Here is a 72,089-nt window from a genome sequence, read left to right as displayed (position 1 = left end):
CTGCCGGTCGGAAGAAGACCAAGTGACCATATTTCTATTCCCCAGTCACCCTTGGGGCCTATGCGGTAAGGGGTTTGCTCATTGTTGAACGGCGTACGGTGACCTATAGTTGTTAATTTCTGTTTCATTTGGTCGCTTGTCGAGTTGTCTCATTGGCAATCATACCACATTTTTTTTATATTGTCTGTTGGTTGTTTTTTAATTCTTTTAATATTAATAACATACTAAGAATTGACTCCTCACAGTCTGTAGTGGCAGTGGTGGGTTGGTGGTCCGTGTGGTGTTTTCTGTGACATTTTAGAGGTTCTTTCACCACAGAACCACTTCACCTCATGTTTCTTCTCTTGTGCCTTATCATCATCATCATCATCATCATCATCATCATCATCACTGTTTCAAAAAAATGTAAGAATTAAATACATATTTTCATGTACTAATGATACACAAGAACAACCGGATGTTTATAATATAATCGCGGTACCGTTTCAAAACAATTTGTGTAATCAAGTTCATTGATACATACAACTTCTTTAATTATTTAGTTAGCTTAACGGTTTTCCGTTGAAAATTGTATAACTTGAGTCTAAGGAAACAATCTTGAATAAAATAAATCGAATGATCCTTTATCGCACCTCCGAGCTTTTCCGAAGTTTTTATCAAAACGAAATGGGGAGCATCTCAGGGTTTCATGAGGTGTAAGATGTCATCAAACTGTCGGATCTGTTTTAATATCTTGGAATTTTTACACACGTCAGACAATTTTCTATCATCGTTTGTATATTTGAGACGATATGTTTATGAATTTGCAATTGAGGGATACACTCCGATGCAAAACTGTAATTTATTGCAAATTTTGAATTTGAAAATAAAAACACAAAACATATTTATATGCCTCATCCTAAGCAATACATTAGAAGTAAAGAGCTGAAATTAAAGAGTGATTTCGAATTAATCTTGAAAAATAAAAATTCTTTTCAACAGGTAGTGGTAAAGTATGACTATATGGAATAAACAGCCAGAAGGGAAAACAAAAAAAGGGGGGGGATAAAAATTTAAAGATACAATACATATTTGAACAAAGATTGATTATAAGTCTTACCTCTGATTTGACACCCTGAGGTGGTTATTCCATGGCCCTGGTCTACTCCGAGCCTGGTAAATAATGAAGTGCGTGTCACATGAGTGATGGGGGGGATGAATCTCCATACATGTCACTCCTCTCCCACATCTCAAAACTGAACGGGAGACCCTCATGCATGATAACGACCCTCTAGGACAATTGGCTTGCCTGGTAAGACCAATGCAAAGTATCAAAATAATTGAGCGAATAAAAAGGTTGACTGCTAAACCGACCATCTTTTGTGTTTCTGCAAACTATTAAGCGGGGTCAGATTCGCGCCGGCCACGGGTAATAACGAAAAGACACGAGATATGTTTTTTTCTTTACAGTATATATTTAATAAGTATATTACATATATGATTTGATTTTTAAGATAAAATAAGAAAACAGGATTTGATTATAGAAAAAACATTCCAGTCTAATACTAAACTTTTTTTCGACTCATTTTTTATACTGAAAAAAATGACTGAATGACCCAGGTTACGTACTATCATTGGATCGCCCAAATTAAACATGTTTTGATGCATCTGCTAAAGATGGATTGACACGAACTTTTTATGAGCGGAAAGACAGATATATTGTTTGTATTTTGTTATCTTTTAGTTTAGATATTTATTTAATTGCTTATACATACATGAAGGGCATTGATTATTATACCCCAGCACACAAAGTATCATTAAACGGCATTATGACATTATTTGATTTAAAACTATCAATTAAATTTGTAGAACCAGTATAATGCACCTCATTTTTTGTTTTACAACTAAAATATTCTGACTCATCATGACTCCCAACACTTTGTAACCGTCTGCATTAGGGAGTCCAAAATTCTAATAATTTTTTTTCCGTTAGCCATCTGTCTTCGTCTTTTCGTCTGTTCCGGCGTTACAACTTTAACGGCAAACGCCCAGTTTTTCATCTCTTTTGATATCTGAAAAATAGAAAGACATATTTAACAGGTTCGGTCCAAATGTTTCCCCACGTGTCATAATTTACCTTAAATGTCACTATCAATTTTATTTCTGTGAAATGCATCTTTATCATATTATATAACACTTCTGAAAATTTGTGTATATAAATGTGTAAATTCCTTTGATATGTATCTACCTTAGATTTTTATTGGACCATTAAAAGATAGTAAAACAAGAAAAGTCCGTAGTACACTGATGCCCCACTCGCACTATCATTTTCTATGTTCAGTGGATCGTGAAAATGGGGTAAAAACTATCATTTGCCTTTATAATTAGGAAGATTATATCATAAAGAACATGTGTACTAAGTTTTAATTTGATTGGACTTCAACTTCAATAGAAACTACCTTGACCACAATCTTGAACCTGACACGGGACAGACGGACGAACGGATCAATTACTATGTTCAGTGGACCGTGAAATTGAGGTCAAAACTCTAACTTGGCATTAAAATTAGAAAGATCATATCATAGGAAACATGTGTACTAAGTCTCAAATTGGTTGGACTTCAACTTCATAAAAAAAACTACTTTGACCAAAAACTTAAACCTGACACGGGACAGACGGACGAATGGACCAGAAAACATTATGCTCCTCTACTATCGTAGGTCCCGTAAACATTAAATATCATTTTGACGGTGATATGGCAATGCAAGTAGTTCTTTGTAATATTTTCCACTTTTCATGTGTTGATTAGGAACAACAAGTAATCTTTAAGTAGTTGAGAGAGACAAGCATTTGTTTGTAAGTCTGGTACTACCTCAAGTCGATGGGCTCTCAATTCAGATATACTAACACCCATGCTAAGTGAAATATCAATTCGACGTCTGATTTCAGCACTGAAGGCATGCATTTTCAGAAAATCAACTGCATTTGGTACAACTGTGTGAAACTGCTCTTGACATGCTCTTTCAAGGTTAAAACCACCTGTCCTCTGTAAAAAGACTATGTCACATTTTCAGGCACAACTACATTCAAAATCACTGATGGGGTCAAATATTCTTTGCTTGAAACATCGTGATCCAGACAAGCTAAAGTTGAATCTGCATGAAGGATCGATTTTCGATTTCTTTACTCTGACACCTGAATAAATGTGAACACCTGGCTCGCCGAAGTCGTATTTCGATATAAAGTCCATACACAAAAAGGTGACCAGATCTCTAAACCTGACTGCATATTCCCTAAAAAAATACTTGCACAATAGTGCCCATCTTGGCCTCGAGGGTAAAAAGATCGGCGGTCATTTTGGTCAATATTTGGGGCTGGCTATCCGGCATAGGGAAGGGCTGCCTTATTACCTTATTATACATGATAACCGAGTAGGAGATACCCTTGGCATTGTTCTTAGCCATAGTATACCCCTATGGCATGTCCGAGCGGTGCTGGGGGAATATTATACCCCTTATAAAAATTTAAGGCTATACGTTTTTTTTTGTTTTTTTTGGGGGGGAGGGGGGGTTGTGGTCCATTTACGATCGTACAGAAATTAATAAGTAGGAAAGCAGACAGCAGCAACCCGTTGTTTGCTATAAAAGAAAATAGCGATTAGTTTCATAATAATAATTAAGGGGTCAGCTGAACTTACTTCCTATGTTAAAGACCCATTATAGTGGCCCTATTTTCTCTTTTACATTCCCTGTTTCCATTGTCCATTTTCGTTTTAAAAATCAAAACTGGAAATAACCGAGATTTTAAAATTTTCATTTATTATACCCCTCACTTAGGGGTATTATGTTTTACGGTCTGTCTGTCCGTTCGTTCGTTCGTCCGTCCGTCCGTCTGTCTGTCCCGCTTCGAGTAAAGTTTTTTATAAAAAGTTTTTGGTCAGGGTAGTTTTTGATGTCAACTTGAAACTTAGTACACATGTTCCCTAAGATATGATCAATCTAATTTTAATGCCAAATTAAGAGTTTTGACCCCAATTTCACGGTCCACTGAACATAGAAAATGATAGTGCGGTTGGGCATCCATGTACTATAGACACCGTCTTATTTTGTAATAAGTTCGTATAACAAAATATTTCACACAACAAATTGATTAGTATTGATATCGATAACAAGACGAATACATATGCATATAAACATAAGTTAAAATAGTCCCTATGTTTAAAGTTTTAACCATGAATAACCCATAGTTTTATTTCCATTTTTCACTATAAATCACATTTTACATAAAAATTACATTTTTTTCAAATACTAATTACTATAGGACTCCTTGAGATAAACATCAGATAGTATTTTCTATTTTCTGTTTGATCCCAATTTGAAAGTTTTAACCACCAATAACTGAGATTTTTTTTTATTTCCAGTTATTGGGTTTTCTGTTTTAAAACATAAATTTACAAAATTACCCAAATACTTATATTGATAACTAAAGGACTTCACAAAATAAACATAAGATAGTGTGTTCTTTTTAATATATAGATCCCCCCGGTGGATCGCTATCCTTGCCGTGGTCGGGGGCTTGCGTCTCTCAGTGACCCCAAGAGCTATGCAAGCTGGAGCTTCGTCTCCTGGTAGGGTTACCCATGCTGGACAGGTCGAAGGGTAGAGACCAGACTAAAGTGATCCGAACATCGTACGAGTTGCCCGATGTTTTGAATAAAATAGGCTCTCCAACCCGTTGGCCGTGGGTTACTACCCGTGTCGGTGGTTGACGAGATTTTTGCGGATGAGGGCTGTAGCCAGATTCCTTACGGTCAGAAAATACCCGGACGGACGAGACTTTAGTTCAATAAGCTGCTTTGGCTCCAATATCATCTAAACGGGATGTCGGATGGACCCGGTTCGATCAATCGGCTGGTCATGTTGAGCCCTTCAGTTTATCCTCAACAATAAGCTTTCTTGCAACAATTTTTCATTATATACACATGTGTTTTAAATTAAGCTATTTATATTTCGGATAACTGAAGAAGGCGATGGCTCATGGGTCAATCAAGTGGTACGCTTTCTATTTCGCTTGATGGATACGCCCTGCTTGAGTATACTATTCTTGGAACATCTGGTGCTTTCCGCAGTGGATCTTGGGTGCTAATTTTGGGGACCAGCTACGTTATACATGTTATACTTGGAGCTCGTTTTCAGCATTAACACTTGAGCCCGGCTCGCCACGGAAACACAGCATCGCCCTTGTAGGCACTCCGAGGTGGGTGGATGACAAGAATGGTGAATCTTTCTCATTTCCTATGGCACAACAAAACAAACCCTCTAAATCAGCTTTAATACATAAAAAAAGAAAATGTGATGATTCAGTACCCTGTCAGGAAGATGACAGTTGGCCCAGATTTATTGTAATAAAAGGAACAGATGAAAAACCAATTTCCAAAATATCTCCCTCTGTTATTCACAAACAAATTCAAAGCGTTGCTGGTACTGTAAAAAAAGTTTCAAAAATGAGATCAGGCAATTTGTTGGTTGAGTGTTCCAACAAAAGTCAATCAACAAATTTGCTTACAATGACAACAATTACAAACTTTCCTGTTTCTGCCTCTCCTCACAACAGTTTGAACAGCTGTAAGGGTATCATTCGAGACAGAAGTCAATACCTTGGTGACCTTACTGTGGAAGAAATCTGTGAGGAACTTTCAAGCCAAAGTGTAACTGATGTTGTTCGATTTCAAATAAAAAAGAATGGAAATATAATCAAATTAAATACATATATTTTGACCTATAGAACTCCAACTCCTCCTCCATATATTACTTTAGGTTGCTTCGGAATCAGAGTTGACAGGTTTATCCCTAACCAACTTCGATGCTTCACTTGTCAAAAGTTTGGTCATAGAGGCAAACAATTGATTGATTGATTGTTGTTTGCTTTACGCCGCATTAGCACAGAAAGGCTATATCGCGGCGAGAGCTAATTCGAATATTATAACAATTTAAGGTATATTTTTAAAATCAGACAAAAGGTCTTTCAATAAACTAAAATTCTAGACTAAAGCAAATTGATTATTTACAAATAAAAATCAACACTAAGATAACGTGATAAAAATTAAAATCGTTTTAAATATAACAACATTTTTATATTTTATAATATATTCCAATTTCTTTTAGGAATGAAACAATATTTGTAAATGGAATATTATTAAATAAATCATACATATTATTGACATTGATTGTTGGTTGCTTAACGTCCAGTGGCAAATATTTCATGCATATTCAGGACGAGAACAAATTAACAATAAATACAATAGGTAGGTTCTGTAGTAGGGGCGTCCGGGATTAAGGTCGGAAAAATTTAGACTGCCACGGGAAATGAGGGTATATTGGATAGGGACAGAAATTAAGCCTTGCAACAGGTCACCTACGGACCCCTCAAAGAGTTGTTGCAAGGGTTCTTAACGTGCAAAGAGCGTGGCACTCTCTTTACACGAGGCATCGGATTTAACGTCCCCATTCTGACCGGACGTGGCTGCAAATTTGTACATCCCGCACAGCCAAGCGGACGCCCCACTTTAGCAAGGGTTTTACAGCCGGTCGGAGGAAGACCAATGGTGACCATACTTCTATTCCCCAGTCACCTTGGGGTGAAGCAAACAATGTCGTGGTACGCAGAGATGCTTCAAGTGTTCTGACGAAGGACATGAGGGAACAACCTGTAGCTCTGAATCTTCTAAATGCGTAAACTGTGGTGAATCCCATTTTTCATCATTTAGGGACTGCCCTGTTTACCTTAAAGAAAAAAAATATTATCAAAATTAAAACAGAAAGCAACATCAGTTACCCAGAAGCTAAACAGATAGCTTCTGTTTCGAATGATCTCCTTGTTTCGAACAGACCATCGTACGCCAGCAAAGTTGTCCGCTCATTCAGTCACGAGCATACACAAACTCGCATGACCTGGCCAATTGATGCTGAGACATTCACAATGCTGCCGGTTGAAACAGAACCTAACGATAAAATATTAATTCCAAGAAAACCAACACCTTCTAAAACCAGTACTCAGTCAACTCAATCTTCCTTACAGAGCTCAATGTCATCATCTAAAAAAATGAAAAAAAAAGAAATCAAATAAAAAAGATACAGTTAAATCAGAAATTTGGGGCGGTAAATCTGTCTGGGATCTTCGCAGTGACATAGAGGATTCTTCCATCTCCAATAGTACTCCTTCATCTGCATCTAATAAAACTAGTTTATCTTCTGCATCCAGTACAAAGTCTTCCTCCTCTTCGTTCTCCAGAACAGAAGGATGTCCCAAAGAAGCCAGCAAATACATTCTCTCAGAAGTCTTCTGATTCGAGGTCGCGGAGTAGGGGTCGAGGCGAAGTAAAACCAGCTGCGCATGGTCCTGGAGATCGACGACTCTCCTCACACAACAGATTTTCAATACTAAACGACGAATCAGAAATGGAAATCGAAAGTGTTCCGCCACCCGAAAGATCACAATATCAGGGTGAGCGAAATAAGAATGCTGGCAAACTCGATAGCATTCGCCCGTCTATTAACAAATCATGACTAATATCATTCAATTGAATTGCCGAGGTCTTAAAATAAATTTTCTCGAGTTAACGCTTCTAGTTCAGTCTTTTTTACTTATTGCATTTTGTCTTCAAGAAACTCATATAAAAGAAAGTGACAATATATCTTTAAAAGGATACAACATGTATAGCACATTTTCTAAGGTAGATGAACATGCTGCAGGCGGATCATCCATTTTTGTGAAGGACAACGTCATTCATAGCACAGTCCAATTCACCACGGATCTGCAAGCAGTTGCAATTCGTTAATCATTAGATAAAACAATTACATTATGTTCTATATATATTCCACCCAATTCAATTATAGATAAAGCAAAACTCAAAAACCTCACTGATCAATTATCCTCACCATTTATACTTATGGGCGACTTCAATGCCCACAATCCCTTGTGGGGAAGCAAGTCTCATAATGCCAAAGGTAAGATCATTGAGGACTTTGTCTCTCAAGAAGGATAATGCATTTTTAATGATGGATCTAACACTTATCTTCATCCTGGAAACGGGTCTTATTCTGCTATTGATATCACTATTTGCGAACCCTCTCTTCTTCTGGATTATTCACGGCGTGTTCATGATGATCTATGTGGAAGTGATCACTTTCCAATAGTACTTGAAAATCGGTTTAATCAACAACCAACGACGGAAAACTTGAGTAATTTCCGTATTTTTCGCGCTAAGGCACGTCGGACTTGTAGGCAAGCACGACGAACGTCTTGGAAGAAATTTGTCTCGGGGATAACATCTCGCACTCAGATGACAAAAGTATGGAACATGATACAAAAGATCAAAGGTAAAAATTCTAAAGCCACAGTAAAACATTTAAAAAATTTCAATGATTTATTAACATCTGAAAAGGATATTGCCAACAAGCTTGGTGAAACTTTTGCGAAATCTTCTTCTTCTAACAACTACAGGGAAGATTTTAAAAAAGTTAAAAAACAAAAAGAAAAAATAAAGTTGAACTTTAAATCAAAAAATGGTGATAATTATAATAAACTCTTTTCTCTTGAAGAACTTAAAACATATCTGTCAAAAGCCAATGATACAGCTTGTGGACCTGATAATATTCACTACCAACTCTTAAAACACTTGCCAGATTCCTCGCTGGAAGCTCTTTTGCAGCTCATGAATAACATCTGGGAATCTGGTGATTTACCATCAATCTGAAAGCTTGCAACCGTCGTGCCTATTCCAAAACCAAGTAAAGATCACACGGATCCTATTAATTATCGGCCAATTGCTCTTACCAGTTGTGTCTGTAAAACACTAGAAAGGATGGTCAACGATCGCCTTGTTTGGTTCCTGGAATCAAATGGGCTTTTAGCCAATATCCAGTGTGGATTCCGACAAGGTCGCAGTACTCTTGATCATCTTGTTCGATTCGAATCATGTGGTGTCGGTCTTTTTCGATCTTGAAAAGGCCTATGATACTGCATGGAAGTATGGTATTTTAAAAGATCTGTTTGATATGGGGTTGAAAGGCAATATGCCAAATTTTATTTCGAATTTTCTATCTAACAGACAATTTAATGTTAGAGTAAATTCAACCATGTCTGATCTGTATGATCAAGAGATGGGTGTCCCTCAGGGGAGTATTTTATCAGTTACATTATTTAGTCTTTAAATCAACAGCCTTGTTGAAGTTTTAAAAAGTAATATTGAAGGTTCATTGTACTTTGATGATTTTCTGTTACAGAGGCAAAAATATGAATAACATAGAAAGACAATTACAATTATGTCTTGGAAGAATTGAAAAATGGGCCTCGGAAAATGGTTTTAAATTTTCTACTTCAAAAACGGTCGGGATGCATTTTTGTAACAAACGGAAATTGCATCTTGATCCAGAACTCACTTTATATGGAAACCCAATTAAAATGGTTGATGAAAATAAATTTCTAGGGTTAGTTTTTGATAAAAAATTAACCTTTCTCCCCCCGTATCAAAATGTTAAAATCAAGATGTTTAAAAACATTAGATATTCTAAAAGTTGTCGGCAGCACCGACTGGGGTGCTGATCGCAACGTTTTACTTAATTTATATAGATCTCTAGTTAGATCCAAACTAGATTATAGCTCTATAGTGTATGGCTCTGCACGGAAGTCCTACATACAGATTCTCGATGCTGTGCATCATCAGGGTTTGCGTCTCTGTCTTGGCGCCTTTAAAACCTCACCAGTTGAAAGTCTGTATGTAGAGGCTGATGAGCATTCACTTTTTGACAGACGTTTGAAGCTTGGACTTCAATATGCTGTCAAACTAAAAGCCTATTCAGATAATCCTGTTTACAGCTGTGTTTTTAATCCAATTTATGAAGATATTTTTGCAAAACATGAAAACAAAATTCCTCCGTTAGGTATACGTTTAAAACCACATTTAGCTACTTTTGATTTAAAATCTGTTGCTCAAGTTGAAACTTGCAAATGTCCTCCATGAGAACTTCCCAAACCAAAAATGATATTTGATCTCCGTAAACACAATAAAAATGCTCTTTTAATTCAGCAACACTATGCTGAAATTAAAGCCAATTATTCAGATTTTTCAACTGTCTATACTGATGGATCAAAAGATGGTGACAGAGTTGCATCTGCTGCTGTCTTCAGGGACAGAGCTGCAACTCTCCGTTTGCCATCTGCTGCATCCATTTTACTGCTGAAGCAGAAGTAATAATTTTGGCTTTGAAATTTATTGCTTCTTCAGATAAATCCAAATTTATTATATGTTCTGATTCACTTTCATGCTTACAAGCTATACAAAATACTAAAATTAAAAACCCAACAATTCTCAAAATTTTATATGTAATGAGGAATTTAAAAATTCTTCTTAAAGAAATAATATTTCTATGGGTGCCGAGTCATGTTGGAATCCATGGAAACACAGCTGTAGACCTAGAGGCAAAGAATGCCCTGGGTGACACTTTATCTAAATGTGATATACCATATACCGATTTTAAACCTAATATTAGAGAATATGTTTTTAATATTTTGAAAAATGAATGGAGTAAGAGAGATGGTAACAAATTACATGAAATTTAACCTAATTTAGGTAAACCTTTCAATAATTTAATGTGCAGAAAAGATCAGTGTGTTATTTCTAGATGCCGAATTGGTCATACTAGAGTGACACACAAGTATCTTTTAAAAAATGAAGATGAACCACAATGTGTATCTTGCAACTGCAAGTATACTATTAAACATGTTTTAATTCATTGTATTGACTTTGCTGATATTCGGAAGAAGCATTTCAATGTCAGTAATATGTATGATTTATTTAATAATGTTCCATTTACAAATATTGTTTCATTCTTAAAAGAAATTGGAATATATTATAAAATATAAAAAATGTTATTATATTTAAAACGATTTTATTTTTTATCACGTTATCTTAGTGTTGATTTTTATTTGTATGGTTGACTGGATCAACGATTATACCAGCCATTTGATTTCACAAGTTGATTGATGTCGATTTTACAGATAGTACTTTTGTGAATACATATGCACTGGCTTTAACTTTGAAGACGCAACCAGACATATCATCAGAAGATGCAGTGCAATATTATACGGAACTAATAATCAACAGTGGAACATTTACAAAATAATAGTTTTTGTCTTTCCTGTTCATTATAAATGTTAATATAATTAAGATAGTAGTATCTGTAATATAATTGATTGATTGTTGGTTGCTTAACGTCCAGTGGCAAATATTTCATGCATATTCAGGACGAGAACAAGTTCACAATAAATACAATAGGTAGGTTCTGTAATAGATTAAGGGATTAAGGTCGGAGAAATTTAGACTGCCACGGGAAATGAGGGTATATTGGATAAGGACAGAAATTTAGCCTTGCAACAGGTCACCTACGGACCCCTCAAAGAGTTGTTGCAAGGGTTCTTAACGTGCATAGAGCGTGGTACTCTCTTTACACGAGGCATCGGATTTAATGTCCCCATTCTGACCGGACGTGGCTGCAAATTTGTACATCCCGCATAGCCAAACGGACGCCCCACTTTAGCAAGGGTTTTACTGCCGGTCGGAGGAAGACCAATGGTGACCATACTTCTACTCCCCAGTCACCCTTGGGGGATCTGTAATATAAGCAGATTATATATACATATATGGTGTGAGCCAAGACTACGTGTTAAAGGCTGTATTTTTACCAGTAACCTATAATTGTTACAAAAAAAAACTTAAAATACATTGTGACATGGATGAAAAGTTGCCGCATTGGCACTCATATCACATCTTTTTTTATTTATAATCATGATAATGAACATCTACATATACAATCAGATAAAGTACACAGAAATGAGAAATGAGAAATAACTACAATAACTGTAAATTCAGAAGTTATTGCGAGGTTTTAATTATTGCTAAAAATGCGACAGAGTTGTAAACGCAATAATTTAAACTCGTATTTTGAAATATTTTATATGAATAAAACAGTATTTTTCTCAAAATCGTAAAACTTAAAATCGCATTTAAGTCTAAATTAATAAAATCGCAATAATATAAGCTCACAATAATTTATAAATTTACAGTATTTAGTTGTACATTTACTTGGTAACTTTCTGTAAGTAAGTAAATACTAACTTTTTATTATCTGTACAAGTAAATAATGATTGATTTGACATTACATAAAATTCTACAAATAGGGCATGACTGTAACTTGCACTTTTTGTTTTGAAAGTGGGAGGGGGCAACTTATCCACTCATAATGAGCCTGTAATTTATTTTTTTTGTAATTTTTCAGCTTGAGTCTAAGGAAGAAGATAAAAACTTGCATTTGAATACAAAACCAACAGACAGACTGGTTGGATCATCAAACTGATTTAACTGTCCCACTTGCTGAACACAACTATAGCTTCACAATGAAAATGTTGGAGAAAAGTTTGACTAGTCTAGATATTCAAGAAACGGTTGAACTATTGAATACAAAAAATTAGTCTCTTACTGAGAATTTGGAAATTGCATCCAAAAATATTGATGATTTGCAACTGGAATACTTTGAGAAAAAAAGATTCAGTTGGACAAAATAAAAGATGACAACGAAATTGCATCCAAAAATATTGATGATTTGCAACTGGAATACTTTGAGAAAAAAAGATTCAGTTGGACAAAATAAAAGATGACAACGATGCAATGGCATTTTATACTGGTTTTCGAAACTATGGAACATTTATGGCTTGTCATGAATATCTGGAATCCAAGGCATCAGGGCTACAGTATTGGAGAGGACATAATGACACAATTGATGATTATAAACATTATCAAACCCAAGGTGGTCGACCTGGTCCAAGAAGAAAACTGACACTACGAGATACATTTTTTAAACAGGAGACGTTGGCGACATTCCTGAGAACATAACAGTGGACGCTATGAAACACATTCCAAGACAGATTACTATTTGCTAAGGCTCTACATGTTAAATGTGTCAAGAATCAAGGGAAGAAAAGTGGTTAAAAAAGGGAGGAAAGACAAGAAAGTGATTTTATTCTTGTCCTCTGCGGACGATCTAACATTAGACAGCCTACAGGTACAGCGTAAACAGAAAGATGGTACTCTGAAAATGGTCGCCAGTCCATCTGTTGTACAGAGTTTAAATGTCAAAATGAATGTTGTGGATAAAGCCGACCAAACTAGGACGGAATATTCAACATATCGAATGTGTAAAAAGTGGTGGACATACATATTCTACTGGACCTTCTAATTGCAAACTCTTTTATATAAATAAAAGTCTCAAACCATAATTTGAAGACAAATACTGGAAGGAGCATAGCAACGCAGAAGAAATCCTATGAGTCAACAGGAAAGAAACAAGCTTACCAAACATTGATCCTCATAAAGTTAAACATTGGCCTTATGAAAATGACAAAAGGAGGCGTTGCAAACAATGTTTTGCTAAAAAAGTGAGGAAATCCATATAGTGGATGTGATGTCTTTCTCTGTCTGAGCTGTTTTAGAGAATTCACAAAAAGTAATGGATTATTAACGGTTTGAATCACTGTTAACTAAGAAATGGTTGTACCAAGTTAGGAATATGACACATTTGAGCTTTTGATTTTGCTCTTTAATAAGAAATTTCAGTTTTTAATTTCCCTTAGAGCTCGTGAAATAGCTTTGAAAGAATATTGTTCTGCAATACAATGTCAAAATGTAAGTTCGAAATTGTCTCTTAAAACACTCAAAGGACCTCCTTTAAGCTCAGAGGAGTTTGTGAAGTGCAGAAAAACACCTGATTCAACCACTTTTTATAGTGCATAAGATGTTACCTTAAATCGACCATGTTTTATAGATAATTTTATCAGATGAAATATTTGGTCCGAGTACACAGTTATTTCGTAGTGCATTTCTTTTAGACAATAAATGAAAATTAAAAAAATCCCACCTGCGCTTTCTCAATAATATTTTTACAGTGTGTTGTACTACTTTTGGGACAAATTATATCAAAATTATAGAAAACTTCATCGGCTCTAACTCAAAATATGGACAATTTTATGTTAAGGGGGTCTTCAAATCTTTTGACAGCTTCCGAAGTGCTAATTTTTAACATTTTTCAGCTGGACCAAATCACTACTTTACTTTAAAATTCATGACTCAAATTTTTTTACAGAGTCATTTCACCCCTCTACTTGCTATTTGAGTCATAAAACATGGAGAAATAAATTTGGAAGGGGTATAAAAAAAATTAGCAAGTAACACACTGTCCACACTAGGGACTATATTCGTGGACAACGAAAATCAAAGGACAATAACTGTGTACTCGGACCTAATATAATCGGCCACTTTCTTTATTGATAATTATATTACACTTAACAAGATTCAACCACTTTTTATCAATAACTGTTTACGATGTAACCTTAAATCGGTAACTTTTTTATTGATTATTTTACTATAATTTACAATGAAGTCAACAAATTTTTAAAGATAGTCGAAGAAGATGTAATCTGAACCAACCACAGCTTTATTGAGAATTTTAAAACATTTATCAGTAAATTTTACGACTTTTTCGAAAATTGTATTAGATGTGAACTTAAATCGGTCTCTTTCTTTATTGATAATGGTATAACAATTTACAAGATTTAACCACTTTTTATAGATAGTGTATTATATGTTACATTAAATCGACCATGTCATATAGATAATTATATCAGATGAAATATTCAATCGGCCACTTTCTTTATTGATAATTACATTACACTTTACAAGATTCAACCACATTATATAAATAATTGTATTAGATGTAACCTTTAATCGGTCACTTTCTCTATTGATTATTTTACAATGAATGCAATCAATTTATATAGATAGTTGTATAAGATGTAATATACAACCAACCACAGCTTTATTGAGAATTTTACGTTTTTCAGTAAATTTGACTTTTTTGATAGTTGTACTATGTAACATAAAATCGACGATATTTCATAGATAATTGTATAAGATGTAACATCAAACCTGCCACTTCTTAATTGACAATTGTCCTACATTTTTCAGTAAATTTGACCTTTTTTGTAATAATTGCATTAGATGTTACCTTAAATCGGTCATTTTTTTTCAGATAACTTTATTAGATGTAACCTTAAATTGGCCTCTTTCTCTATCGATAATTGTATTACATTTTACAAGATTCAACCACTTTTTGTAGATAATGTATAAGTTGTTGCCTTAAATCGATTTTGTCTTATTGATAATTATGTCATATGAAATATTCAATCGGCCATTTTCTTTATTGATAATTTAACTACACTTTACAATATTCAACCACATTACATATATAATTGTATTAGATGTTACCTTTAATCGGTCACTTTCTCTATTGATTATTTTATTATATCTATAAAATTCTATGAACATACTTATGCCATCATACAAGAATGTCTGAAATTTCTATTTACACTTGGAGAAACTTCATTTTACACTTGGCATTGCACAAGGTTATGTTTTTCTCTTGACTGTTTATGACGTCTTTACACGAAATCCATTGGTTGTTGGGTGTGTACGGATTGGTAATTTTGGTCTTAGATGCATGATTTTTTTACTACTTGTTAGAGGCTTTGAACTAGCTGTTATTTAACTGCGAGTACTCTCAGATCTGTACCTAGTGTCTTTTTGTTGTTGGGATGTTCAAGTACCCGTCCAGGTCCACTTATATTTTTGTCCATCTGATGAGTTGAGCCTTTTTCAACTGATTTTTATAGTTCGTTCGTAAGTAAATATTGTTATACCACTGTCCCAGGTTAGGTTGAGGGTTGGGATCCCGCTAACATGTTTAACCCCGCCACATTCTGTATGTATGTGCCTGTCCCAGGTCAGGAGCCTGTAATTCAGTGGTTGTCGTTTGTTAATGTGTTACATATTAGTTTTTCGTTCTTTTTTTGTACATAAATTAGGCCGTTAGTTTTCTCGTTTGAATTGTTTTACATTGTCATTTCGGGGCCTTTTATAGCTGACTATGCGGTATGGGCTTTGCTCATTGTTGAAGGCCGTACGGTGACCTATAGTTGTTAATTTATGTGTTATTTTGGTCTCATGTGGAGAGTTGTCTCACTGGCAATCATACCACATGTTCTTTTTTTTTTTATATAAAAGGATGATTGAAAATCGCATTTTGAAAAAGTATATATATAGGGAGCTGTGCAGACATTTAGAAAAATTCTAAAAAAATGCATATTTATTGAAGTCTATAACAGTAAATCTTACAACATTCCTCCAAATATTCTAGGGCATTACTAGCTCTTCCCGTTTACGTATAAAAATCCCTTTTCATGTTATTAAAGTATTATAATTATTTATAAAAAAAAAAAAAACAATGGTGAATAATTAATAACCGATAAAACATTTGTTAAGCAATTAACAACCCAAGATGATTAATCACATGGATACATCGTACAACATGACAAGCACTAGCAAACGGAGATAACATACAAGTATCAACCCCGAACCCACGATTTGTGATTCAATGACTTTGAGCTAAATTTAGACAGGGCAATTGCTCGAAAACTACAAGCTACAAACCGCTGAGCAAATATTATTTACAAATTCACGGGTGGTGATATTACTGGAGAAGCGGACGCTGTTTCATTTGAGCTACTAAAGAATGCCATGATATTTATTATCAACAACTCAATTAATGCTGTATTTGGATTGTTTAACTGAAATATAAATAGTGTCACACTAGGACCTTTTAACGACAATTCATTGCACATATATGCATACATAAAGTACACTGTATGAAATGTACTAATGAAATCATTTTTAAATTTTTGTAGAATCTCAGAGCTTTGGCGAATTTGTTTTAAAAGCCGTTTCAAAGTAAAGACTTGCCAGATGCAATATTCTCATATAGTAATAAGGAACCAGCATTGATTTCTAAAAGATGCAGGACAGCCACCAAATGTTGACTAAAAAATATGACTCAGAACAAGACCTAGCAGCTACTAAAACATCTTTAAAAATCAGAAGCAGAATGAAAAGTCAACTGCATTTTCGGTGTTAAAAATTAGATTTTATTCTGAATCGACTCATCATTGATACCAGGATGAAGTTTCCAAATTGTACAAATATACTACAACTGAGCTGTCAATGTGTAAATCTCTGATTGAAATGTTTAATTCTGAAACATCGGACAAAAGTAAAAAGCAAATTAAAGAGGCAATATGTCAACTGTCTAATACCATTAGAATAGTTTTTGCAACTGCTGCATTTGGATTAGGTATAGATGTGGTAGAATCTCAAGAGTTTTGACGACTTTGCTATAAAAGCGGTTTCAAAGATTTTGATCCATTTTCTGAGTAAAGACTTGTCAGATCGATATTCACTTTTCTAAAAGATGCAGGACAACCACCAAATAAATCAATGAAAGCAAAGAACAGGGGAAATCGTTTAGCCTAAAAAAAAAAGCATCTTAAAAAAATCAGAAGCAGAATGAAAAAGTCAACTGCTTTTTCGTTGTTAATTGATTGATTGATTGCTTAACGTCCAGTGGCAAATATTTCATGCATATTCAGGACGAGAACAAATTAACAATAAATACAATAAGTAGATTCTGTAATAGGGGCGTCCGGGATTAAGGTCGGAGAAATTTAGACTGCCACGGGAAATGAGGGTATATTGGATAGGGACAGAAATTTAGCCTTGCAACAGGTCACCTACTGACCCCTCAAAGAGTTGTTGCAAGGGTTCTTAACGTGCAAAGAGCGTGGCACTCTCTTTACACGAGGCATCGGATTTAATGTCCCCATTCTGACCGGACGTGGCTGCAAATTTGTACATCCCGCACACCCAAACGGACGCCCCACTTTATCAAGGGTTTTACTGCCGGTCGGAGGAAGACCAATGGTGACCATACTTCTATTCCCCAGTCACCCTTGGGGGGTTTTCGTTGTTAAAAGATAGATTTTATTCTGAATCAACTCATCATTGATTCCAGGATGAAGTTTCCAAATTGTACAAATCTACTACAACTGAGCTGTCAATGTGTAAATCTCTGAATGAAATGTTTAATTCTGAAACATCGGACAAAAGTAAAAATAAATTATAGAGGCAATATATTAAATGTCTAATGACATTAGAATAGTATTTGCAACTACTGCATTAGAAATGGGTATAGATGTGGTAGGATGTCATACCATCGTATTATACGGCTCATCATCTGTTAATATTGATAAAAATGGAAAACATGATGTTGTAAGACCAATTTTGGTCAAGACAAATACATAGACAAAACAAACATAACTCGACAATAATAATATACATGTTGAAACAGTTATTGGTCTCCTTTTCTCGGTTCTAATGAATCTTTAATAAAAGAAACAAATGTTTTTTTTATCATTTGGTGTTGTTGGATTAAGTATTATCACGAGTTTATAAGTTAAGTTAAGTATATTAAAATTGATATATATTTCTTGTATTTTTATTAACTTTGCAATTCAAGAACGAATGGAGTTCATCGTCGAAGATATTGCATAAATTTAAATTTCTTTCGTTCCTTGGTATGTTTTTAAATCGTCCAGTTTCTTTTTAAAGACAACGATCGCTTATTTTAAATTTGGTTAACATTTTTTCTTGTATCTTTATTTGGGTGTGATATGTAGTATTTCATTTTGTCATTTATATAAGATTTAAGAAATTTATATAGATATATTTTATTATTTTCATTCAAGTATTTTATTCCCAATGCGGAAGACCACACAGGAGTTTAGATATACATCTGATTATTCCAAACAGGGGATGAAAATTGTTTATTCCTAAAACTATAAAAAAAAAAAAAAAAGTAAATCCTTCAATTAATTAGATTCATATTAAAATCAATAAAAAAATTGTCTTGTAGGTTAGTGGCATGATTATTAAAATGGTCCAAAACTCCCGAAAATCTAGCAAAACGAGTGGAAAACCAATAACAAGAATCTTGTGATTACTTAAGGATGTTTGCTGCTCTTGTTTTTGACTTTTTTGTCAGATATTCGGAATCCTCTAGTTTTATCCATGTATTGCCAATAAAAAAAATTCCCGCTAACCCCTATTTTTCTGTTCATTATTTTAATACATTTAGTTTGACAAGCCATTTATGAAAATCTTATAAAATCCTTGTTATTTTTTCATAGTTTTTGAAAGAAAAAAGGTGCCAATGTTAAATGTATGAAAAATCTAGAGAGAATCATTTCCCGCCAAATTTTCAATTGATTATACCTCGAAAACAAGGTCACGGACCTATCATTTTTTTCTGCTTTTTAATTTCTGTTATTTATATACTATCAATTTTTAACAATCATTTAAAAATCTTGTTATTTTTAAACAGAGGAGCGAACATCCTTAATGTAAAGGCAAGGAAGTTTTACTTAAGGACTAACGCAAAATCAAGCGATTGGTTTATTTTCAAGATGGACACAGATGCAGTTATTTTTGGATATTTCTTTGATATTTAATTTAATGTTAGAAGGCGTTTTTCCATAAATAGGACACAAACAAGTTATAATCAAAATAGACAATGAGGAAATTGACTGCTCTTCATTTACTATTCCAAGTAAAGTAGAACTAACAATTAGTTGAATATCATCCCTGTCAAGGTGATACAATCAAATCCGAAGATGAAAAACAATTTGGAATTACTTAACAATGTAATATTGAGAAACTTGATCAGTAATAATTTAAGACAAAAAGACTGCTTATACAAAAAGGACAGCAGCTGAACATATTTCTTGATTGGTGTTCTTGTGATCTAATTAATAAGATTTAAAACATATAAGAAGTGATACAGTGTTCACAACTATCAATAAATGAAACAAATGGTTGGGACCACCACAGGATGAGTGTAATTTGAATTGTCATGAACTGAGCCTCTTAATTCATTTGTTTGTGGTGTGTATGTATTTTCAGCTCAAACCCTACTTCTTGGTTTAAGTTATGGTTGCTGCTTTTTTTACAGGATTCAGTTCAAAACAGTCTTGAGCTACTGAGAATTATTGGATCAGGTGATTGGAATGAGTTGTTGGCACTGAGTGCCGAGTTGATACCTTTCATGCCAAGTATTCCTACTTCCCTTGCAAATGAGTGGAATGTGCCAAAACTGATTGAGGTGAACCAAAGGTATTCAATATACGTTAAAAGACATTTCTTTATTATATTATTTATGATATTCATACTCACAAGATTCACAACTATTAGTAACAGTTGATTGTAGTTCAACAATGTTCAGTCACTTTTTACAATTAAAACTATGTATGTAGTGTATGTGTAGATAATAACTTCTAATAATAATACAACCTGAATCCAGTTACCGCATAATAAATGATGTTAATTGGTTCTATCCAGTTTCAAGCAAATACAATCTAAGCATATTAGTATTTGACACCAATCAATATAGGCATATAGTGTATTGAGTTTATAGTACTGAGTTTCTCGTCAACTTACTGTATATCTTATGACTTTGCTCAAAGTTTCATCCATAATAGGTTGAAAATAAATATGATATCCTATATTTAACTAATTAGCATCACTGCATAATTCTTTTTCTTTTTCAGGTATAAAGATTTTATGCCAGCCTCAATTGGAAAGAGGATCTGCTTGGCCACCAAAGCAGATGGGAACTGCATTTTCAGTGCTTTTTCCATTGCTTTGTATGGGGATGAGGGTAATGCCCATGCTTTGCGGCTACACACTATTGTGACAATGGCTGACAAAGTAATATGTAAGTTTAATATAAATATGTGTTCTTTAAGTTTTCCAATCTTCAATCTGAATGAAGATGATCCATAACTGGTGTTTATGCAATATATACTCTCATTTACAAGATCAAGAAGAACTTTATTTTAATTTTGTTGTTAACCAAAAAAATCCATTAACTATGGATGGTCTGAAAAGGCATCTCTTATCTGTTGCAGGTCACAATGTAAATATAAAGAGATGTGGTAAGATTGCCAATGAGACAAGTCTAAATGAAGTGGATGTAGTCAACTATAGGCACAGTACAGCCTTCAACATTGAGAAACAAGCCATACAGTATAGTCTTTAATAAAAGACTGTGATATGAAGATTATGAAACAGTTCAATTAGGAAAATGGCTGCTTATTCAAACAAATATAGATTTTTAGACTTTGTGGTGTATTATTGCTCCTTTTTTAAATAAAAGATTTATTTTAAGTTAATTTATAAGTATAGTAAATGTGTACACACTGTCATTGAAAAGAATATCATACATAGGTTAATTGGCCCTTGCTGGATGGCGTCAAAATTTGTTTGCCTTTAACAATTAAAATAGATGTTTTAATGTTCCTCTCCTAAAAATGGTTTCAAGTTTTTTGTTGCCAGCAGGGCCATTTGGGTTGTTCTCGCACACCTAGTCTTTCATCAATTTGATATCTAATATCTTTATTGTATGTCAATGTATGATGGCATACAATTGTTACTCTGTCATGTTATTTCCTCGTTTATTTTAAACCTGTAACTTATCTGAATAAATGTTGATACTTAAAAAAATGTTCCTCCAGCTTATTGATACACAATTTATTTTTTTACAGATCACAGAAGAATTTGGTGAGGAATGCTGCAACTTCATCGGCTGCGTTTCAGGTCCAGAGTATTCAGTACCAGAAAATGTCAGCCAAGGGGAAATAGTAGAGTTCATTTGTCAACAAGAACTCCTACTTAGTGCAAGAAAACCATACAGAGATTGCTGTAAGAAAACAAAATGTCAAATTGTATTATAACTAATCAGAAACTTAAATTTTAATCCATATCTTTATATATTGATGATATAAAGGTTTTTTGCAGATTCGTGTTTAGAATTCATAGTAATGTCTTAATATAATAACAGGATATAGAAAAATGAATGGTTATGGGAGAGTTCAGAAGATTTAAAAATTAAGCGGAGATAACCCAGATGGATAAATTGTTTCTACTTAAAGATAAACGTTTACATAGTGTACATGATTTTGATTAATAGGTCTGTTAAATGAAATCACAATTTAGTTAGTAAATGATATTTGATATGCACTTGTTAAAGCTTTAGAATATCTCATTTCAAAACTTAGTTTTTTCTTTCATTACCTAGTTTGTACAGTTTGGTTGTCATTATGTTGTAAAAATTGCTCACAGACAAGACATGTTTCTGTGTCAACAATATTTCCAAATAAATTATTATTTTTCTGTTTGTATTTCAGCTTTATTTCATTTGCACATGTTGGTCAACGTGGTAAAGAGGCCTGTTATTAACCACTCCATCAAAGAGAAGCTTGTTTTTTTCATTTATGGAAAACATTTTCCGTTGCTTCTCTGATGTGCTGCTTCCCTAGCCAATCAATGTTGTTTGGGTACCAAGCAAACCAAGCAGGTAAAAAGTGATCAATTGAAATCATTTTAAATATTGACTGACAGGTTATTTGTCCTATATAGCTATTGTGGTACATTATGAATGAAAACATAGTTAATAAATCTACTTTTAGATTTACTAAGTAACATGCAGGCATTATACATATTTCTAATTCGGGTTGATTGATTGATTGATTATTTGGTCTTTCACGCCAGTTTATGCACTACTAACTACTAGCTATTCCACAGTGGCCTCTTTTTGTTTGTTGAGGAAGCTGGGAGTGTCGGGTATTTAAATTTTTACACATTAGACTGATTGAAATTATGAAATATTGAAAAACAGATATGGGCAAATGCACAAATAAGTCGCCTAATTACCCATTATGTTATTCATTAAAAAAAACATCTGTAGCTGACCAATTTTATTAATGTCTAATCTCTTAAAATGTTCTATTGAATAGAAGTATCATGGTTTTCCTTAAAATGTGTATAAGTTTTGTTTTTGATATTGCAGATATGGCACTGTACGCCATGTTGTACAAGCAGTTTGCTCAGCTGGCCCATATGCTGCAAATATTGAAGAATGTGCCTTTGAAGGGTTGTCCTGTTGCTTAAAAACATCCAAAGCAAATCCTCAGCACAACCCTTCATGGGTTGAATGTAACCTATGCGGGCAGTGGGTACATAATATGTTTACAAATCAAAGTAGAAGACATAGGGGAGGACGATCATTTCCTATGTGGATGTAACCGATTACAAAATAGTATTTGCTCACTGGAGAGGTAATTATAATTACAATGCCAAATTAAGAGTTTTGAACCCAATTTTATGGTCCTCTACAAATGGAAAATCATAATGGGAGCATAGTACATATGATTTTGATTGATTGATTGTTGGTTGCTTCACGTCCAGTGGCAAATATTTCATGCATGTTCAGGACGAGAACAAGTTAACATTTCTCTTTACACAAGACATCGGATTTAACGTCCCCATTCTGACCGGACGTGGCTGCAAACTTGATGCATCCCGCACAGCCAAACGGACGCCCCACTTTGGCAAGCGTTTAAATGCCGGTCGGAAGAAGACCAAGTGACCATATTTCTATTCCCCAGTCACCCTTAGGGAATATGGTTTTGATAACAACTGCATAAAGGTTGAATAACTGCATGCAGAAAATAATTGTTTTTCTCTCATAGATATCAACTAGTTAATTTAAATCAAATTGAACAGTTTTTATTACAGAAGCTACAAAATAGAGTTATGGCCGTTCAAGCCAAGAAACTGCCAGTGTCAGAAGAGGAAAGCTAAAGGTTGTTGAATGATCTAAATGCTAGTTCTATATGTTACGTCGACAGTGGAGATTTTGAGCAGTAATGGGCTGATGCTTTGGTGAGTATTCTTTTATGTTGTATCATATTTTATTACTCTTACCATTAATATTTTAGAAGAGTTTTTACGAGAGAAAGACACTGCACTGGGAGTGGACTTTTAGTAAACCAAAGAAATAGACTTTTTCGACATCCCAGAATCACTCGTTATTGCAACTCCAGAATTGGCATCAACTGTACACAACTTTATTATGAGATAACGGGAGAGGCAGGAGGAGAATCTTTTTTTCTTTCCTTTCTTCGACATCCCAGCATCAGCCGTTATTATAGCTCCAGGTTTGCAATATCATGAATTGAAATTCCATCTTTCGGATATATCAACTGATGTTATTAAATTATTTGAATATTTATATTGATTTATTTTTAGCCTTGTATTATGTTAAAAGCATACTATTTGTAATTTGTATATACTTATGGACCATTTGTTTTATCTCATTTAATTCCCGATAATTAATCGTACTGTGACCGTTATTGATCCCGTAGGAGAGGTGTCAACAACAATCAAAAGCTTTATGTCATGTTGAATACAGATCATTGCTTGCATTTCAAACATATTTTTCATAAATACTGTAATGGAAGTTGTAATCATTTAATCACATCAAATGATATCCAAGTCTAATTGTTATTGTAGTCACAATCATAAGGATTATAATATGTTTTTATAGAATCTTGACATTTTCATATTTAATTTCAATTTTTGTCAAATATTTGAATGCATCTGGGCATGTTTAAGAAGATTATACGTATAATTGACCAGTAATGAAAATTCATTACAGGAAATTTATACAAACCGAAATATTCCCAGTTTTAGAATTGGTAGTGGAATGTTGAAACACTGCATCATGTTAAACAAATGGACAGCAATTCTTGTGTTTTTTTTTGTATTTGGTAAGTTGTCAGTTGTAAGTCTGATATGGAATAAAATTAACCTTCGGAACTCTCCCATTTGAACTCTACAACATATAAATAAACGACATTAAACCTTCTCTGCAGAGGTTTTACGTTTATTAATGATAGTATTTTACTTTTTAAAGGACTTCAAACTTAAATACCAGAAAGAGTTGGTGGATGATTTGTGTGTTAAACAGTCCTTATGAATGGTGTGACAGGGACAGTAGTTCACACAAACTCATTGAAAAGATGGGGTCGTAAAGTAAATTTGGTGTAAGTCCGAAAGACAAACAAGAGGACGCACTGAAGTACTTGCTTATTAAGACCAAATGTCATAAATATAAGCAATTATAGGGCACAGTTTGGCCTTCAACAAGGAGCCTTGACTCACACCAAAAAGTTAGCTTTAAAGGGCACCAAAATGACTGGTGAAAACGATTCAGATGGTGACAAACCAATGGCCAGACTTGTAAAAAAACAATTATTGAAAAAACAAATATGAAACACAGCAATAAGTGACAACTTTAAAATTACAGGCTGCTAACTTTGGATAGGTACATATTATATATATGCAGCGAGGTCAAACATTATTGGATTCAAACCAAATTACAGGCTTTGGCCTATTGCAGCCGAGTCATTCATGTTGTTTGGACACATCTACTCTTTCAATCATTTTTGGCAATAAAGGTTAAAATCCCAAGTACTCTTAATGATTGATTGATACTGAGTTTCAATTGATTTCTAAAAAGATTTTTTTTTTACAGAGTTACTTTAAGCAAAATGTAATATTGATATTCATCAGATATTCTCAAAAGAAAAGTTATAAAAAGGACACTGGCTGACTATCTGCAAGACTGTGATGCCATCATGAAATTATTCACAGGTATGAAATGTCCATCTGCATCAAAATCTCAAACTTTTAGTCAAGCTTGAGAATTTTCTTGTGAAAACAAGACATAGCGATCAAACATTCTGTCATATGTGTTGTTCAGCATGGACAAACGCTTCATAATGATCAAAAGATAGTACTCAAAGGAAACTTTTGTTTTGATTTTTGTAACTTTTTTCTTAAATTTACTACTAAATTGGATTTCTGGGGTTTTCTTCCAGTTAATATTACATTCAGTGAAAATAGAATAAAAAATCGATACCGTAGCCGACTTACTGAGGAACATGCATTCATTTTCAAAGAAGAAGATGATGAATAAGACCTATGAACTACAAGTTTTAATTTAAAAAAAAAAATACTGAATTTTGTACATTTTTTGCATGTAGTATGTACTCACAATAATATGGAATTAATGTTAAAATGCACCATGCTATTCATTTCACATTGATGCATTATTACCTTTTTTCATATAAATTACTTGACCTATTTTTACAATTTTACATTATAAACATGGATCTTAAGGATTTATTGTAAAATATTTGCAAGTCAAATCTACAAGTACATTGTACATTAAAGGTCCCAGGTGTGACTGTAACAACTGTACTGTAATACCCACTGTGGATGAATGCATTTGTTGCAAGGAAGTTGGTCCGGTTGCAGAAAAGATTGAAGATGGGGACCTTGATTGCATAACAGACCATGAGTGGTTCACTGGAAACTGTCTAAATAGACATGTCATTGAGGTCTCTTTGTATGGCTTTGTTGAAATGCAGGGACCAATTTAATATCGTCGATTTAACATAAATTTAACTTCACAACTATCATTTTTTAATTACAATTTCAGTCAGAAACATAATAAAAAAAATATCAAGACCAAGCTGATGATGAAATGCAAAACAAGGCAAAATAATTATTAATCTGGATAAACAAATATATCCCTCATGAAAATATGAAATCATCTTAATCAAATTTTCAGCATACTGATAAATCAGTTATAATAATATCCTTGTTCAAAATTTGAGAATCAATTTGTATAAAGAATTTGAATAATCTGTTAAATATGTATTTTTTTTCAGATTATATAAATATGTTGCGTACAGACGATTCACTCGTTGGATTTGGCATATTCTTGGTAAAAAAATAAGAAATGTGATACCAGCATGTGCAGTATTAAAAATTCGGGAGGCATTACCGTCTGAGGACTTTACTTAGTTCAAATATGTAAGACCTCCATGAAATAATTTGAAAATATTATTTCATGGAGGTCTCAATTTCACGCCCATACTTGTGGTTTAAATCTGGTTATATTTCATGTTTCCACAACCGACCATTCTGACCGGACTTGGCTGCAAACTTGATACATCCCGCACAGCCAAACGGACGCCCCACTTTGCAAGCGTTTTACTGCCGGTCGGAAGAAGACCAAGTGACCACACTTCTATTCCCCAGTCACCCTTGGGGGTTATCTCCCTTTGTGATTCACAAACAAATTCAAAGCATTGCAGGCACTGTCAAAAAAGTTTCAAAAATGAGATCAGGCAATTTGTTGGTTGAATGTTCCAACTAAAGTCTATCAACAAATCTGGTGACCATATTTCTATTCCCCAGTCACCCTAGGGGAGGTCGTCGTCGTAATCCGAAGACACATTTGGTTTCTGGACAATAACTTTAGTTTATGTTAATGGATCTCTATGCAATTTATCAAGAAGATTCATTACCACAAAAGCTGTTGGGATTGATTTTTGGGATTATGGTACCAAAAGTTTAGGAATTAGGGGCCGAAACAACCATTATTGTAGTTCTGGACAATAACTTGTGTGTAAGTGTATACATCTTTCTGACATTGTACAACACGGTACCATTACACAAAGGGAAGGCTATGATTGAGTTTGGGGGAAATTATCTCCCAATAAATCTGCCGAAAAAACAGGTAAAGAAGTGTTTAAGTCATGTGCACTTTTTAACTGCCCAGCATATCCTTACACAAGGTCATGTCTTCCCCGCAGCCATAGAAACGTTGGTAACAGCGACTACTAGATTGTCACGAAAGGATGCTGATTACTATAGTAAAGCTGATGTACATTGTAAAATGCTGTAGTTACAGAGCTATAAGCCAAACACTGCATTTTACCCCCATGTTTTATTTTAAGCCATGGCGGCCATCTTGGTCGATGGGCGGGGTCATCGGATACATTTTTTAAACTAGGTACCCTAAAGATGATTTAGGTTAAGTTTGGTTTCATTTGGCCTAGTAGTTTCAAAGGAGAAGATTTTTCTAAAAGTTAACGGACGATGACGGACGTCAAGTGATGAGAAAAGCTCTCTTGGCCCTTTAGGGCTAGGTGAGCTAAAAAGCCACAACCTTAGTAATCAGTTCGGATAATACTGTATTTTTCGAGTGGTGGACAAAAAGTCTCAGGACAAAAAGTCACAATTCAGTTTTGAGATTATTTTTCTTTGAACAAGAAAACACTTATTTTGAAAATATTTTTTCTGTATTTTTCTTGAAGTTGAATATATGAAGCAACTTTGTTATTAAAATTAATTCACTAAATATTAATAATGATCAAATAATTGTTAGGAAAACAAAATGTCAAAGTGGATTGGTTCTTAAATGGCTTCATTTGCCAATAAATATAATCCCTATTTTGACAATTTTACCTACTATGTCTGTTTTGTTCACGCATCGTTATAAATATAATGGAATTTGATGCGACTGTCATACAAGTGAGAGGTTAAGCGCTTTAAAATCAGGTTCAATCCACCATTTTCTACATTTGAGAATGCCTGAACCAAGTCAGGAATATGACAGTTGGTGTCCATTCGTTTGATGTGTGTTATCATTTGATTTTGCCATTTGATTACGGACTTTCCGTTTTGAATTTTCCTCGGAGTTCAGTATTTTTGTTAATTTAATTTTTGCATTATTAAAATTTAGTACATTTTCATTTATCAAGGATTATGAAGAATTTCCTTAACTTATAAATGAATATGTGTAATAAAAAGAAAATATTTCTAAATATATTTAAACAATTGTCGAAAAATTATTTCAGACTTTTTGTTCTATCGAATTTGTGACTTTCTGTCCGTTTACCTATTTTTCATGTAGAAATCGTGTAACTGCACCTCTTCATACTATAAACGACAAATTTATTTTTCATTACCTGTGTGACGTACAAAAAATAATTGGGACTCGCTGTCCTACTTTCTTTCGACAGGTATAATCATACGATTTTGTCCACCAGTAGCGTAGACGTTGACGAACTTGGAGCAATGTTATTCACAATCATAACTTCGTCGACGGGTTTATAGCCCATCGTCAGTAAGCCAAAGTGATATTAATCAAGTTTTATCTAGTTGTTCATCAAAAGCATCTGACGCAAGACACTTAAGGTTCATCAAAACAAATGGATGGATATGTCTGTATTTACACATCTAAAACTGCTCCGAGACTAACTTAAATTGCTAGGCCCATGCATCCACTAGATATATAAAGTTAAATGCACTGGTGGTGCCGTAAGATAATTTTTTTTTTTGATTTTTCATGTAGAAGGTGTTAAAATAAACAAATATTAAAAAGAAGATGTGGTATGATTGCCAATGAGCCAACTCTCCACAAGAGACCAAAATGACACAAGTGAACAATTATAGGTAATCGTATGGCCTTCAACAATGAGCAAAGCCCATACTGCATAGTTAGCTTTAAAAGGCCCCGACATGACAATGTAACACAATTCAAACGAGAAAACTAACGGCCTTATAAGTTGGGATACAACTTTGAGATGCTCGCTCTCGGGTTTAAATTGTATTGTACTGATTGGCATTGACAATAGGTATCTACACAACCATAATGGAGTTTTAAGGGTTTAACTGAGTGGACAGTATTGAAGGAATTCAAGTGTTTGTTTATATAATACACCTTCTTGAAAAAGGGGATAAAATATCCTTCAAAATCTACAAAGAAACACAAAATGCGCTGTCTTTTATATATCTAGTGGCCTTAAAACTTGTCCATCTGAACAGGCAAGTCTATACTCGGAGTAGTTTATGAGGTGTAAATACAGTCATGTTTGTCCGTTTGTTATGATAAACCTTAAGGTGGCAGAAACCAGTTATTTTACAATAAATCTTTAGAATTTCATGGATTTATGATTTTATTTTCTTAAAAATTCATTCAAGCTTATATACAAATAAAATGTATGGATTCAAGTAACTAAGATGTGTGCGTGCTTATGTGAATATATAGAAAACTTTTAAATTTGGGTGTCTGTCCAGCATGGATATTTTAAAATTTATAAATGCATTGCAAATAAGGCAAAAAATGTGATGCTCTGATACCAATCTAATCCTTAACTGCAGAATCCTGCTAAAAGCCGACAAGAATTTTAGGCAAAATTCAAGAGATAAATGATATTCAGTGAATTAGAGCCTTGTCCGAACCTATCCTTACCATCAAAATCTCAAGATATTTTTGTTTACATAAAACTGAAGTTTTTCCCCACTTTGATTGGATGCCGTCAAGTGAGGAGACCACAATTTTGACTTCTGATTGGACCCATTTGTGAAGGAAATCCCCAACCTGTGTATGCAACTACTTACTTGTGTAGTACAATAGCCTAGAATTTACATTCATTTATTTTTTCAGTCCACATGATGCAATTATATACCTCAATACTTAACTATAACCAAATTTCTGCGTGGGACACATGTTCTGGTACACCAAAACTGGTACCTACCACCTTTAACCACTTATTAAAAAGAATATATTTCCATTTTTTTTAGTCTGATTGAGTTCTGTAGTCATTTACCATTAAAAATACATGCAGTGCATATGGTTACGGCACAAAAAAAAACATTAATAGGCTTTGTAAGACCAAATTTATTAAAGCAATATTTGTGTCTTTTGCCGTCAAACTGCTTTGAATGCAAAAAAAATAGAAAAAAAGGATTGTGTTCATATTTAATAAATTTTATTGTGTGAGTTTTCTGGTACAGTGTATGAATTATCCAGCAGTTCTCAAAAATACTTTAGTTTATTGTTTCATGCATGATATAAAACCACTTACAACTGATCTCAGGAAGTATTTTTCCATTGTTTGAGGTATTAAAGAGTCTCAATTCTTGTCACTATCACTGTTCTGTTGACTGCAGTGCTGAAAAAGGCTTAGTTTTGAATAAACTAATATTTTTGGTACATATATTTCACTTTGTAGATCCATGCTGCACTAAACTAAGTGTACATTTATTCGCAATCAGTCTCATATCTCTTCTCCACATGAGCTAGCTGTGTAGGCCGCATGTTGAAATTTTAGAATTGCCACACTATTGCTGATGAGAGAGACCAGTTTTCTTATTTCTGTAGCCTGTCCTACAGTATCAACTATGTAGTAGACCTATAAAAAAAGAAGAATTCATATATTCATAGTTAAAAAGTAAATAAATAAGAAAATGTCCATATCATGTGAAATAAATCATTATAACAGGTAATATACAGTATAATCAGCTTTTTCTAGTGCTATGCTGAGGCTTATTTTACTTTTTTCTCTCTTTGTAATTGCTATTTCTATATATTTTATGATATAAAATCATTGTTTGGTGAATATAATCATTTTAAAACTAATCAATTGAGTGTCATTGTTTGTATTGGTATACAGAGTTATCTGTCTTGATATTTGATAATTCTTAAAATCCATGTAAAAACTATTTTCTTCCAAACAGACCTATACATTGACTGTGAATAAAAGAAATGTAACACCACACACCTGTAGAACCCTTAAAAAGGCACATTTTGTGATATGTTAAAATCATGTTTAGGCTTAAGGTGGCAGAAACCAGTTATTTTACAATAAATCTTTAGAATTTCATGGATTTATGATTTTATTTTCTTAAAAATTCATTCAAGCTTATATACAAATAAAATGTATGGATTCAAGTAACTAAGATGTGTGCGTGCTTATGTGAATATATAGAAAACCTTTAAATTTGGGTGTCTGTCCAGCATGGATATCTTAAAATTTATAAATGCATTGCAAATAAGGCAAAAAATGTGATGCTCTGATACCAATCTAATCCTTAACTGCAGAATCCTGCTAAAAGCCGACAAGAATTTTAGGCAAAATTCAAGAGATAAATGATATTCAGTGAATTAGAGCCTTGTCCGAACCTATCCTTACCATCAAAATCTCAAGATATTTTTGTTTACATAAAACTGAAGTTTTTCCCCACTTTGATTGGATGCCGTCAAGTGAGGAGACCACAATTTTGACTTCTGATTGGACCCATTTGTGAAGGAAATCCCCAACCTGTGTATGCAACTACTTACTTGTGTAGTACAATAGCCTAGAATTTACATTCATTTATTTTTTCAGTCCACATGATGCAATTATATACCTCAATACTTAACTATAACCAAATTTCTGCGTGGGACACATGTTCTGGTACACCAAAACTGGTACCTACCACCTAAGTCACTTTACAATAAGTGTAAATTATTTTTTTGTACGTCACACAGGTTATGGAACATAAAGTTGTCGTTTATAGTATAAAGCGATGCAGTTATACGGTTTCTACATTCAAAGAGATGAACACATAGTCTGGCGTTGTGGCTTTTCCAACGGTTAGGATGAGGTTTACTTATAATTATTAAATGTCATACTGCTCTTTATGTTCTATAATTGCGGATATGATGGGATAATAGAACTACATCAAAGGACCTATTATTTATATTATTAAATAGGGTCCACATTGGTCAATTATTATATATATATATATATATATTATGAATATCAACTTGACTTGTTTAAAACATTTATCATGTATTATGTTTCTTGTCACTTGTGTATACAATGTACTATGTTTACATTTTAACCCGCCAGGGTTTCATGTTTTGCAATAAAGTTTATTATATAATAAATAGATATTAATGTAAGAGATGGCACCAGATTCTACTAAAATTCGTCTTTCTGATATTTTTTTTTTGAAAAACTTTTTCAAATCTTCTATTATATACACTGTATATACTACACCATATATAAATATTCATGCATTTGTAATGTCTAAAATTAGACTTCATTTCACTCGAGGCGAATTGTATCATAGAAATCTACCCAACGTTTAACAGGGCCGTAAAAATTAAAATCACAAAATTCTAAACGGAAAGTCCCTAATCAAATGGCAAAATCAAATGATAAAACACATCAAACGAATGGATAACAACTGTCATATTCCTGACTTGGTACAGGCAGTTTCAAATGTAGAAAATGGTGGATTGAACCACACGAACGACATCGAGGCAAATGCCTCATGTTGGAAGTTTTAAAAACAAAAGCACCCCAAGGGTGACTGGGGAATAGAAATATGGTCACTACAGGTCTTCTTCCGACCGGCAGTAAAACCCTTGCCAAAGTGGGGCGTCCGTTTGGCTGTGCGGGATGTACAAGTACGCAGCCACGTCCGTTCAGAATGGGGACGTTAAATCCGATGCCTCGTGTAGAGATAGTGCCACGCTCTCTGCACGTTAAGAACCCTTGCAACAACTCTTTGAGGGGTCTGTAGGTGACCTGTTGCAAGGCTAAATTTCTGTCCCTACCCAATTTACCCTCATTTTCCAGTGGCAGTCTAAATTTCCCCGACCTTCTTCCCGGACGGCCTACATTACAGAAACAAAAGCTTGTCTTTATATCACTCTGATGAGTAACTTGCTTAAAGCAAGTTCTGTTCACCACCAGACGTTGCCCCCGTTTGTGTGGGATCTATGTTTTTCAAATGTAGTTAGTTTTCAGTGTTATTTGTCGTTATGTGTCTTAACTGTTCCCGGGGTATGTCTTTTGTTAATTAATTGCCTTTTTTTATCAGCTGTAGTCTTCTTAACCAACCCCCAAGGGTGACTGGGGAATAGAAGTTTGGTCACCATTGGTCTTCCTCCGACCGGCAGTAAAACCCTTGCTAAAGTGGGGCGTCCGTTTGGCTGTGCGGGATGTACAAATTTGCAGCCACGTCCGGTCAGAATGGGGACGTTAAATCCGATGTCTCGTGTAAAGAGAGTGCCACGCTTTTTGCACGTGAAGAACCCTTGCAACAACTTTTGGAGGGGTCCGTAGGTGAGCTGTTGCAAGGCTAAATTTCTGTCCCTATCCAATATACCCTCTTTTCCCGTGGCAGTCTAAATTTTTCCGACCTAAATCCCGGAAGCCCCTATTACAGACCTACCTATTGTATTTATTGTTAACTTGTTCTCGTCCTGAATATGCATGAAATATTTGCCACTGGACGTTAAGCAATCAACAATCAATCAATCAATCTTCTTTACCATCTCAATTAAGATGACTGCTGGTGGTGCTTGTGGTCTGGCCAATTCAGCAGCCTGATTCCTGTGAATAGGGTCAATTTCTTCAACTCCACTTGTTACATTTACTTTTGTGGCTGAAGTAATGATTATAGTGTTGTAATTGTAATTGCGGATCATAATGGAGCAGTTTTCTTTAATTGTTGATAATTTACTACTATCATAGAACTGTCTTTTTTTGTGGCACCGGTCTGGTCTGCAAATCCAATTGTAATTGTAGACTCTGGATATATAAAGTCAACAGTAGTCTACTGCTGTTAAAAAGTCATAAACCGATAGAGAGAAAACAAATCCGGGTAACAAACTAAAACCGAGGGAAACGCATCAACTATAAAGAGGAAAACAACGAAACTTCGAAAACTGAAGTGCAACAAAAAACAAACAACAATGCAACATATATATAGAAACGAACTGTTAGATAACAACTGCCATATTCCTGACTTGGTACAGAACATTTTAAGTAAAAAATGGTGGGTTGAACCTGGTTTTGTGGCTAGCCAAACCCAAGCGCTTCATGGCAATGTTATATATACCGCTGGAATGACAACATTTCATGACGGGAATACAATATACATAAATACAAGAACACGAAAGACCGAGAAATATTTAAATGAATAATACAATAGTACATTCCGACATGTTAACCACAAAATCACTTCCTTCTCTGCGAGTCTCTCTGGGTGCCGACTGTCATTCTTACAAAACCCGTACACGCAATGCTTTTTTAGCATCGTTAATTATAAATGCTTTCGTTGACACTGGTTACAATGGTGGATTTGGAAATTGTGATCGCCTTTTGGTAGTTACTATATATTTCGAAATAACGTACTTCCGGTATGACTATAGTCCAAAAAATGTGCAAGAGCTCATTTAAGGGATATAATTAAAATGTAAAATTAAGTTCATGCAGGTTCTAACAGTTAACTTGGCCTATGTTTGAAAGTTTCTCAATTTTACTCTTGATTTATATTGTTTATGGTTGGTACTCTATGGATATATTCAATTATGTTGTTGCAGATTTGAAGGGGCACTAGCTGTCAAATTCATGTTCACCGATTTGACTCAAATTTTCATATTTGATCTATAACAATGTAAAACATTTATCCAAATTATATAAAGAAAATTATGTGTTACATACATCCACAAGTGTTAAACCACTATTTATTGAACATTTTTCAATGGAAACTAACAACTATTGCTATATGGAGAGTAAGTGCAACTTCTGTCTTGTCTAGAGACTTTTTGTTTATTAAACCAGGACTATGCTGTGAAGACAGTTTAATGATGTCCTGATATTATAGACTGTCATTGGATGACAGAATGTCTGACATGATGGCCTTAAAATATATATAAAATTATAATAGTATACATAAATTAGGCCGTTAGTTTTCTTGTTTGAATTGTTTTATATTGTCATTTCGGGGCCTTTTATAGCTGACTACTTCGGTATGGCCTTTGGTCATTGTTGTTTCTGTGTCATTTTGGTCTCTTGTGGAGAGTGGTCTCATTGGCAATCATACCACATCTTCTTTTTTTATATATGGATATGCATTCATCTATAAGTCTAATTGAATTAAAGCGTTTAACACATTTACAAAACAATATAAACAACCATAATTTTCATTGAGCAAAGAATATTTTCGTGCTGCCATAGAAGTTAATTATTCCTTTAAAATTCACATAACATCGTTCTTTATGGAACATAAGTTGATGAAGGCAGAATATCAATTTTACTGTAGGATCAGATTTCTGGTTGTTGACTGGCTAATAATGTTTGTTTCGCTTACCACTGATTTAACTTGTACTGGAAATTCGGTTTAGTTCCTTGAACATGCACATTCAATTTCAAAAACCAATATGGAGATAATGCTAGGTTGTGAAAGGCGTCTTTGTTAACAAGCCGACTGATATCAACCTAAAAAAACTGATTTGAAATGGTATTGATATCCTGTTATTAGTTGATGAGAGGCGTGCTTGAATGGCTTCTTCAGATATCAGAATATGGTAATAAGCACTCTTCTGATACTTGCGGTTGATGAACACCATCTATCACATGTGTTGGTAGATGTCTGTCTGTTTTCCATGTTTAGTCAAACTTGGGAAAGTTTTCCCTATTGACCAGGAACAGCTCACCCTACAAGAAAAAAAACACTAATTACATGTAGGAAATTGAAATGTTTTAAAAGTCCCATTTATAGAAGCTCATTAGCAATTTGAAACAAACATCCAAATATGACCAAATATAGACTTGTCAACTCTTGGTGTTATAATACACTGTAGTCTTGACTTGTAAGAGTAAAGGTTTTTTGTATTTCGTAGTATATATCAAACTGAATACCTGGTGTGTTAGATACATCCATTCTACACATATAAAGCTGTAAAATGATAAATTCTTGCCAGACGGCATACTTTAAGGAATTAAAATATGCATAAAATTACATGATTCAAGTCCCATAATACTCCAGAAATCTATTACTTATAGGGATATTACTTTCATAGATCACAAATATGGTTTTTCTTGGTAAATTGAATGATCGATACATAGGCCTGTGCAACCGGAGATTAATTGTCCTCAGCCGGATGATAAAAATATGTTCAACATTGAATGACAAACAGCATATGCCTTACATCCAGTATTGACATGTAGGAATCAAGATTAAGTAGGACATCTTAAAATGTTAAACTGGTCAGACGTAAATACAGTAAGGGTAGTGCTAGTCCTTCCTGCAAGCGCAGGTTTATCATGGGAAGTAGCTTCTTTACTATCTGTGTCTGACTTGTCGTGGTCTCCTTTTTGATCTGGTAAAAAAATCTTACAACTAGTGGGAAGCCAAAATTAGCTTCCTCAGCCAACTCTTAAAGATTGAGACCGTCCACGGGCTGCTTTTGGGTCTGTGTTGGTTCCAGCTCTGTAAAAGTCATAACATTTGAAATTTGATATGAAAACATTATCATGGCTTTTGAGAGAATATGGGACTAGGATACAGTATTGATCCCTGGGTGATTGACAAAAATGTGTGTTCAATATACATTTTACAAATTTAATTCAAATATGTGATCAAAAATATACCTCAAGGTTTAAATTAGAGATGAAGGACATCAAATTACAGACCTGATTTATAAGCTAATGTGCCATGATGAGTGGCATAATTTGGGAGTACTCATCATTACCATTGGTATCACGAGTAACGCAATGGATAAAAAAGGATAAGGAGGGAGTCCAAAATCTGATACTGTGCAAAATCCAGAACCATCCTCAAATGAAGTTTCTGAAAAAACGAAATAAATGATTATTTTATTTAACGTCAAGATGAATTGATGATTTTTTTAAAAGTATTTTTCTTCCTTTTATCTCCTTACCATATCTGGATACTATATTACCCAAGTTTTTTCAGGTTTATGCGTGTTTCTAGGTCTTCTTTTATTTTAAAAGTTTGTCTTTGGCGTATTAGTTTTATCAAAGGTACTTTGCTTGTATTATTTAATTCATATAAGAAAAATTTAACGATAATGATTTGTTTGACATTTTAGAGTCATATATATGGTGTTGTTAGATTCAAGAAAAATAGTAATGTTCACAAGATATCTTTGCAAGTCTTTTTCTTTACCTGAGTTGCCTCGCTGATTGCAAATTCGTACTCCATTGCACGCCTACTCCTGGTTGTAAATCGTTGAGGCGTAGATTTGTTTTGGATATGCGAATTCAGTGTTGACACATAAACTATGTGCGTCGGATCTTTTGATTTTCGCCCGTTGTGAAATGAGCACCACAGACTTTAATATGTTATGTCTCTGTCAATTCTCCATTTTTCTTTCCTAATTGTCTTCCTGTAGCTATGATCCATGCGTTCGTCTTGAATGTGATACAGTAGGTATCCAATTTCATGACTAAAGAAGTAGAGAAAGATGGCAAACACCAATCTCTGATGACCTGCCATCAACTCTTAGACCAGCTTTTTGCTCTGTGCATTCAGCTGTCTCTTTCCCCCAAGGGTGACTGGGGAATAGAAGTATGGTCACAATTGGTCTTCCTCCGACCGGCAGTAAAACCCTTGCTAAAGTGGGGCGTCCGTTTGGCTGTGCGGGATGTACAAATTTGCAGCCACGTCCGGTCAGAATGGGGACGTTAAATCCGATGCTTCGTGTTGAGAGTGCCACGCTCTTTGCACACTAAGAACCCTTGCAACAACTCCTTGAGGGGTCCGTAGGTGACCTGTTGCAAGGCTAAATTTCTGTCCCTATCCAATATACCCTCATTTCCCGTGGCAGTCCAAATTTCCCCATCCTTCATCCCGTACGGCCTCTATTACAGGACCTACCTATTGTATGTATTGTTACCTTGTTCTCGTCCTGAATATGCATGACATATTTGCCACTGGACGTTAAGCAACCAACAATCAATCAATCTAATACATAACCTACCTATTGTATTTATTGTTAATTTGTTCTCGTCCTGAATATGCATTAAATATTTGCCACTGGACGTTAAGCAACCAACAATCAATCAATCAATCAGCTGTCTCTTGTATTTACTGTCTAGTTTATTCATGTAAGATTGAAATATTTTAACAGCCAAGTCAGAGGTCTTGTTATCAGGCGAGTTTCATTTTCGAAATCGCTGTTCTCACTTGACATCAAATCGATTTTCATGGCCTTCATCAGTTTGTCCTCTTCTGACATTGGCAGTTTCTTGACCTGAACGGCCATAACTCTATTTTGTAGCTTCTGTAAAAAAAACTGTTCAATTTGATTTTAATTGACTAGTGATATTTATGAGACACAAGCAATAATTTTCTGCATGCAGTTATTCTTTATGCAGTTATTATCAAAATCATATGTTCAAAAATATTCTAATGAGTGACCCAAAAATATCTTGTGGAATAATTATTATTAAAAGAATAGCTAAAAGTTGTGACTATGCATGAAATTTAGCTGCATTAGAAAACATGAAATGTGCATATAGTACATTTATACTCTGCTCCTATTATGATTTTCCATTTGCAGAGGACCATAAAATTGCGGTCAAAACTCTTAATTTAGCATTGTAATTGCAATTATCTCTCCTGTTAGCAAATACTATTTTGTAAACGGTCACATCCACATAAGAAAAGATCGTCTTCCCCTATGTCTGCTGCTTTGATTTGTAAGCATATATCATGTACCCACTGCCCGTATAGGTTACATTCAACCAATAAAGGGAAGTGCTCAGGATATGCGTGTGATGTTTTCAAGCAACATGACAACCCTTCAAAGGCACATTCTTATAGATATGCAGCATATGGTCCAGGTGAGCACACTGGTGGTACAAAATGACGTAAAGAGGCATAGCTGTAATATCATATTATATACACATTTTAAGGAAAACCATGATACTCTTATTTAATAGAAAATTGTAAGAAATTAATCATCAATAAAATTTGTAAGCTACAGATGTATAAGAAAATCGGAACTAAGGCGACTTCTTTGTGCATTTGCTCCATATCTATTTTTCTCAAATCAATATTTCATAATGTCACAATCAATCAGTCTTTTGTGCAAACAAATTAAATACTTTGTACTCCAGCTTCCAATAAACAAAAATAGGCAACTATGAAATAGCTAGTAGTGCATACAGTGGCGTGGAAGACCAAATAATCAATCAATTAATTGCTAAAGTGGGGCGTCCGTTTGGCTGTGAGGGATGTACAAATTTGCAGCCACGTCCGGTCAGAATGGGGACGTTAAATCCGATGCCTCGTGTAAAGGGAGTGCCACGCTCTCTGCACGTTAAGAACCCTTGCAACAACTCTTTGGGGGGTCCGTAGGTGACCTGTTACAAGGCTAAATTTCTGTCCCTATCCAATATACCCTCATTTCCCGTGGCAGTCTAAATTTCTCCGACCTTAATCCCGGACGCCCCTCTTACAGAACCTACCTACTAGTATTGTATTTATTGTTAATTTGTTCTCGTCCTGAATATGCATGAAATATTTGCCACTGGACGTTAAGCAACCAACAATCAATCAATCATCTGTGAATCTTGGATTTTCTCCTTCTTTAAACCTGAAAGAGATGATTTTTTTCTATTCATACAGTCAATATATTGTGATTGAGGAAATCATAATCTCATGCAAACAATGCACATTTTCTGTATTGATCTTTAACTTATTTGTTTCAAAGTGAAAACAGTTCTATGTCATATAATGATATATATCTTGTATTATATATAGGGATTAATGTAGGGCGCCAGTTTTTTGTTGTAATATATATTAGCAATTAAAGTATTGATCTTTTAAATCTAGAAATTTTATTATGCCTTGGGAGTCGGCTTGTTATTTTTTATTATTTTTAAAAGCGTGATTCCATACCCCACGACGAGGACGTGGTTCTACTTTGGGGTTCATATTTTTTTTAAATTTTAATCATTATAGTAATATTAACATTCATATCTAACATAATCTTTATACATTTTGTACATGGTGGTCCAATTTTGATAAGCCGTAACCCCCAAGGGTGACTGTGGAATAGAAGTATGATCACCATTGGTCTTCCTCCGACCAGCAGTAAAACCCTTGCTAAAGTGGGGCGTCCGTTTGGCTGTGCGGGATGTACAAATTTGCTGCCACGTCCGGTCAGAATGGGGACGTTAAATCCGATGCCTCGTGTAAAGAGAGTGCCACGCTCTTTGCACGTTAAGAACGCTTGCAACAACTCTTTGAGGGGTCCGTAGGTGACCTGTTACAAGGCTAAATTTCTGTCCCTATCCAATATACCCTCATTTCCTGTGGCAGTCTAAATTTCTCCGACCTTAATCCTGGAAGCCCCATTACAAAACCTACCTATTGTAATTATTGTTAACTTGTTCTCGTCCTGAATATGCATGAAATATTTGCCACTGGACGTTAAGCAACCAACAATCAACCAATCAATTGATACGCCGTAGGTTTTGTACCACTAAGATTCACTGTGTATTAGCCTTTTTTGAAGATTTAGTTTTTGCACTTTTCGTACGTTTCCTTTGACAAGGCTTACGTCCGTCTGCACTTGATTTGGGAATTGATCCTACCATCTGTTGGAGTAGTGTACTCGGGTTTTGTGTTTAACTTTCTCCCTTAAGTCAAGAATGTTTGCAATGCAAATGCCTTTTCTTTCTCCGATTTAATCTGTCAGAGAGATGACATGCATAAACGTCTAATCTTCTAAGAGACAACTCATAGTCAAATTTATGATCTTTTGTCTGACAGTATGGTGTACATATTTATTCACAGCTTTTAGTCTGACTTAAAACCAAACCAGAAACTGATCTTTGGATTATTTCTGCCATTTTTGCTGAAACTATGTTTTACATTTTTCTCAAAACACACACATTCGTGTGCAGTTTTTGAAGCAGTTACCACAGAGGTGTGCCATATTTAGAATGTAATATTGACATTGCAGGGTATTGCGGCGACGTGACAAACTCAGTTCGGTCCTCAGTATTTGCCCTTGACCAAGGGAATATGAAAGAACGTGTCCACTATAGTATAACTATATTACTTCTAATATGAATTTGTCGAAGCTCGGGTCGGGGAAATTTAAATCCTGTACAAAAGGTTTTGTTTAATACCGCACAGTACCAAACACTCTGTTATTATATGTTTAAGCACTACACAAATGTACTGATATTGATGATCTCCGTGTCATGTGATAGCTTACTGACAGCTTTAAACACTCTCCACGGTATACTTCTGTTGCCTTTCTAATACTGAGAATGAAAACAAATTATGACGTCATTTTACAGTAGTTCGAGTTTTACACTAGTCCGAGTATTAAAAGAGATGAGCTCTTGTTTAGGTACTTATGGCATGACATCCACCTACTTGCACAAAAAAAAAAACAAATCTCGCAGATAATTATATTTATTTCATTTTATACCAGAAAAGCTGAACAAGAGATACTAGTAAAGTTAGGCGTGAAAAAGTGTATTCAAACCACAAAAACAATTATACCAATGATATTACAATATATACTGCTTAATTAGTAGTGGTACTTTACTTTACCACCAAATTCTAATAATACCAAGAATGTTTCAATAAATAGATCATCTAACATCATAGTACTACTTACTACACCATAAAACCCAATTACACTACACCTTTATAGACAATTATACGAAACATGTTCAGCATGTATACCATCATACAACATAGAACACCTTATTACACCGTTTAAACCCACTATACCAAGGATATTTCAAAAGATACACAATCTAACATAGTACTACATCCTATAAACCAATTATACAAATAAGGTCTACTTGGTTCTCCTCCCCTCTTGGCATTGAAAAGTGTAGTTCTTTCTACCACACGATCTCCTAGCTGGGGATATTCATTAACTTCTGACATATGATATTGATCACCTATCTGAGCAATTCCAGTAAGAGTGTAATTTCTCAATCTTCTTCCATCATCAATATGAGGTAGATTGTGTCCGCCTCATTTTACTGTCTATTCTTGAAACAATTATGCTCGGCTCCATCAATAATCTTATTTCTGTAATAATCAAATGATGTTTTAAATTCCTTACATTTTTGACAGCTCATCTTCCCTCCCCCCTTTGCAATACATGTTGCCCTTATATTTGTCTTATAAGATTGGTTAAAAGATGAACCCAGATTGCATACCACCATCGTCCTTTGCAGCTAAAACATGGATAGCCATCTGTAATGGTGGTAAAATGTTCTAATTTAAACATGTATAATGTTACATTTATATTTATGCCTTGCCTTTTAGACAAAATAAAGGATTTGCATGCATTGCCATGTGCTTCAATATAATTTTGTTAATTGAGTTTATATCCTGCTACGCATGGCATTTCCAAAGGACCAGGATAACATGTAGCTGCAGGTATTAAACAGGAACAAAAATATAAATTTATACAAATTAGTTAAAAAAGAAAACGTTTATCATGATTATGGTATAACGAATATTCAATCAAATATTGTTAATAGATAATATCCAGTATTATTCATATCACAACTCATCACACTAACAACAGAAAGCAATAATATACATCATTTACTTATGTTCTCTTAACAGGGAGAGAAACCATGAAAATATAAATAGATGACTTAGGTAACACAATATAACATAATAAGTGTCAAGTATTATACATACCTGTGGTAGTACGACAACTGACTGTCCTTTCCAATGTCACCTCCTTAAATCTTTGAATAACAACAGGGTCTTTCATGTGAAGTGGTCCTGTAATATATTTTAAACGTTAAATAAATCGATTAACAGTATATGACTTATAAAAATATTATGTTTGAATAATAGATATTAGTTTTTGGTCATTGGTGTGTCCTTGTCTTATTCAACCTTTTAGTTTTAAGTAAGATATTTGGCCGTTTTGCTGTGCCCTTAGGTTTGATGTTATTGTTTTGGTAAGGGTCATCCGGGGCTGGCTGCCTGTTAGTTCCTGCTCAATTAAAGTTCATGTGGTTAGCTGCCGATTTCTTATTTTATTACATTCAGTGTCTCGGTGATGTCTTTGTGCCATTAATACATTTCCGTTCTTTTTCATATTAATCTTCATTCATACCTTCCGTCAAAATTTCACCCCTCTGCTAATAAAACATGGCAAAGTTGGATGCTGAAGTGCCTTCTTCTTACCAATGTTTGGCACAAAATTAGAGAGATAAAGATATTGTTAAGGAGGGATGAATAAAATATAAGGAATATATAGGCATGTCATACTGTATTTAATATAAAGTTAGTGAGATATAAAATCAACCATTGATAATGTTTTCAAAATGCAAAGATTTAAGCCATGACTTACTAAATGAATATAAGCAAGAAAGAAAATAAGTGAATATTTGTTAAAATTGTTGAATAAAGTAAAGTTATTATTGACTTAATGATTTAAATATTTATACGATCAAAACCGTAAACTATTATCTATATAATGTGGTAGATGAAAGGTCACATCTATCTTTAAAAATTGTTCTGATTCATTGTAAAAAAATAATCAATAAAGAAAGTGAACGATTTAAGGTTACATCTATAACAATTATCTATAAGAAGTGGTTGAATCTGGTAAATGTAATGAAGTAATCAATAAAGAAAATATAACTGATCTTTTAATTTTTTTCTAAATCTATCAATGGTCCTTTTGCATTGTGTAATATTTTTATTGTGTTGTTTATATGCCTTCAACCATATGGGGTATACATGTGCAGTCAGTTCGTTAATAAATATAAATAAAATTTCTTCGATATTGTATCAAAATGGAAAAATTAAGGAGACATTGAGGGTTACACCCCTATTTTTCCTTAAAAATATAATTTTCATGGTTGCAAACATTTTCTTTCGTCTTTCAGGAACGAATTTCTCAGATGTCGGCAGATGATTTGAGAGAAAAATTGTGTTAAGCATGTTTGACAAGGATCCATCAATAATGTTGAACATTGTAGACAGGGATTCACAAACAGAAATTCAAGGATACCATCTTAGACCAGAGAGTAATGCCCCACCTTGGTGTGTTTGTACCAAGTGCAGAGAAATGCCCACTGAGGAGGAGAAAAAAAATGTTGCAAGCAAACACCACAAAATTACACATCCACATTACCGGTTAGTTTTTTAGCTCACCTGGCTCGAAGGGCCAAGTGAGCTATTCTCATCACTTGGCGTCCGTCGTCGTTAACTTTTTACATTTTGAACTTCTTCTAGAGAACCACTGAATGGAATGAAACCAAACATGGCATGAATGTTCCTTATGAGGTGCTGACCAAGTGTTGTTACTTTGTAGCTGATCCATCATCCAAGATGGCCGCCAGTGGGGGACTTAGTTTAACATAGCACCCTATGGGAAATGCATACAAATGACTTCTTTTAGAGAACCAGTGAATAGAATGAAACCAAACATGGCATGAATGTTCCTTATGAGGTGCTGACCATGTGTTGTTACTTTGTAGCCGATCCATCATCCAAGATGACCGCCAGCGGGGAACTTAGTTAAACATAGGACCCTATGGGAAAAACATACAAATGTCTTCTTTTAGAGAACCACTGAATGGAATGAAACCAAACATGGCATGAATGTTCCTTATGAGGTGCTGACCAGGTGTTGTTACTTTGTAGCCGATCCATCATCCAGGATGGCCGCCAGCGGGGGACTTAGTTTAACATAGGACCCTATGGGAAATACATAAAAATGTCTTCTTTTAGAGAAGCAATAAATAGAATGGAACCAAACATGGCATGAATGTTCCTTATGAGATGCTGACCAAGTGTTGTTACTTTGCAGTCGGTCCATCATCCAAGATGGCCACCAGCGGGGGACTTAGTCTAACATAGGACCCTAAGGGAAATACATACAAATGTCTTCTTTTGGAGAACCACTGAATTGAATGAAACCAAACATGGCATGAATGTTCCTTATGAGATGCTGACCAGGTGTTGTTACTTTGTAGCCTATCCATCATCCAAGATGGCCGCCAGCGGGGGACTTAGTTTAACATAGGACCCTATGGGAAATACATAAAAATGTCTTCTGTCAGAGAACCACTGAATGGAATGAAACCAAACATGGCATGAATGTTCCTTATAAGGTGCTGACCAAGTGTTGTAACTTTGCAGTCGGTTCATCATCCAAGATGGCCGACAGCGGGGGACTTAGTTTAACATAGCACCCTATGGGAAATACATACAAATGTCTTCTTTTAGAGAACCAGTGAATGGAATGAAACCCAACATGGCATGAATGTTCCTTATAAGGTGCTGACCAAGTGTTGTTACTTTGCAGCCGATCCATCATCCAAGATGGCCACCAGCAGGTGACTTAGTTTAACATAGGACCCTACGGTAAATACATACAAAATGTCTTCTTTTAGAGAACCACTGAATAGAATGAAACCAAACATGGCATGAATGTTCCTTATGAGGTGCTGACCAAGTGTTGTTTCTTTGCAGTCGGTCCATCACCCAAGATGGCCGACAGCGGGGGACTTAGTTTAACATAGGACCTTAGGGAAATACATACAAATGTCTTCCTTAAGGGAACCACTCAATGGAATGTAACCAAACATGGCATGAATGTTCCTTATGAGGTGCTGGCCAAGTGTTGTTACTTTGTAGCAGATCCATCATCCAAGATGGCCGCCAGCGTGGGACTTAGTTTAACATAGGACCCTATGGGAAATACATAAAAATGTCTTCTTTTAGAGAACCACTGTATGGAATGAAACCAAACATGGCATGAATGTTCCTTATTAGGTGCTGACCAAGTGTTGTAACTTTGCAGTTGGTCCATCATCCAAGATGGCCAAAAGCGGGGGACTTAGTTTAACATAGGACCCTATGGGAAATACATACAAATGTCTTCTCTTAGAGAACCAGTGAATGGAATGAAACCAAACTTGGCATGAATGTTCCTTATAAGGTGCTGACCAAGTGTTGTTACTTTGCAGCCGATCCATCATCCAAGATGGCCGCCAGTGGGTGACTTAGTTTAACACAGGACCCTACGGTAAATACATACAAAATGTCTTCTTTTAGAGAACCACTAATGGAATGGAACCAAACATGGCATGAATGTTTCTTATGAGGTGTTGACCAAGTGTTGTTTCTTTGCAGCCGATCCATCATCCAAGATGGCCGCCAGCGGGGGACTTAGTTTAACATAGGACCCTATGGGAAATACATACAAATGTTGTCTTCAGGGAACCCCTGAATGGAATGAAACCAAACATGGCATGAATGTTCCTTATGAGGTGCTGACCAAGTGTTGTTACTTTGCAGTCGGTCAAGCATCCAAGATGGCCAACAGCGGGGGACTTAGTTTATAAAAGGACCCTATGGGAAATACATACAAATGTCTTCTTTTAGAAAACCACTGAATAGAATGAAACCAAACATGGCATGAATATTCCTTATAAGGTGCTGACCAAGTGTTGTAACTTTGCAGCGGTCCATCATCCAAGATGGCCAAAAGCGGGGGACTTAGTTTAACATAGGATCCTATGGGAAATACATACAAATGTCTTCTCTTAAAGAACCAATGAATGGAATGAAACCAAACATGGCATGAATGTTCCTTATAAGTGCTGACCAAGTGTTGTTACTTTGCAGCCGATCCATCATCCAAGATGGCCGCCAGTGGGTGACTTAGTTTAACATAGGACCCTACGGTAAATACCTACAAAATGTCTTCTTTTAGAGAACCACTGAATGGAATGGAACCAAACATGGCATGAATGTTTCTTATGAGGTGCTGGCCAAGTGATGTTACTTTGTAGCCGATCCATCATCCAAGATGGCCGCCAGCGGGGGACTTAGTTTAACATAGGACCCTACGGGAAATACATAGAAATGTCTTCTTTTAGAAAACCACTGAATAGAATGGAACCAAACATGGCGTGAATGTTCCTTATGAGGTGCTGACCAAGTGTTGTTACTTTGCAGCCGATCCATCATCCAAGATGGCAGCTTGTAGGGGGAGGGGGCTTAGTTTAACATAGGACCCTATGGGAAATACATACAAATGTCTTCTTTTAGAGTACCACTGAATGGAATGAAACCAAATATGGCATGAATGTTCCTTATGAGGTGCTGACCAAGTGTTGCTACTTTGTTGCCGATTTACTGTTCAAGATGGCCACCAGGATATTTTATTAAATAACGGGACCAATATTAATCCAAATTTGGCCTCAATCATTATTTGGGTATCTGTTATGATTTTTATCTATCTTTACATGATTTCTAAAACCAAAGTAGAGTCAGGTGAGCGACACAGGCTCTGGAGAGCCTCTAGTTTTAGTCCCTCTTGTATTTTTTTTAATTAGCAGGTCTTCAGAAAAAATACCCAGACATGTGACTTTATATGGGTCAACTATTTAAATCAATTTAAAAGAGGGACAGTCAAACTCATAGATTGAAAACAGACTGACAACGCCATGGCCAAAAATAAAAAGACAAACGGACAAATAATAGTACAGATGACACAACATAGCAAACTAAAGACTAAGCAACACGAACCCCACCAAAAACTGGGGGTGATCTCAGGTGCTCCGGAAGGGTAAGCAGATCCTGCTCCACATGTGGCACCCGTCGTGTTGCTTATGTTATTACAAATCCGGTAAATAGTCTAATTCGGTAAGTCACATTCGTGAAAAGGGAAGGGTATTGTAGTTACGACATAAGGAACATATCCGATATCATCTGTGAAACGGTTATCCCATAACGGTCAACCAATTCGTGATGGCGTCCGTAAAATTTACGAAGGGATGATTTGAACTTCATCATTTGGAACTCTTGGCTTAATAGCTTCCTTGTGAGCAGCAATCCTCTATCAAGGAAATCATGATAGGAAACACAAGCCCGGGAATATCGTATCAGTTGGGAGATATATACTCCGTATGCAGGCGCTGCTGAAATGTTGCTACATAGAAATGGAAAGTTCACAATTGGGAAGCTGAAATCATCTCTTTTGTCGTAAAGTTTTGTTTTCAACCGACCCTCATTGTCAATTTCTAGATGTAAGTCAAGATATGAGGCAGACTTAACTGTATCTGTAGTATCCTTTATATATAGTTCGATGGGATAGATTCGTTCAACATAGTCACCAAATTTTGTATTATTTTGTGAGAGAACATCATCTATATAGCGGAACGTAGAGTTAAAGGATATTGCTAACTTCTTATCTTTCTTCCTAAGAAGTTCCTGTATGAAGTCAGCCTCATAATTAATAAAGAAACAAGTTAGCAAGAAGAGGGGCACAATTGGTTCCCATTGGAATTCCGACAGTCTTGAAAAACACGTCCTCCAAACGTAACAAATATGTTGTCAACCAAGAAATCAAGCATCTTGATAATGTCAGTTTCAGTGATTTTTTTTATTTGAATCAGAGTGATTCTTTACAAAGTAGGATTTATCCCTCCCCAAGACAAGATACTTGTATCTACGTTCGCCATTCTTTTTAATGAAACAAAGTAATACCAACTCTTTCAGTTTGCTTTTAGTTTGGAATGGGGAATACTTGTGTAAAGTGTAGCAAAGTCAAATGTTTTAATACTATTGCAAGATGAGAGAGTCTTAGATTGTATGTACTCTAAAAGATCTTTGGAATTTTTTAGTATCCACATCTGATTCACGCCACCTCTAGAATAGGCAGTTTCACAATAACTTTGGAGCCCGGCTTTGATTGCTGATAAAATAGATGTTAATAATTTAGAAAGATGTTTCGTGGAGCACTTGGAAAACCCAGCAATATACCGTTGTTTGTAAGGACACTTATGTAGTTTAGGTATCCAATACAGTGATGGAAGATCCAGTTCTTCATCTTTGGTTGAAATTCCAAAGGAACATAGATAGAACAGACCTATGATTATCCAGGATTTCCTCTTTGGTAAGTGTCGTGAGGGTATATGTTGAGTTTCCAAGTGAATTGTCAATACCTAATTCATTTATCAAGCAGTTTATGTAATGATATTTACACACAAAAACGATGTTGTTTGGGGCTTTATCTGCAGGGACAACAACATATTTGTCATGGAGGTAGGACAAGTGTTTTGCAACATTTGGGTCTTTAAAAATTGATGTAGCGTGGGTATTTGTATGCCCATTTAGTTTCTTAATTCGGATTTGTATCAACGACATCACAGCATTAATCCATTTTGAAAGAGTATCTAGATAATCTGCAACTCTACTGAAGCCTAGCCACCTAGGAAAACCATACCTTCACATTGAATCTGTATAGCTTTGACCATTATTCTGCTAGTAGTTTATAGAAAAAATGCATAAATATTTTTTTCCTAGATAAATTACACTCTTGTTCCATTTCAGGATTTTGATTTGGTTGCATTAGATCCTTTGGAAGAAGATATAGACAAGACGTTTTGGCTGCAGGTGAAGATGATGATTATAATGAAAGCAACCGCCATACAGCCTACAGGCAATACATCTTAAGGATCCATGGTCACCTTGGTGCAGGAAACAGAAGGATCGTTCCAAGCTGTTGTGTCTGGAAGATTAGAGACAAATATCCAGATAGTTTTGGAAAAACATGGGGTTTATTGGTGGTCGAGTACAACATTATTAAATATGTATAATAGTTATCAAAGGTACCAGGATTATGATTTAATACGCCAGACGCGCGTTTCGTCTACATAAGACTCATCAGTGACGCTCAGATCAAAATAGTTTAAGCCAAACAAGTACAAAGTTGAAGAGCATTGAGGACCCAAAATTCCAAAAAAATTGTGCCAAATACGGCTAAGGTAATCTATGCCTGGGGTAAGAAAATCCTTAGTTTTTCGAACAATTCAAAGTTTTGGAAAAAGGAAATTTATAAAAATGACCATATAATTGACATTACACTCAAGTGCTGACTATTGGGCTGTGATACCCACGGGGACGAAACGTCCACCAGCAGTGGCATCGACCCAGTGGTGTAAATAGTTATCAAAGGTACCAGGATTACAATTTAATACGCCAGACGCGCGTTTCGTCTACATTAGACGGGGACCAGCTACGTTATACATGTTATACTTGGAGCTCGTTTTCAGCATTAGCACTTGACCCCGGCTCGCCACGGAAACACAGCATCGCCCTTGTAGGCACTCCGAGGTGGGTGGATGACAAGAATGGTGAATCTTTCTCATTTCCTATGGCACAACAAAACCAACCCTCTAAATCAGCTTTAATACATAAAAAAAAAAAATGTGATGATTCAGTGCCCTGTCAGGAAGATGACAGTTGGCCCAGATTTACTGTAATAAAAGGAACAGATGAAAAACCAATTTCCAAAATATCTCCCTTTGTGATTCACAAACAAATTCAAAGCGTTGCTGGTACTGTAAAAAAAGTTTCAAAAATGAGATCAGGCAATTTGTTGGTTGAATGTTCCAACAAAAGTCAATCAACAAATTTGCTTACACTGACAACAATTACAAACTTTCCTGTTTCTGCCTCTCCTCACAACAGTTTGAACAGCTGTAAGGGGATCATTCGAGACAGAAGTCAATACCTTGGTGACCTTACCGTGGAAGAAATCTGTGAGGAACTTTCAAGCCAAGGTGTACTGTGGATTCATTATAATTCGTTGGATACCAATTTTCGTGGGTTTCGTGGGTACAGGTGAACCACGAATTCAAATTTTCAACGAATTACAAATGTTAATTTGGCTTTGTATGCAGAGATTGGCAAAACAACGAAATCAAATATCCACGAAAATGCAAGTATTCCTCAATCCACGAAAATTGATACCCACGAAAATAAATGAATCCACAGTAACTGATGTTGTTAGATTTCAAATAAAAAAGAATGGAAATATAATCAAATTAAATACATATCTTTTGACATTTAGAACTCCAACTCCTCCTCCATCTATTACTTTAGGTTGCTTCGGAATCAGAGTTGACAGGTTTATCCCTAACCCAATTCGATGCTTCACTTGTCAAAAGTTTGGTCATGGAAGCAAACAATGTCGTGGTACGCAGAGATGCTTCAAGTGTTCTAACGAAGGACACGAGGGAACAACCTGTAGCTCTGAATCTTCTAAATGCGTAAACTGTGGTGAATCCCATTTTTCATCATCTAGGGACTGCCCTGTTTACCTTAAAGAAAAAAATATTATCAAAATTAAAACAGAAAGAAACATCAGTTACCCAGAAGCTAAACAGATAGCTTCTGTTTCGAATGATCTCCTTGTTTCGAACAGACCATCGTACGCCAGCAAAGTTGTCCGCTCATTCAGTCACGAGCATACACAAACTCGCATGACCTGGCCAATTGATGCTGAGACATTTACAATGCTGCCTGTTGAAACAGAACCTAACGATAAAATATTAATTCCAAGAAAACCAACACCTTCTAAAACCAGTACTCAGTCAACTCAATCTTCCTTACAGAGCTCAATGTCATCATCTAAAAAAAATGAAAAAAAGAAATCAAATAAAAAAGATACAGTTAAATCAGACAGTTGGGGCGGTGAATCTGTCTGGGATCTTCCCAGTGACATTGATGATTCTTCCATCGCCAATAGTCCTCCTTCATCTGCATCTAATAAAACTAGTTTATCTTCTGCATCTAGTACAAAGTCTTCTAAAGCCCCGTCTCCTCTTCGTTCTCCAAAACAGAAGGATGTCCCAAAGAAGCCAGCAAATACATCCTCTCAGAAGTCTTCTGATTCGAGGTCGCGGGGTAGGGGTCGAGGCGGAGTAAAACCAGCTGCGCATGGTCCTGGAGATCGACGACTCTCCTCACACAACAGATTTTCAACACTTAACGACGAATCAGAAATGGAAATCGAAAGTGTTCCGCCACCCGAAAGATTACAATCTCAGGGTGAGCGAAATAAGAATGCTGGCAAACTCGATAGCATTCGCCCGTCTATTAACAAAACATGACTTATATCATCCAATGGAATTGCCGAGGTCTTAAAATAAATCTTCTCGAGTTAACACTTCTAGTTCAGTCTTTTTTACCTACTGCATTTTGTCTTCAAGAAACTCATTTAAAAGAAAGTGACAATGTATCTTTAAAAGGATACAACATGTATAGCACATTTTCTAAGGTAGATGAACGTGCTGCAGGCGGATCATCCATTTTTGTGAAGGACAACGTCATTCATAGCACAGCCCAACTCACCACGGATCTGCAGGCAGTTGCAATTCGTTTATCATTAGATAAAACAATTACATTATGTTCTATATATATTCCACCCAATTCAATTATCGATAAAGCTAAACTCAAAACCCTCACTGATCAATTACCCTCACCATTTATACTTATGGGCGACTTAAATGCACACAACCCCTTGTGGGGAAGCAAGTCTCATAATATCAAAGGTAAGATCATTGAGGACTTTGTCTCTCAAGAAGGATTATGCATTTTTAATGATGGATCTAATACTTATCTTCATCCTGGAAACGGGTCTTATTCTGCTATTGATATCACTATTTAATTCAGATTATGTAATTTATGTAAACCTTTCAATAATTTTATGTGCAGAAAAGATCAGTGTGTTATTTCTAGATGTCGTATTGGTCATACTAGAATAACACACGAATATCTTTTAAAAAATGAAGTAGAACCACAATGTATACCTTGTAACTGCAAGTATACTATTAAACATGTTTTAATCAATTGTATTGACTTTGCAGATATTCGTAAGAAGCATTTCAATGTCAATAATATGTATGATTTATTTCATAATGTTTCATTTACAAATATTGTTTCATTTTTAAAAGAAGTTGGAATATATTCTAAAATATAAAAATGTTATTATATTTAAAACGATTTTAAATTTTATCACGTTATCTTAATGTTCATTTTTATTTGTAAATAATCAATTTGCTTTAATCTAGAATTTTAGTGTATTGAAGGGCCTTTTGTCTGATTTTAAGAATATGCTTTAAATTGTAAAAAATATTCGAATTAGCTCTCGCCGCGATATAGCCTTGTTGTGCTAATGCGGCGTAAAGCAACCAACAATCAATCAATCTACATTAGACTCATCAGTGACGCTCAGATCAAAATAGTTAAATCCAAATAAGTACAAAGTTGAAGAGCATATAAACTTTTAATTGTATATATTTGCTGACTCAACAACTCCTGGGTAGGTGGTAGCGGAACCGGTGCAAGGTGTGCAGACACTAGCCTGGGGTCATCAACTTCTAGGATCATCCACTGATTCATTCCAATTTCATCAGCAAGTCTTTTCAAAACAATTTTCTCAATAACCTGAGATATGTAGGCATAATCTTTCAAAGTTTTGCATGGTGTTACAGACCAGCGGCTGCTTTTTTTTCTGAAACACTCTCTGATACCTAGAAAATTACAAAAAAGTATTGCAAAAAAAATAAATTATGATTTAGAAAAGAAAGTGATAAAACCATGAAAGCATAATACATTTAGTACACAAATTAATACTGATTTGTAAATTTAGATAAGAGAAAGTTGCTATTAAAACAATGTTGAAAAAAAAAACCAAAATTTGCTTATGCTAAAGGGAAAACAATTTTAAAAAAATTATGTTTTTACCTTACTGATCCATCTTTGTCAAGATTGATCGACCAATGTGATCATTTTGGTCTAAATCTGCCAACAAATTCCGACATCTATATGTTGGTGGTGTATACAAATGCCGTTTTGATGCATACATCAGAATCAGATGCTGGAAACTTTCCAGTTCTGCTGTACTTCTGAAAGAAATATATGTTTTTTTTTTATTTCAATAAATGTACACAAAAATAAATCAATGAATAAAAAATCGTCTTCTTTTAGATAACTTCTAGGAATGTATAAATCTACTGTAACTACATGTTAATGCTGAAAAGGAACGATCAAAATACAAATGTCGTTTTATTCACAGTAAGCAGAAATTTGTCAAAACAGTTTTTTTCCTTAAGTCTTCATACATCAACCTATATTTTCTTTAAATAATCTGATGACTTAATTGTATTGTTAATAGATGTAGTTAGTGAAGTGCGGAATATTGTTGATCAGTCTTTTGTTCATGACTATATCTCCCAATGCCCTGAAATGTGATTTTGTCTTAGATGCAAGTTTCAAATATTGACATCAGTAGCAACATCATGTCGTATAAAATAAGAATAAGATTAATTCTGAAGATTTCCAAAATAAATCATTGATAGTATACTTGCCACTAGTAAATTAACCTGTCATAATTATAGTAATAATATATAATAATCATAGCTTTGCCCAACCTTGGTAATCTCTGTGGATGGTTTTCTGCAACTTTCTGCTTAACAGGATGTTTACATGTGCTTATCATTTGCTAATTACATGATTTAATTCTAATGCAGTGATTAGCTAACGCATTGACTTAAAATTGATTAGCAACAAAATTTTAAAGACGTGTTAGTTAATATTGCATTATTATTTGCACCCTAAACTTATGTCAAATGTTACTGACCAAATATACGAAATTATGTGACTATGGCGTTTAATCGCCTTTTCACTAGCTCCTCTATGATATGTACTTATCCTTTAGTCCTTCCAGATGATAAACACCACAGTTCTTAAGGAAATTCATAATCTAAACAATTATTCCTCGGTGTAAATCCTTTACTCACCGATACTAATATTGGAATTTCAAATTGGAGTTCCTAAGGTTTTTCATTGATATACTTCTTTATTTTAGAAACACTCATCCTATTCCTAATGAATATATCATTAAACGATTATACTCACTTCAAAATTGTTTTAATTGCAAATAACTTTGGACTGGTTCTTCTTCTTTGATTGTGCTTCTTCTCAAATGCCAAAAACTCTGATTTGGTCCTTACTCTTTTTGTTGTAGTCTTGTTCAAAATGTTTGTATGTATGTATAGTTGGTGGGATATTTTAAAAGATTTAGCTAACACAAAAAGAGTCTATATTAAATTGTGATAAATTATACATTTACGTTTTCTCAAAGCATATGCATTCGACATGTTGAATTTAAAGCAAAATAATGCGTTCATAATACACCTACTTTTAAGTGAGCTATTGGCACCACTAGGTATCCGTCGTTAAGATTTTTTTTAACATCATTTCTTGGTAATTTTACTCTGAATGATATCTTACCCTAAGGATTGAGGGGTCTGATCATAGCTATGGTACTCTTTGTTAATTTGTTCTCATTAACATGTATGAAATACTTGCCACTGTATGTAAAGCAAACTATCAAAATGAATGGCACTTATAAAAATATATTAAAATTTAAAAATTGCAAAATATAATTCTACCGTACACATGCATTTTTTTGGCGGTTTAATCCTACATTTTGAATTTTATAGGTAAAATAGTAAAATTTTATGTAGGAGTTCCCAGAATTTTTATGTAAACAATGGGATAATGTAGGATTATGTTGTAACAACACTTAACTAATGAACAAATGTAAATCCAGGTAAATCTTCTGGAGAATAAAGAAAAAGAATAGTTTATATTTAATTACATAATTTTATTTAATAATTTCATAGCACATTTTGTGTAAATAATATTCAAAGCACAATATGAATTTATAGGCATAATGTTATTCACAACCAATTGCAATTATTTAGGTGCAAACATTAATATGTAAAAGTAAATAGTATAAATTGAAATATAAATGTTAAATTTTAATAATTACTCTTTGAATCAAAGCACTAAATTTTTAGTTGCACTAAACAAAGCACCAAAAAGTACACTAAATTGACATCAATCATAGCACTCACACAGTAATACATTGAACATGCAAGATAATACTAAGTCTTAATCATTGTGCAGAAGATGAGAAGCAACATCTCCATACTCGACTGGAGTAAGCTCATCATTCTGCAACCTTGTGTTCAGTGTTTACAGTCTGTCATCTATTTCCTGTATTTTCTCTTTTTAACGCATTTCACACCGGCTGTGTCCTGGGTTAGTCACATTAAGGGGGAGAGCATGGAAAGCTTCTTGTCTCAACAACTTGATCATGCTGAAGATGTTTGGGTGTGGTGCCTTTACTAACTTTTTTAGTTTGCTATACAACTTTCAAGATGGTTTGTTGGTTTAGGACATTCTGGTGCGTAGTGGTTCCATAGGCTTTGGTGGTTCTCCACCCAGAAGTAGGTTTCATTGTCTGTAAAGGTAATGGTTGGTGTATCTGTATCTGCATCATCGATGTCCTTCGGTGCTTTAATCAGACATCTTCAAATTGGGTGGTAAAAGTGGCAGAACTGCAGCTCCTCGAACAAGTTGGTGAATGACGCCCTTTAACTGTATTCAGTATGCAAAACAAGCTTCTGTGTATTTTGCCAGATACACGGAGTGTTGTGGAAAAAGCACCCTTTAATTTGATTCCTGGAAAGATCTTAGTGGCTGCGTTTCTGATGGCTATTTCGTAGTCGAGAAACATCGTGGTTGGTTGTAGCAGAATGTTGAGTCTGTTACTTAGATCTTGAAGTAGAGTGGGCAGCTTTGTGTATACCGGGTAGGAAACTGTAAACCAGTTCAAAGTTACTTGGCTTGGCTTAATCTACTAGGCCAATGTATATACTTATCTATAATGATTAGTACTTTTAGCATTACTTTTGATATTGTATTCATTTAAAAAAATCATAGATTATTATTAGATTGAAATTAATAAATTCTTTGAGGCTGAAGTTGAAAGTGTAGGTTATTATGTATTTTCTTTTAAATACAAAAAAAAACAATGTACGTTTTTTCCAGACTTTTAAATGCTTTTTCTACCTTTTTCTTTTAAATAATAATTTTTTCCAGACTTCTAAATGCTTTTACTACCTTTTTTGGCAAATAATTGTTGAATGATAAGAAAAATGATTTTCATTCAGCACCTCTATCTGAAGATATAATTTCCTAATCTCTTTAGTCTAATTTGCCATTTCTCCTTTCAAATACAGTATCTGAATTTTAGCATATATTTACATGTGTAAACCTTACAACTCTTGTGGAATTTACAGAAGTATTGCATGAAATTGACAGTTGCAGATAAAGTGTATGACTGTTGCGCATGGAGGCTTGAAGACCATACAATTATATTATCTATATTGAAAGATTTTCATAAAGATGCAAATTGCATCATTTAAAAATGAAAAGTTGTCATTTATTTCTTAGTGGTGATTTTTACCTTTTATTTTTTCCGAGTTATGACTGCTTCCCCGTTTTCAAAGGTCGGCAGACCCCTTTTGACAGTCTTGAACCTACCACCGAGTCATTAAATATAGTGCGAAGGTTTGTGAATGGTTTCTATTATTTTGGATTGTTTGTAAAATATATGTAATTGTTAATGTTACCTGTAGCTAAAAGACATCGTCACCAGTTGCTTTTTTCTTCTTTCTTTGTTGTTAGAGTCTCTAACTCCACCACTGCAGCTGCTGGTACCGGAATATTTATAGCTGGTAGAAGTGGTAATGTCTGATGAATAGAACCAGATCCAGGTAGGGAAAGTAGATCCATAAAGATCCAAAATGGCCACCAGCGGGGGACTTAGTTTTACATAGGACCCCATGGGAAATACTAGAAATGTCTTCTTTTAGAGAAACATTGAATGGATTGAAACCTAACATTGCAAGAATGTTGCTTATGAGGTGCTCACCAACAAGGATTTTATGGGAAGTACAAAATACCCTATTTATGGATGACAATCAAGATGGTCACCCCAATGAAATGGATTACAAAATATTTTCAGAAATGATCATTCTGGAGTAGAGAAAGGGAAATGCTTGGATAGGGTAAGGAAAAATCTTGTGAGAACACTAGCATAGGTTGTCTGTGAGACAATATGGGTTTCATGTTACATATCTGTTAAAATATAGTTCATTCAGAATGGCATCAGAAAGTGTTTTGCCTTCCCTCCACCATAATAACATATTCTTTCCGGTGTCCTAACATTCCCTGGAGTTGGGGTGGGTACTATGTGTGAAATATTCATGGTTGGCGTCGCCCCTTCCCCGTGTCTGGATAAGTCCGTTGCTTTTTCTTTGTGCCCCATCTCCTTTTTGCAAATTTTACTAGCCCCCTGTTGTATGGCAAGGAGGTACTAAAATACAGGGACGCCTCAGTTATCCTTATGTATGGGACTTCCCGGGGATACTCGCTCTAGGATACCCCTACCCTCCCTCAATTCCCAAATCCTTGCTGCAAGACAGAGATATAGACTTAAAAGGGCTGACTTATTTACAAGTTTCGTTTTGTTTTTTGTATTTCTTTAGAATGCTTTTTATAACTGGGGATCAGTTTGATGTGTTTTAGCTTTTGATTATAGACTTTCCGTTTAGAATTTTCCTCGGAGTTCAGTATTTTTGTGATTTTAATTTTTTCTTAATATTCCCCTATTTTATCTTAAGTATCTATATCTCAATCAATTTTGAAAATATATTTTACAATTTTTTTTTCACGAAATTGGACATAATATGAACTACAGTATCGAAAGCATATACACATACATAACATAAGTAATCAATGCTACTTTATATAATACCTTTTCCTTTGTAAAGACATAAATGTGCGGCTTGTCTTTGTCTTTGTCGTAATGCTGCATTTGTTCAAAGTGCACCACCTCTCCCTTAAAGTTGCCAAGGTTATTTTCCATCTTAATCGATTGCCCTTTGTATTTTTTCCAATTCGGAAATTATTATTTGTTTCATTTCTGCTATACTTGCGCTGGATTTGTAACATTTATTCATGTTTACAGGCCTGGCACCTGTATTGTCATGATTTGATTTCAACATTCAACATTCGTTTTCTACATTCGAATTTCAACTTTCAACATCCATTTTCGACATCCAACATTCGTTTTCAACATTCAACATTCGTTTTCAACTTTCAACATCCATTTCCGACATCCAACATTCGTTTTCAGTATTCAACATTTGTTTTCAGCATTCAACATTCGTTTTCAACATTCAACATTCGTTTTTGAACTTTCAACATTCGTTTTCAACATTCAACATTCGTTTTTGAACTTTCAACATTCGTTTTCAACATTCAACATTCGTTTTTCAACTTTCAACATTCGTTTTCACCATTCAACATTCGTTTTTCAACTTTCAACATTAGTTTTTAAAATTCACCATTCGTTTTCAACATTTGATATTCGTTTTTAACATTCAACCATCGTTTTCAACATCCGCTATCAACATTTAACACTGTTTTTCAACTTTCAACACAATTTTTCAACTTCCAACACTTGTTTTCGACATTAAAAACATTCGTTTTCAATATTCAACATTTATTTTACAATTAAATTTTTATCTCTTAATATTCAACATTCGTTTATAAGCATTCGTTTTCAACATTCAACACCCCCTCAGGGTGACTGGGGAATAGAAGTAAAACCCGTGCTAAAGTGGGGCGTCCGTTTGGCTGTGCGGGATGTACAAATTTGCAGCCACGTCCGGTCAGATTGGGGACGTTAAATCCGATGCATCGTGTAAAGAGAGTGCCACGCTCTTTGCACGTTAAGAACCCTTGCAACAACTCTTTGAGGGGTCCGTAGGTGACCTGTTGCAAGGCTAAATTTCTGTCCCTATCCAATATACCCTCATTTCCCGTGGCAGTCTAAATTTCTCCGACCTTAATCCCTTAATCCCTTAATCTATTACAGAACCTACCTATTGTATTTATTGTGAACTTGTTCTCGTCCTGAATATGCATGAAATATTTGCCACTGAACGTTAAGCAACCAACAATCAATCAATCAATCCGATATTAGCATTCAATACTATTTAAAACTTTCAACACTATTTTTCAACTTACAACACTTTTTTTCAACTTCCAACACTTGTTTTCAACTTCCAACACTTGTTTTCGACATTAAACATTTGATTTCAACATTCTATTTTCATCTTTAAGCATTCACCATTCTTTTATAACATTCAACTGTCGTTTTTAACAGTTGTTTTCAACATTAGGTTAAAAACTTTCATGATTTCAACATTCAACATTCGTTTTCTACATTCGAATTTCAACTTTACACATCCATTTTCGACATTCAACATTCTTTTTCAACCATCAACATTCGTTTTCTATATTCTAATTTCAACTTTCAACATCCATTTTCGACGTACAACATTCGTTTTCAACATTTAACATTGTTTTCAACTTTCAACATCCATTTTCGACATCCAATATTCGTTTTCAGCATTCAACATTCATTTTCAGATTTCAACATTCGTTTTCAACATTCAACATTCGTTTTCAACATTCCATTTATAACTTTCAACATTCGTTTTCAACATTCATTTTTCAACTTTCTACATTGGTTTTCACCATTCAACATTCGTTTTTGAACTTTCAACATTCGTTTTCAACATTCAACATTCCTTTTTTTACATTTAACATTCGTATTCAACATTCGTTTTCAACATTCAACATTCGTGTTTCAACTTTCAACATTCGTTTTCAACATTGAACATTCGTTTTCATCATTCAACAGTTGTTTTTCAACTTTGAACACTCGTTTTCAACATTCAACGTTCGGTTTCAACAGTCGACTTTCGTTTCTAACATCCGATATTAGCATTAAATACTATTTTTCAACTTTCCGCACTATTTTTCAACTTTCAGCACTTTTTTTCAACTTCCAAAACTTGTTTTCAGCTTCCAACTCTTGTTTTCGACATTAAACTTCGTTTTCTACATTCGATTTTCATCTTTAGGCATTCACCATTCTGTTATACATTCAACTATCGTTTTCAACATTTGTTTTCAACATTAGGATAAAAACTTTCATGATTTCAATATTCAACATACGTTTTCTACATTCGAATTTCAACTTTTAACATCCATTTTCGACATTCAACATTCGTTGTTAACATTCAACATTCGTTTTCAACATTCACATTCGTGTTTCAACTTTCAACATTCGTTTTCACCATTCAACAGTCGGTTTTCAACTTTCAACATTCGTTTTCAACATTCAACATTCGTTTTCAACATTCAACCTTCGTTTTCAGCATTCAACATTTGTTTTCAACATTCAACAGTCGTTTTTCAACATTAAAATTTCGGTTTTCAACATCCGATATTAGCATTCAATACTATTTTTCATCTTTCAACACTATTTTTCAACTTTCAACACTATTTTTCAACTGTCAACACTATTTTCAACTTCCAAAACTTGTTTTCGACATTAAATATTCGTTTTCAACATTCGATTGTCAGCTTACAGCATTCACCATTCGTTTATAACATGTCGTTTTCAACATTTGTTCTCAACATTTGTTTTCAACAGTAGGATAAAACTTTCATGATTTGTTTTCAACATTCAACATTCGTTTTCTACATTTGAATTATAACTTTCAACATCCTTTTTCGACATCCAACATTCTTTTTCAACTTTTGTTTTTATCATTTAACATTCGTCTTCAACGTTCGATTTTCAACTCACAGCATTCGTCCTCAACATTCAACATTCGTTTTCAACACTCAATGTTCGTTTTCAACATTCAGATATCAGTTTTTAGCATTCGATTTTCAACATTCAATATTCGTTTTCAACATTCAGCATTCGTTTTTTTTAATTTTCAACATTCGTTTTCACCATTCAGCATTCGTTTTTCAATTTTCAACATTCGCTTTCAAAATTCAACATTCGTTTTCAACATTCAACATTCGTTTTCAACATCCGCTATAAACATTTAACACTATTTTTCAACTTTCAACGCTTATTTTCGACATTAAACATTTGTTTTCTATATTCAACATTTTTTTTACAATTAAATTTTCATCTTTAAACATTCAACATTCGTTTTTAACATTCAGCATGCGTTTTCAACATTCAACATTCGTTTTCAGCAATCAACGTTCGTCTTCAACATTCAACAATTGTTTGCAACATTCGATTTTTGACTTTCAACATTCGTTTACAACATTCAACATTCGTTTTTTAACTTTCAACATTCGATTTACAACTTTCAACATTCGTTTTCAACATTCAACATTCGTTTTTAAACTTTTAACATTCAATTTTCAACTTTTAACATTCAATTTTTAACTTTCAAGATTCGTTTTTAACAAACAACATTCGTTTTCAACATTCAACATTCGTTTCCAACATTCAACAGTTGTTTTTTAACTTTCAACATTTGTTTTCACCATACAACAGTACAACAGTCGTTTTTAACTGGCACCACTCGTTTTCAACATTCAACGTTCGGTTTCAAAAATCAAATTTCGTTTTCAACATCCGATATTAGCATTTAATTCTATTTTTCAACTTTCAACACTATTGTTTTCTACATTCGAATTACAACTTTCACCATCCATTTTCGACATCCCACATTCGTTTTCAACTTTCGTTTTCAACATTCGTTTCTAACATTCGATTTTCTTCTTTCAACATTCGTTTTTAACATTCGATTTTCTTCTATCAACATTCGTTTTCAACATTCGATTTTCTTCTTTCAACATTCAACATTCGTTTTTCAACTTTCAACATTCGTTTTCGCCATTCAGCATTCGTTTTTTAATTTTCAACATTCGCTTTCAAAATTCAACATTCGTTTTCAACATTCAACATTCGTTTTCAACATTCGCTATAAACATTTAACACTATTTTTCAACTTTCAACACTATTTTTCAATTTTCAACACTTTTTGTCAACTTATAACGCTTGTTTTCGACAATAAACAGTTGTTTTCTATATTCAACATTTTTTTAAAATTAAATTTTCATCTTTAAACATTCAACATTCGTTTTTAAAATTCAGCATTCGTTTTCAGCATTTAACATTCGTTTTCAACATTCAACAATTGTTTTCAACATCAGATTTTCAACTTTTGTTTTTAGCATTTAACATTCATTTTCAACGTTTTTTCAACTTTCAACATTCTTTTTTCCATTTTTAACATTCACTTTCAACATACAACTTTCGTTTTCAACATCCGCTAGAAATATTTAACACTATTTCTCAACTTTCAACACTATTTTTCAACTTTCAACACTATTTATTTTTCAACTTTCAACACTATTTTTCAACTTTCAACACTATTTTTCAACTTCCAACACTTGTTTACAACATTAAACATTTGTTTTCAATAATCAACATTTTTTTTTAAATTAAATGTTCATCTTTAAACATTCAATATTTGTTTTTAACATTGAGCATTCGTTTTCAACATTCAACATTCGTTTTCAGCATTTGACATTCGTTTTCAACATTCAACAATTGTTTTCATCATTATATTTTCAACTTTCAACATTCGTTTTCAACATTCAACATTCGTTTCCAACATTCAACAGTTGTTTTTTAACTTTCAACATTTGTTTTCACCATACAACAGTCGTTTTTAACTGGCACCACTCGTTTTCAACATTCAACGTTCGGTTTCAAAAATCAAATTTCGTTTTCAACATCCGATATTAGCATTTAATTCTATTTTTCAACTTTCAACACTATTGTTTTCTACATTCGAATTACAACTCACCATCCATTTTCGACATCCCACATTCGTTTTCAACATTGAACATTCGTTTTCAACATTCAACATTCGTTTTCAGCATTTGACATTCGTTTTCAACATTCAACAATTGTTTTCATCATTATATTTTCAACTTTCAACATTCGTTTTCAACATTCAACATTCGTTTCCAACATTCAACAGTTGTTTTTTAACTTTCAACATTTGTTTTCACCATACAACAGTCGTTTTTAACTGGCACCACTCGTTTTCAACATTCAACGTTCGGTTTCAAAAATCAAATTTCGTTTTCAACATCCGATATTAGCATTTAATTCTATTTTTCAACTTTCAACACTATTGTTTTCTACATTCGAATTACAACTTTCACCATCCATTTTCGACATCCCACATTCGTTTTCAACATTGAACATTCGTTTTCAACTTTCGTTTTCAACATTCGTTTTTAACATTCGATTTTCTTCTTTCAACATTCGTTTTTAACATTCGATTTTTTTCTATCAACATTCGTTTTCAACATTCGTTTTTCTTCTTTCAACATTCAACATTCGTTTTTCAGCTTTCAACATTCGTTTTCGCCATTCAGCATTCATTTTTTAATTTTCAACATTCGCTTTCAAAATTCAACATTCGTTTTTAAATTTTCAACACTATTTTTCAACTTTCAACACTATTTTTCAACTTCCAACACTTGTTTACGACATTAAACATTTGTTTTCAATATTTTTTTACAATTAAATTTTCATCTTTAAACATTCAACATTCGTTTTTAAAATTCAGCATTCGTTTTCAGCATTTAACATTCGTTTTCAACATTCAACAATTGTTTTCAACATCAGATTTTCAACTTTTGTTTTTAGCATTTAACATTCATTTTCAACGTTTTTTCAACTTTCAACGTTCTTTTTTCCATTTTTAACATTCGCTTTCAACATACAACTTTCGTTTTCAACATCCGCTAGAAATATTTAACACTATTTCTCAACTTTCAACACTATTTTTCAACTTTCAACACTATTTATTTTTCAACTTTCAACACTATTTTTCAACTTTCAACACTATTTTTCAACTTCCAACACTTGTTTACAACATTAAACATTTGTTTTCAATAATCAACATTTTTTTTTAAATTAAATGTTCATCTTTAAACATTCAATATTTGTTTTTAACATTGAGCATTCGTTTTCAACATTCAACATTCGTTGTCAGCATTTGACATTCGTTTTCAACATTCAACAATTGTTTTCATCATTATATTTTCAACTTTCAACATTCGTTTTCAACATTCAACATTCGTTGTTCAACTTTCAATATTCGTTTTCACTAGTCAATAGTCATTTTTCAACTTTTAGCATTCGATTTTCAACATTCAACATTCGTTTTTAACATTCAATATTCGTTTTCAACATTTAATATTCGTTTTCAACATTCAACCATCGTTTTCAACATCCGCTATAAGCATTTAACACTATTTTTCAACTTTCAACACTATTTTTCAACTTTTAACACTTGTTTTCGACATTAAAGATCCGTTTTAAATATTCAATATTTTTTTTACAATTAAATTTTTAACTCTAAATATTCAACATTCGTTTTTACCATTCAGCATGCGTTTTCAACATTCAACATTCGTTTTCAGCATTCAACATTCGTCTTCAACATTCAACAATTGTTTGCAACACTCGATTTTCAAATTTCAACATTCGATTTACAACTTTCAACATTAGTTTTCAACATTCAATATTCGTTTTCCAACTTTCAACATTCGTTTTAACCGTTCAACAGTCGATTTACAACTTTCAACACTCGTTTTCAACATTCAACATTCGTTTTCCAACTTTCAACATTCGTTTTAACTATTCAACAGTCGTTTTTTCAACTTTTAACATTCGATTTTCAACTTTCAACATTCGTATTTGACAAACGACATTCGTTATCAACATTCGTTTTCAACATTCAACATTCGTTTTTTTTAACATTCAACAGTTGTTTTTGAACTTTCAACATTTGTTTTCACCATTCAACAGTCGTTTTTCAACTTTGAACACTCGTTTTCATCATTCAACGTTCGGTTTCAACAATCGAGTTTTGTTTTCAACATCCGATATTAGCATTCAATACTATTTGTCAACTTTCAACACTATTTTTCAACTTACAACACTTTTTTTCAACTTCCAACACTTGTTTTCAACTTTCAATACTTGTTTTCGACATTAAACATTTGATTTCAACATTCGATTTTCATCTTTAAGCATTCATCATTCTTTTATATCATTCAACTGTCGTTTTCGACATTTGTTTTCAACATTAGTATAAAAACTTTCATGATTTCAACATTCAACATTCGTTTTCTACATTCGAATTTCAACTTTACACATCCATTTTCGACATTCAACATTCTTTTTCAACCATCAACATTTGTTTTCTAAATTCGAATTTCTAACTTTCAACATCCATTTTCGACATCCAACATTCGTTTTCAACATTTAACATTCGTTTTCAACATTCAACATCTATTTTCGACATTTGTTTTTAACATTAGGATAAAACATTCATGATTTGTTTTCAACATTCAACATTCGTTTTCTACATTCGAAATACAACTTTCACCATCCATTTTCGACATCCCACATTCGTTTTCAACATTGAACATTCGTTTTTAACTTTCGTTTTCAACATTCGTTTTCAACATTCGTTTTCAACATTCGATTTTCTTCTTTCAATATTCGTTTTCAACATTCGATTTTTTCTTTCAATATTCGTTTTCAACATTCAACATTCGTTTTTCAACTTTCAACATTCGTTTTCACCATTCAGCATTCGTTTTTCAATTTTCAACATTCGCTTTCAAATTCAACATTCGTTTTCAACATTCAACATTCGTTTTCAACATTCAACATTCGTTTTCAACATCCGCTATAAACATTTAACACTATTGTTCAACTTTAAACACTATTTTTCAATTTTCAACACTATTTTTCAACTTTTAACGCTTGTTTTCGACATGAAACATTTGTTTTCTATATTCAACTGTTTTTTTACAATTAAATTTTCATCTTTAAACATTCAACATTCGTTTTTAACATTCAGCATTCGTTTTCAGCATTTAACTTTTGTTTTCAACATTCAATAATTCATTTCAACATTAGATTTTTAACTTTCAACATTCGTTTTCAACGTTCAACATTCGTTTTCAACGTTCAACATTCGTTTTTAAACATTCAACACTATTTTTCAACTTTCAACCTCCCCAAGGGTGACTGGGGAATAGAAGTATGGTCACCATTGGTCTTCCTCCGACCGGCAGTAAAACCCGTGCTAAAGTGGGGCGTCCGTTTGGCTGTGCGGGATGTACAAATTTGCAGCCACGTCCGGTCAGAATGGGGACGTTAAATCCGATGCCTCGTGTAAAGAAAGTGCCACGTTCTTTGCACGTTAAGAACCCTTGCAACAACTCTTTGAGGGGTCCGTAGGTGACCTGTTGCAAGGCTAAATTTCTGTCCCTATCCAATATTCCCTCATTTCCCGTGGCAGTCTAAATTTCTCCGACCTTAATTCCTTAATCTATTACAGAACCTACCTATTGTATTTATTGTGAACTTGTTCTCGTCCTGAATATGCATGAAATATTTGCCACTGGACGTTAAGCAACCAACAATCAATCAATCAATTCAACTTTCAACACTATTTTATAACTTCCAACACTTGTTTACGACATTAAACATTTGTCATCAATATTTTTTTACAGTTAAATTTTCATCTTAAAACATTCAACATTCGTTTTTAAAATTCAGCATTCGTTTTCAGTCATTTAACATTCGTTTTCAACATTCAACAATTGTTTTCAACATCCGATTTTGAACTTTCGTTTTCAACTTTTGTTTTTAGCATTTAACATTCATTTTTAACGTTTTTTCAACTTTCAACATTCGTTTTCACCATTCAACATTAATTTTTCCATTTTCAACATTCGCTTTAAACATACAACTTTCGTTTGCAACATCCGCTATAAACATTTAACACTATTTTTCAACTTTCAACACTATTTTTCAACTTCCAACACTTGTTTACGGCATTAAACATTTGTTTTCAATATTCAACATTTTTTTTTACAATTAAATTTTCATCTTTAAACATTCAATATTCGTTTTTAACATTGAGCATTCGTTTTCAACATTCAACATTCGTTTTCAGCATTTATCATTCGTTTTCAACATTCAACAATTGTTTTCATCATTATATTTTCAACTTTCAACATTCGTTTTCAACATTCAACACTCGTTGTTCAACTTTCAACATTCGTTTTCACTAGTCAGTAGTCATTTTTCAACTTTCAACATTCGATTTTCAACTTTCAACATTCGTTTTTAACATTCAATATTCGTTTTTAACATTCAACATTTATTTCAACATTCAACATTTGTTTTTTAACTTTCAACATTCGTTTTCACCATTCAACAGTCGTTTTTCAAGTTTCAACACTCGTTTTCAACATTCAACATTCGGTTTCATTATTCGAGTTTCGTTTTCAACATCTGATATTAGCATTCAATACTATTTTTCAGCTTTCAACACTATTTTCAACTTCCAACACTTGTTTTCGACATCAAACATTCATTTCAACATTCGATTGTCAGCTTAAAGCATTCACCATTCGTTTATAACATACAACTGTCGTTTTCAACATTTGTTTTCAACATAAGAATAAAACGTCAACATTCAACATTCCTTTTCTACATTCGATTTTCAACTTTCAGCATTCGTTCTCAACATTTAACATTCGTTTTCCACACTCAATGTTCGCTTTCAACATCCTGATATCAACTTTCAGCATTCGAGTTTTAACATTCAAAATTCGTTTTCAACTTTCAACTTTCGTTTTTTACACTTAACACTCATTCAACCTTCAACATTCGTTTTTCAACTTTTAACATTCGTTTTTACCATTCAACATTCGTTTTTCAACTTCAACATTCGCTTTCAAAATTCAACATTCGTTTTCAAAATTCAACATTCGTTTGCCACATACAACTTTCGTTTTTAAAATCCGCTAAAAACCTTTAACACTATTTTTCAACTTTCAACACTATTTTTCAACTTCCAACACCTGTTTTCGACATTAAACGTTTGTTTTCAATATTCCACATTTTTTTTACAACTAAATTTTCATCTTTAAACACTCAAAATTCGTTTTTATCATTCACCTTTACAAACATTTGGGTAAAACTTTCCACAAATGCATAGATTCCCATCGCCAACATACATACTTAAACCTCAAGACTTGACACCGTTTTTACAGAGTCGTAATGACTAATTGCCTTTTTACTAGAAATATATATATAATTAATTAACGGTGTTTCGGGATTTTTTAGCTAAGTTCTATTTTAGCAAGAGTCCCTTCTCAAAAGTCTCCCTATTTAAAAGTCTTGTTTTTGCTAGGTGCTCTTTTAAATTTTTACTGCGTTTATACGCAATGATAGGCATCTGTTTAAATATTGTTTTACAATATTCATCTCTTTGCAAAATTTGTCAATGTTTCTTAATAGCTCTGTTAAGATTTATAACTGTAGGGTTATATTTAGTTACTAGTGTAAGTGGCATTTCCCTTTTTCTAAAATTATCTGACAGAGTACTGCATCGTTTAATCTTGTATTTCACATCTTTTATGTTTTTTGCAGTTTCCAACTTATCTTAGCCTCTATCTATAAGTTTATTCTCCAAGGTCAGAAGATGTTTGTAAAGATCAGTTTCGTTGCTATTGTTTCTTATGTGACGAATTGTTTCACCTGTTATAATACTTTTAAAAGTATGTTTAGGATGTGCACTTGTAATTGGGAGATACTGATAAGTTTCATTTGGTTTGACATGTAACCTGATGTCAAGGACACCACTCGATTTAAAACGCTCCTCTTTGTACACCTCAGTATCTAAGTACGTCACTGCTGTATTGGAGAAATTATACGTAAACTTAAGTAGAGGGTCAATGTTGTTTGCAATTGCAAAGAACTCATCAATTTGTGATTTGTTGCACTCTGTAATCATGAAACTATCGTCACGATATTGACAAATCATACTAATGCTATTTTTAAATTGAAATCTGTCTAAGATTTGTGTAAGTATTGTTGACAGATGCAGGTCGGTAGCAGTGGTTGATAATATTCCACCTTGTGGCGCCCCTATAACTTGTTTATATAAAGTCCCATTAAATTGGAACTCATTGTTTTCCAATATAATTTTTGCAAAAGATATTAGATCTAATTTGTTTGGTACTTTAAACTTATACTTTGTTCGATCAATTTGATCTAAGAAATTCTTGGTTGTATCAAGTAAATTGTCAATGTTCATGTTTGTATACATTGAAGTTACATCATAGGCAATTAGTGTACAGTTATGTACACAGGTCTTTGACTCTATCCTATTGATAAAATCTTTTGTGTCTTGAATGTAAAACTCTAGTTTCCCCAATGAAGGTTTTAATATTAAATCTAAAAACTTTTCAATTCTTCTAGTTGGAGAATTGCATTGATTGATTTTAGGCCTGAAAGGCACAGCTAATTCTCCTCTTTTATACCCATCTATTTTGATTGCTTCTAATGAGTCTTGCCGAATTTTATGTATTTTAGGAAGAAGGTACATGTATCCATGTTTAGGATTCTTGCAGTCACTTAAGAAGTTATAAGTGTGCTCATCAATTTCTTTGTTTGCAAATAGTTTATTTAAAAACTTTGAAATAGATCTAGTGATAATCTCTGTGTTTGTGTGATTTATTTTCTTGTAATGATCTCTGTTTAAGTGATTAGTTCCTGCATTAATATAATCTTATTTGTTTACGACCACAGTTGTGTTGTTTTTATCTGCCTTAGATATATAGATGCTGTCATCTTTTATAAGATAATTGAAAGCTTTACGCTCTGCTAGTGTTAGGTTGTGTTTGAACTGTTTAACCTTTAATCTAGAAATTTCAAGTTTTGTATCAGTTATGTAACATTCAAGGGCATTGTTTCCGTTAGGTGGAATATGCCCTGTCTGTAAGTATAAAGGATGGATTTCCTTAATTGTGTTCGTAGAGTAGTGAAATCTACATCTCCATTTTCTAGCTAGTTCAAGAAAATCCATCATGATTTGTTTACGTATGTAAGTACCTGAAACTTTAGGAGTAGGAATAAACTTCATCCCTTTTCCCAAGAGGAGGTATTCCTCATTTGTCAGTTGTCTACTTGACAAGTTCAACACAAACTTTTTGCAAGATTCTTCTCGAATCTTTTTTGATTTATACTTGTTATTTATTTTACGGGTTTTAAGTTTTTCCCGTTTTCTTTTGTTCCTAAATCTACAGGAACTCTTAAATCTTCTGCAAACCATCCTAACAGTAAGAGTAAATTGGTAAGACTGTTTGCAGAAGGAAGGGCAGCATATGGCACGCATGCACAGTGCACAAAAAACTATTATCCAATAGAAGCTTAACAAACGATAACACACAGGTGAATGAAATGATTTAATATTTCCAATGATAAGATAAACACATAATATTCCAATATTATAACAAATCCAAATGAGATAACGCACACATAACTGACAACCTAGAGATTAAAATCCTTAGAAGATTTCACTGAACTATAGTAACTAAAATCCTTCACTACGCTACTAATCAAATTATTGTATGTGAAACAAAATCTTAAAATTTTCTATATTTGTCCTTTGGCTTGAAACCACTGCTAAATGTTTGTTTTCTTGGTAGACTTTCTTTGTATTTAGCCAGTTTGATGGCATATTCTTCCTTGATTTCATTAGCTGTTTTAAAGCACCTGTTTCTTTCTTTAAACTGTTCACCTTTTATGAACTGTTCATCTACCTCTTGGACGATGCTGTCCATCTATTTGCCAACTTCCGTAATGGCTTTTGCAGTAATGCCAGACAGGGAGGAAAGCACTTCCGTGTTGATTCTGGCATTTAGTTCCCGGACTTGATCTTTAACACCTTCTTTTGTTTGATGTTGTAGCATTCTAGGTGTAAAGTTAACTGTTATGTTCATATATGGGGGTAAGGCTTTAGACTTTTTAGCCAGATTAAGTCCCTACATAATCGTGTTATAGTTGAATTTAACATCACTCAGGAATTTCAGTTGTTGAAATAGAAGTCAATAACTTGCTATGTCAACGGTGATAAATATTTAGTCGTTTTTTAACTTTCAACATTCGATTTTCAACTTTCAACATTCGTTTTCAATATTCAGCATTCGTTTTCAACATTCAACATTCGTTTTCAACATTCAACATTCGTTTTTCAACTTTCAACATTCGATTTACAACATTCAACATTCGTTTTCAACATTCAACATTCGT

General features: G+C 34.0%; 2 pseudogenes; both read left to right on the top strand.

Moving 5' to 3' along the window:
* Positions 1 to 18,115: 18,115 nt before the first annotated feature.
* On the top strand, positions 18,116 to 24,585 carry LOC127736524 (uncharacterized; annotated as a pseudogene).
* Positions 24,586 to 25,066: 481 nt separating this feature from the next.
* Positions 25,067 to 49,934, top strand: LOC127736523 (P2X purinoceptor 7-like; annotated as a pseudogene).
* The last annotated feature ends 22,155 nt before the right edge of the window (positions 49,935 to 72,089 follow it).

The sequence above is a fragment of the Mytilus californianus genome, unplaced genomic scaffold (genome assembly GCF_021869535.1).
Source record: "Mytilus californianus isolate M0D057914Y unplaced genomic scaffold, xbMytCali1.0.p SCAF_32, whole genome shotgun sequence".
NCBI classification, from domain to species: Eukaryota; Metazoa; Mollusca; class Bivalvia; order Mytilida; family Mytilidae; genus Mytilus; species Mytilus californianus.
The sequence above is the reverse complement of the archived record's forward strand: the minus strand, read 5'-3'. Positions and strand labels throughout refer to the sequence as shown.